This window comes from Notamacropus eugenii, chromosome 1 (assembly GCF_028372415.1).
Source record: "Notamacropus eugenii isolate mMacEug1 chromosome 1, mMacEug1.pri_v2, whole genome shotgun sequence".
Taxonomy (NCBI): domain Eukaryota; kingdom Metazoa; phylum Chordata; class Mammalia; order Diprotodontia; family Macropodidae; genus Notamacropus; species Notamacropus eugenii.
Window position 1 is genome coordinate 528,638,860 of NC_092872.1, and position 56,939 is coordinate 528,695,798.

At 43.9% G+C, this 56,939-nt stretch overlaps 4 protein-coding genes and 1 pseudogene across 13 annotated transcripts; 1 reads left to right on the forward strand and 4 right to left on the reverse strand.

Annotated features, from left to right (window-relative positions):
* Positions 1–839: 839 nt before the first annotated feature.
* On the reverse strand, positions 840–2,151 carry LOC140527301 (large ribosomal subunit protein uL4 pseudogene; annotated as a pseudogene).
* Positions 2,152–6,224: 4,073 nt separating this feature from the next.
* EIF2B4 (eukaryotic translation initiation factor 2B subunit delta) lies at positions 6,225–11,607 on the reverse strand. Of its 6 annotated transcripts, none has more exons than XM_072634032.1 (13): positions 11,518–11,607; positions 10,774–10,817; positions 9,987–10,122; positions 9,597–9,803; positions 9,269–9,351; positions 8,986–9,077; positions 8,667–8,781; positions 8,387–8,463; positions 8,002–8,104; positions 7,639–7,766; positions 7,263–7,440; positions 6,671–6,851; positions 6,225–6,473 (listed from the first exon to the last, which is right to left on the reverse strand). In XM_072634032.1, exons 2-13 carry the CDS (start codon positions 10,801–10,803, stop codon positions 6,274–6,276), a joined length of 1,530 nt encoding a protein of 509 aa, XP_072490133.1. In that variant the 5' UTR covers positions 10,804–10,817; positions 11,518–11,607; the 3' UTR covers positions 6,225–6,273. The 6 variants fall into 6 exon arrangements, with proteins under 6 accessions (XP_072490133.1, XP_072490134.1, XP_072490132.1 ...); XM_072634033.1 differs by having other exon boundaries at positions 11,331–11,518; XM_072634031.1 differs by lacking the exon at positions 11,518–11,607 and adding an exon at positions 11,155–11,393.
* On the forward strand, positions 11,565–17,374 carry SNX17 (sorting nexin 17). Of its 2 annotated transcripts, XM_072634039.1 has the most exons (15): positions 11,565–11,696; positions 12,123–12,197; positions 13,465–13,582; positions 14,131–14,195; positions 14,450–14,560; positions 14,657–14,747; positions 14,888–14,975; positions 15,192–15,261; positions 15,463–15,555; positions 15,694–15,897; positions 16,079–16,204; positions 16,416–16,493; positions 16,629–16,703; positions 16,786–16,827; positions 16,911–17,374. In XM_072634039.1, the coding sequence occupies exons 1-15, from the start codon at positions 11,634–11,636 to the stop codon at positions 17,022–17,024; spliced, it is 1,413 nt and encodes a 470-aa protein (XP_072490140.1). In that variant the 5' UTR covers positions 11,565–11,633; the 3' UTR covers positions 17,025–17,374. The 2 variants fall into 2 exon arrangements, with proteins under 2 accessions (XP_072490140.1, XP_072490141.1); XM_072634040.1 differs by lacking the exon at positions 12,123–12,197 and having other exon boundaries at positions 11,568–11,696.
* A 91-nt stretch (positions 17,375–17,465) lies between these two features.
* ZNF513 (zinc finger protein 513) lies at positions 17,466–21,155 on the reverse strand. 2 transcript variants are annotated; one of them, XM_072634038.1, is made up of 4 exons: positions 21,115–21,155; positions 20,324–20,503; positions 18,758–19,345; positions 17,466–18,646 (listed from the first exon to the last, which is right to left on the reverse strand). In XM_072634038.1, the coding sequence occupies exons 2-4, from the start codon at positions 20,346–20,348 to the stop codon at positions 17,823–17,825; spliced, it is 1,437 nt and encodes a 478-aa protein (XP_072490139.1). In that variant the 5' UTR covers positions 20,349–20,503; positions 21,115–21,155; the 3' UTR covers positions 17,466–17,822. The 2 variants fall into 2 exon arrangements, with proteins under 2 accessions (XP_072490139.1, XP_072490138.1); XM_072634037.1 differs by lacking the exon at positions 21,115–21,155 and adding an exon at positions 20,836–20,970.
* A 795-nt stretch (positions 21,156–21,950) lies between these two features.
* On the reverse strand, positions 21,951–52,524 carry PPM1G (protein phosphatase, Mg2+/Mn2+ dependent 1G). Of its 3 annotated transcripts, none has more exons than XM_072634028.1 (10): positions 51,813–52,524; positions 27,792–27,861; positions 27,240–27,325; positions 25,967–26,099; positions 24,980–25,395; positions 24,293–24,436; positions 23,756–23,990; positions 23,324–23,453; positions 22,900–23,002; positions 21,951–22,605 (listed from the first exon to the last, which is right to left on the reverse strand). In XM_072634028.1, the coding sequence occupies exons 1-10, from the start codon at positions 51,849–51,851 to the stop codon at positions 22,399–22,401; spliced, it is 1,563 nt and encodes a 520-aa protein (XP_072490129.1). In that variant the 5' UTR covers positions 51,852–52,524; the 3' UTR covers positions 21,951–22,398. The 3 variants fall into 3 exon arrangements, with proteins under 3 accessions (XP_072490129.1, XP_072490128.1, XP_072490130.1); XM_072634027.1 differs by lacking the exon at positions 51,813–52,524 and adding an exon at positions 50,897–51,344; XM_072634029.1 differs by lacking the exon at positions 51,813–52,524 and adding an exon at positions 48,450–48,568.
* Between the last annotated feature and the right edge of the window lie 4,415 nt (positions 52,525–56,939).

Sequence of the window (56,939 nt, forward strand, 5' to 3'; positions counted from 1 at the left end):
CACTTTCAGCTTCCTTTTATTATTCTCTGAACCCTCAAAAAGATAAGACAGTGGTTCTCCAAGTGTGGTTTGTGGATCCCTGAGGGTTCCCAAAACCCTTATAGGGATGAAGTCAAAACTATTTTCATAGTAATACTAAGACATTGCCTATTAAAATATCCCTTCCCACTTTTCAACTACATGTCTCTGTGAGTCTGGATTTTATCCATATACCTCAACCAAAACAATGTATCTCAACAGACTGAAAGTAGAAATGAAATCCAACTGTATTCTATTAAGCCAGATATTAAAGAAATTTATAAAAATATGTAAAACTGCCTCTTCTCAGTAAATTTGTTTCAGAAATTGTAGATATTATTCATAAAATAGATTATGTTATGTAACAGGTTTATTTTTTTAAAAACAAGTTTTTATTGATGTCTTCTCTTTCTTAAGTCAACATGAGTATCCCCAGTATTCCTCTCCCTTCCCTTCCCAGAGAGTCATCCCATTTAACAAATGGAATTTTTAAAGAGGAAAAAAAAATCAACATACCTGATCAATACATTGAATACATAGTCCAAAACCACATGCAATGTGTACCATCTGTGGACCTCCCACATCCAAGAAGGGGTGGGTGTGGGGTGTTGTCATATTTCTTTAAATCCTACTTGATCTTTATTATTACTTATATGGTTCATTTACTTTGTGGGGGAGGGATTGTGGTTGTTCTTTCCATTTACATTGTAGTTACTGTGTATATCTTCTTGGCCCTCTTTCACTCTACATCAGTTCATGTAGATCTTCCATGTTTCTCTATATTCATCAAATACATAATTTCTTTTTTTTTTTGGCACTTTGAATATTTATTCTTTAGAAATTCACAATATTGACATAATGGATTGTGGCCCAATGGATAAACTGATATGCTGAGTTTATGCAGCAGGCTTCTTTTCAGCTGCAGGCTTCTTGGCTGCTGGAAGCTTCTTTTCCGCTGGTTTCTTCTACCCTGGAACCTTCTTTGCTCCTGCAACCTTCTTATTACCCACAAGCTTCTTCTTCTTCCTCTCCTCTACTGCTTTCTTTGCTTCCATAATCTTCTTTAGTGCAGCAGCTCTTTTATTTTCTGTGATTCTCTGAGTCTTGGCCTGGCACAGAATTGTATTCCGGTGCATTGTCTTGGCATATGGGTTCAGTTTCACCATGATTCTCAAGTTCTTCAGCGGGTTCTTCTTGAGTACTCGTCTATGAATCTTTTTGCATGGTGCACAGAGGGCCCTCTGGATCTCTGGCCTTTTCAAAATCCTGGTAAGGTCTGTGTTGGTCATCTTGTGCATGGGAAGATTGTAGTGATTTTTCAGAATAGCAGGCCTTCACCATGTACCATACAGGTCATCCAACTTGCAGAAAGCACTTTCAGTCCAAATACGGAAACGCCCCACATGCCCACCAGGAGCAAGTCTCAAAAGATTCAGTTTACTCCCATTAAGTAGAGTGATACCAGGAATGTTTCAGAAGGCCTTGATAATGCCAGTCTTCATTATAGATGATACAAGGTTCCCGACTCTGGATTCAATGACGGTTTCTCATTTTACCCTTTCCAGCTCTCATATGCTGAGAGGCATAGATCTTTTTGATGCATTCCATGCCTTCAGCTTCTTAAGCAGCAAAACTGCTTCCTTGGTCTTCTTATACCCCTGGACTTTATCTTCAACCACTAGAGGAAGTTCTGGGACTTCTTCAATTTGATGACCTTTTGACATGACCAGTGCCAGGAGGGCAGAGGCTGCCAGTGCAGAGCACATGGCATAACGTTTTTGTGTTGTATTCATTCTTTGATGCCAACAGCACCAAGTCTTGGTAGCAGCAAACGTGACTGCCTCGGCCCATATTTCCAAAAGCACCCTGGCCAGAGCAGTAAGTACTCCCACCCCAAACACGAGGAATTTGAGCAACAGCTCTACCAGTGCCCCAAGACTCAGCACTGGTTTGATGACCTGCTAATTCACTGACAGTATATGGTTGCCGGTTATTTTTTCTTAAGTTGGTATGAACAAAATTCACAATATCTGGATGAATAGGAGTCTTAAAGACAGCAGGCAAGGTAACATTTTTGCCAGATACTTCCCCCTTTTTGGAGTTCACAGATATCAAGGGACGTACACAAGCCATGGCGGGCACCAGAGAGTAAGAGCCACGCTCCTCTCCACCTGATGGCTCCCGCAGGAAAAGAAATGCATAATTTCTTATAGCACAATAGTATTCCATTACGTTCATGTACCACAATTTGTTTAGCCATTCCCCAACTTACCTCAATAGTTTTTTAAGAGCTTAAAAGTTTGAGAATCAATAAAACAAGGTATAAAAGGTTAAAGAGAATTTGTCACCAGAAAGGGGAAGAATGAAAGGGTGGGGGAAAGAGAACCTTGGCACTCTGATTGTCTCTTTATGCATCTGAAAGCCTCTTTCCCTCAGCTGTTGACCATTGAACTATGTGTATGGGGTCAGGGGCAGCTCAGGGTGATCCTACCTGTAGCATTTAGTTAAGCAAGGAGGAAAGGGAAGGGGCCTTAGCTTTATGGAAAGGAATTACAGCAGAGCTGAAGGTAAATGTCTGTGACAGAATCTTTTCTGCCTGTAACTGGACTCCTGACCTCTTTGTCCTTCTATAATCTGACCTTCGTAGTTATCTCTGGTTTCACTTCACAGGGACTTACCCTGATTATTTTCTTCTCACTGTGGTCCTTTATTCACTTATTCACTTTATTCCCTTATCTCTTACTACTAGGAAGCTGCTTTGCTATGGCTATACCTTTGACATGAGACAAGGTACATAGGAAAACCAACACCTTTCTGGCTTCCTCTGAGTACTCTGTAACAGCAAACAAAGTGAGATGTTTTTTTGTTTCCTTTTTGGAGTTCAGTTTTCCAGAATCAGGCTACATTGTGAGAATCTGAAGGCTCAATCTCCTTTGAACCCTGATAGTTCACAGCTGTGCTGAATCATATAGGTTTCATGCCTACTGACTCTGAGCCAATCAGGAGCTGAGTCTTTGTTCTATATGCTGGGAGGTTGGTATTTTACTTTGGGGGTTCATTTATGAGAAGTATCTTGTGATTAGTTGCTTGAGACTCTGTGTGGCCATATGTTGAGGCCCCCCCTTCTCCTTCAGATCAGATGAAAAGACTCTCTTGATCCAGAGGTGTATGTAAAGTGTATAGCAATAGTGCTTTGATTCAGGAAGTCGAGTCCTGTCTATTGGTCTTTTACTTCTCTGTTTATATTTTCTCTGTTTGTTGAATGTAATTAAAAAAGATTGTCGACCCCTTAAATGGCGATCTTTCCTAGTAAAGCAGATCTAAGAACTGCGCTAATCAGCCATCCTGGGTATGCCGATGTGGGTGCTGTTACATGTGCCCACTACTCTAGCTTTTTTCCAACTTTTCACCATGACCATAAGGACTGCTGCTGGATCCAAATGAGCACAGATAATTTTTGCTGATTCAGGGGCTTTCAGTCCCTGGTCTGGTTGAGATCTACTAAGAGATTCTGAGAAGGCACAAGAAAATCCAGCAGTGCAACTAGAAGTAAAGACAAGATCTGGGTATGGTCAGTCAACAAGCAAAGGCTTGTTGAAGAGGGAAGCCTCTGAGCCTTCTGCTTTGGCTGGATTTTCTGCAGCTTTTAATAGTATTGACCACACCCTCCTCCATGATTCAATCTCCTCCGTCAGCATCTGTGACATTGGTGACACAGTCCTCTGTGAGGTGTCTATCCTTAGCCATCGGACTACTTCAAACATCCTTCACTGGCTTGGCTTCTGTCTTTAAACATGGATGTGATACAGTTTCTGGTTCCCCAACTGTCCTCAACCATCTTCTCTAGTCTCTCCCTTAGTGATTTTTGTAAAATAAATTTTTATTTATAACTTGTTTTTACATGGCATTTTACCCTGTATATAACAAAGAATATTTTTAAAGAAAAAAAGAGGGGAAACAATCAGCAAAACTGATTAATACATCAAAAAAATCTGAAAATATTTGCAGTGATCCACAACCATGAACCTCCCACCTCTGCTAAAGAGTAGGATCGGGGTATCTTCTAACATTTCTTCTTTGGGACTATGCTTGTTCTTTGCAATCTTAGAACATTTACTTTTAATTGTTCTGTAGTGATTCTTTTATTTACATTGTTGCGGTCACTGAATATGTTGTTTCTTTGGCTTTCACTCAATAACCGTTCATATTAATCTTTCCAGGATTCTCTAAATTCATCACATTTGTTATTCCCCAAATCGATCAGTCTGCTTTATTTCCAGTTCTTCAATACTATAAAAAAAAATAGAGCTATAAATATACCTTAGGGAGGTTAACAATAAGCAGAAAGTTCCCTTTGTGATTTTTTTGTCCCATGAGCTAAGTTTTCCTTTCTATGCATGTTACGCTAGAACTTAGATAACCAGACCTTCCTTTTCTTTCTCTCCTGAAATCCAACTGCCTCCTTGACATTACCCTAGGTGACTGGTCAGGACCACCCAACTCAAATTCTCCAAAACAACTCATCTTCCCCCCAAAACCTGCCCCACCTCCAAATTTCCCTAGTTATCTCTGCTGAGAGCAACCCACCCCCAGGTTCCTGACTCTTGGCCAATTCCCTCCAACTCAAATCATTTGCCAAATTCTGTTTTCACCTTTACATCTCTCACATCCCTCTTCTAGTCATTATCATTCAAGCCCTTTTCCCCTGTACCTGAACAAGCACAACAGGCTCTTAATTGGACTCCCTACCCTCAGTGGACACCCTTCACTCATAAACCTTCATTGGCTTTATTTCTTCTAAGGTAAAATACAAATTACCTCACCCAGCATTTGAGACCTTCTACAATATGGCTTTCAGTCTTTCTGGCCTTATGCACAACTGCTTCACAGATGCTATATACCGGCCAGCCAAATGAGATTCATTGCTTTCCCTCAAAACATTTCATCTCCCATCTGTGTCCCATTGTACAGGCTGTCTCTTATGTCAAGGATGCCCCCTCTCTTTACTTGTGCCTCTCAAGAGTCCCTAGTTTATGTCAAAGCTCATCTCTAACATGAAGGCCTTTCCTGGTCTCCCTCAGCTGCTAGTGCCTCCACCGTGACCTTGTATTTGTTCTGTGTATGCCTTTATGTGCCTGTGTTCTCTCCCCAAAGAACAGGAAATCTATCCAATCACAGACTGTCTATTTTATCTTTGTACTTCCAACACAACACAGTTTCGGGCACAAAGTGGGTATTAAAGAAATGTTTGTTTGTTGACAAAGGATAGTCCATTTTAATAACTCCTTATACTTTCTTTTCTTGAAAGAAAATCATGTCACGACTGGGGAGAGGAGAGGTGGATCCCTACTATTTTCAACTCACTTCACAAAAAAAGCCTATGACATTTGAAATTCAAGCCTTTCTGGGTTGTTTCTGGGATTACTCTTGTGATATTGGGACTTGCCAGTGTCCCTTGTTTTCACTGGCTTTTTGCCCAGTTACTGAGTGCACTGCCCTAAACTGGAAGAGTGTACCTGAGGCCTGGGTGACCCCTAAGTATTTCCACATAATAAAAATACTGAGCCACAGAGCTGAGAAGCCCAACATAAAGCTAAAAGCACATTATTCCCACAGGTGATGGGGATGATTATAATAATAGCAAGATATTTCCCAGAGCTCTTCACTTACACTCTATCTTATGCAGTCTTCACAAGCCCGTGAGGTAACTGCTGCCAGTATTATATTGGCCTCAATTTTACTTCAAAGGAAAAGGGACTGGAGAAGCTGTGACTTACCTAGGGTCACCAAGAGAGTAAGGAACAGAGGCAGGAATCAAACCCAGTTCCCTTGACTCTCAATATAGTACCTCTCCCAATACACCCCATGCAATGTTCTCAAGGCTGAGATTCCTTAATGTACCCACTAGATGCTGCCCACTAGATGTGGTGCTACCTACTAGATGGAAGGAGATACAGCTGAAGATTTACCTCATACGGTACTGCCCAAAAAGCTGTTTGGACAAGCAGTAGCTATAACTCAGATTTCAATTGTTTTTGATCCAAAAACAGATTTTTCCCTTCACCTTCAAAGACAGACCAGTGGTACCTAAGAGGCACCTCTAATGGTCAAAAAAAAAAATTCCCTGTTGTACTTGCAGTAAGACAAGAAACCCCAATACGAATGGCTTTGAAGGTTACAGAGCAAACACAGAGAAGGAGGCAGAGTTGCTAGGGGAGAAGAGGAGTCATTTATTAACCCTGGCAATTCCACAGTTCACTGGTCACCACTCTTGACTCGTAAGACAACAGGTACAGAACTGCAAGGAATCATTCCTAGCTCGGTGATCACTAGATCTACCAATTCTGGAGGTGTCACATCATACACCAGATTCAGTAGACGCAGAGACCGGTGTTTCTGCCAGTTATCCAATGCCACGTGGTCTCCTCGTTCACACAACAGATCGTCAGGATCATCTGTATAAGAAAAGGTGTTCTCAGACCTTATGGAATGTTCCCAACTGGACCCCTTGAGAACCAAGTTGTCAGTCTTAGTCCTCCCTTCATTCTTTTTCCCTTTATCAACCAGCCTGCCCCCCAGCCCACCCTATATCACTAGCCCCCTCCCCCCCAGTCCAGCATAGAAGCTTCTAGGCTTTTCTTGTCCCTCTTACCAAGCTCATTTGAGACAAAGGCATCAGTCTGTACACGCTCACAGAACTTGTATGTCTCACAGCAGACCAAAACAGGTACATTATAAGCACGAGCCACCAGAGCTAACTGTGCTGTCCCAACCCGTGACATCACAGACCCGTTGGCCAGGAGTGCATGAGCCCCTAAGAGCACCTTAGACACCTGAAGTAGGAGACAGCATTGTGAGAAGCCAATGAAAGAATGAGGTTCCTGACTATTCCCCAGGATAGCAATGCTGAGGCAATGGTCAAGTCTCAATAATGAGTCTTCTGATGTGAAAACTGTGCCATCCTTGCCCCATCAACACCAGAAAGCAATAACAAATTCTGCTGTTTTCACTGGGGCTGCTCCTTCTTAGTTGCTACTGGTTTCATGTGATGCGAATATTCCAATAGCTGACTACATTCTGGCATGTACTTAGTACTTTTGTTGTCAATTCCATTACTAGCACCACAGAAGCCCTACTAAAGTCATTTCCTGTACAATTCCTTTCCCTCATCTTGAATGGTCACCTGAAGAGGTTATATGTATTGGAAGGTAGTAGCCAGGAATCTGTTCTAGCCCTGTCCTCACCTCAGGGAGCACATAGGAAGCTGCAGGAATCATCAAGTAGGAGGCAGGAACCCCAGCACGGACCAGACAATGTAAAGTACGCCGTCCCTCAAGCCGTGGTCGACTATCCACCACTACCACTCGAAATCGGCTGCCTCTAGTCCAAGCTTCCCGAAGAATAAAGGATACTAGGGATGAACTAGAGTAGGGGGAAAGAATTCAAATTCAACTACAAAAGTCATTATGCTAGGATCAGCTCTTATAAAATCCCAGTTACAGCCATACCATTTGTTAATGAGCAACCACAATGAGCAAAAGATCAGACCAGTGAATATCACCACCCTACAAATTACCAAGGACATGGTCCCCCTCTTTATCACCTGATTTGGAATCATACCATCCATACACCAGGATCACATCCCCATTATTGATCTTCTCATAGGCTGAGCGGGAAATTGCCTCAGCTGCCAACAAAATCTTCTCTTTCACATACCAACCAATGGCTTTTTGGAGTAATGACTTTGCCTAATTAGAGGGGAAAAGGATGAGGAGGTAAGAAAGCACACACTGCCATCTTTGGAATGTTACAACGTTCTTGTAGGAAAGTAAACAAAGGAAACATTGAGGGTTTCAGAAACATAAGCCTGAACCCTTGGTCAGGAGCAAAACAGCCTCTATTGATTCTCCCTGGAAATCTTTAGTTATAAGATGCCAGCCCTAATCAAGCCCCAGTCCCTAAGCCCTACACCCCAGTCATCACCTCCTCCTCTCGTTGGGTGCTGCTCACAGCTGTAATCTCTTTTGTAAGGAACTTGATGGCATTGTACATGCTGGCTGAGAGTGGACGACACTGAGTCAAGAAACTAGAGGAACACAGAGGGCACAAATCAGTGGGAATGGAGAGCCCAGATCATGGAGATGAAGGGACAGAAAAAGGAAAAGAATGAGAGCCATAAAAAAGGCAAACAGACAAAAGATGGCAGAAATTAGTGCTGGGGTACAGGGTGGTGAGACCAGGGAGAGAGACCATAGGCATTCTGGCTGAAAAAAGGACTAGAACCCAGAGTAGAAGGAAAGGAAAGTAGACTAGTAAGTGGCATGAGGTAGGACAGGAGTAAGAATGAACTGATGCTATGGGTATTCACCTGATGTAGGGTTTGAGCTTATTAACTAGATCTCTGGAGAGCTCTTCATTAGGAGGTGTGGTGTAGTCCTGAATCACCTGGGGAGAACATAAGGCCATACAAGAAGTGAAGGGACTTGAGAAATGGGGAGCCCTGGGGAGATACATGAGTCTCTCTCTGGGTAAGTGTTACAGTAGCTATGGGGGGTGTCATTTTCCCTCCCACCCTGAGATGGTAAAAGATGAACATGAAATATTGTCAGAAGGGGAGGTGTCTAAGGATGAAGACAAATAAGGCCTACCTGCTGGAAGGCGCGAAGTAGGGCGATGCACCTGGCATTGGAGCCACTGATTAGGCCCTGGGAGTACTGCAGGCCAAGTCGCACCACAGCTGGGTGGATCACAGAGGATGGGATGCTGAGAGGATGTGGGTGTCATACACTTTGCAGGGGAGTCTTAGAAAACCCTCCAGTTTTTGACTTATAAGACTGACATCTTCCTCCGTGGTCCCCCCATCCCCCTTCCCCAAACCCTTTCATTTCTACCCAGAATGTTTAGCCTTTAAAAATAAGCTCCTCTGATTCCCTGTTTAGAGTTCTGTTGGTTTCACAGAATACCTACCTCATATACTGTGTTAGAGGAATACGACGGCTGTACTGGTGCAGATGGGAGAAGAGGCTGACTTTGGAGCCATAATCCTTTCGAGAAGGCACCTGCAGAAAACAGTAATGCTCAAAAGGGAGATTCATACACCATATGGGAGCAATGGAGGAAATCATGTTGGGAAACAAGTGTGAAATGGGAATCTCCTGCTGCAAACCACCATGCTCCATCCTCTGCCCCAGCCCCTGTTCTCCAGGACCCCTCCCTGGGTTCTGTCCAGCCCTCTAATTATAATCTTTACCTGCTGCCGCTCTGGTTTCTTAATAAGTCTCCTTAAAGCTGTGGTCTCATCCACCTGAACATGCTCTGGAGCATGTTTTGCTCCTGCAGGAGAAGCAAGAGGTCTTTTTGATTTTTAAGGATACACAAATGTTAGTGTTAGGTGTGTTGCTCCTAATACATAAAGATTATCAAGAAAAAGAGGATACTGCCACAGTATTACCAAGGGAAAAAATGGTGAAGGAATCTTCACCATTCCTAGGAATCTTTATTCCTAGGAAGCCTAGGATGTTGGTGAGTTCCATCAAGAGGAAAGGGAGAAATAGAAATTCTGAGGTAATGAAAAATACCTAAGGGGGCTTCTCCAGCTGTGTTAGGGCGGGACTGAGCAGATGATCCTGTTAGCTCCCCCTTTCGCCCTTGCTTTAGGGCCCGCTCAGCTTCCTGCTTGGCTCGACGCTCAGCTCGAAGTTCTGCTTTACTCCGGCCACCTATTATTTTCTCCCCCGAGGATCCTAATTGACCACCTGGGCCTGGGACTTCTCTTGGTGGGCCCACTGGAATCGGAGAAGAGAAAGCACTCAGGTATAGGACGACTGGAATCCCTCCCCAGTCCAGTATTCCTTCACCCCAGATTTTCTTCTCTCATAGTGTAACTTCTCCCTAGGCCTCCATCATCCATTCTCATTCTTCTTGCTAGCTCCAAGCCTCCCCTCCTGATAGCCCCCAGCTGTCCCCACCGTGACACTGGCCAGTGGAGACTGTGGGAGCAGACGCCAGTTCTGATCCTCTGTCCTCCTTCCTCTTCTTCTTCTGCTGCTTTTTCTCCTTCCGCAGCTGCAGTTTCTCTTCTTGGGTCATTTCCCTACCCCCAGCCTGAGACACAGAATTGAAGGCTTACTCTCTCTCTCCCCCCATCCCTTCCCATTCCTTCTATAACCATTCCTACCTAACCATAAGGTGCATAGGTAACCAGGAGGCAGATAAGATTGGATTGTAATAGTCCAGTCCTCTAATTCCCATCCCCTTACCTACCATATGTCAAGAATCCCACAATAACCTCTTCTAGGATCCACAAAGAATCCCTGGACTTTAAAGTTTGTCGGGACCTTATGAATTATTTAGTCTACACTCACTTGACAGAAGGGGAAACTGAGGTCCAGAAAGAGAAGACATCATAAGACTGATAGCTGGGAAGGACCTTAGGTGCTATCTAGTCAGGATCCAGTAAACTTGGATAGGAAAAAGAATTCATTTACACTAACCTTTACCCTAAATTTAGCATTTCTTTCAGTTATTTAAAAACATTCTGGGGAAAAGTCCATCAACCTGCCATGACCCCCCTCCCCCCCAAAAGCCCAGCACTCGTGCTCTAGTCCAACCGAACCACAAGACAGAGGAGGAATCGAGGGATCAGAAAAGCCTAGGTGACCTGGCCCGAGTCACCCAGGCGGTGGAGGCGGCATTCGAACCCAAGTCTTCTGACTCGCGCCCCGGAACGCACCCCGAACCTCCCACTGGACCTACCCCGAGCTTGCCGGGCGGCTGGGCCGTCATCGTGGACACTGCTCCTGAATCCGAGAACAGAGCGCACAGTGAGGGTGGGGGGCCGGGCCGGGCCAGCGGGGAACGCTGCCCCGGGCCCGGAGCTGCGGACGGCCGGGGCTGCATGGGTCTAGCCCGGGGCCTGCAGCCGGTCTGCGGAGGTGGGGTGCAGGTAGGCGAGCAGGGAGAGAGGGACGGAGGGAGGGGCGAACGCGGTCCGCCGGCGTGGGGACGCGACGCGCAGGGATGCGCAGGAAGATCAAAGGCCGGGACAGGCTCCGGCGCCCCCAGCCCAGGCCACCACCTCCCGGGGGCCAGGCTGAGAGCGCTCTCCTCCCCCCCACACCTCCCCGCTAAACTCACCCTCCAGAACCGCCACTGCTGCCATCCGCAGCCCAGACTCCACCCCGACCCCCGCCGGGCAGGAGCTGCGGACCCTAACTCCCTAGACCCCGCACGGCCCTGAGGTCACAGCGCCCGCCCAGCCAGAGTTAGGAACAACACTCGGGAGAAGGGCGACTACAACTCCCAGCACGCACCGAAGCCCTTGCCGACGGATATCCGAGTCCGGTAGGCACCGCGGCCAACCACTGACTACAATTCCCGGTAGGCATCGAAACCCTTGCCTTCCAAGCCTCGGGCCCAGCGTGCATCACGGGTATTCGCAAACTACGATTCCCAGCAGGCATCTGGCACCGCCCCGCTCCATTCCCCTTCCCCGCCTACCCCCTCGGCCGCAAAAATGGCGAGTGTGGTGGCGGGTGCGCGCTGAGCGGCGGAGACGAGCGGAGGAGCAGCGGCACTAGGAGTCCGGGGCCCGGCTGGGCTTTACAGCCGGGAAGATGCACTTCTCCATCCCCGAAACCGAGTCCCGCAGCGGGGACAGCGGTGGCTCCAACTACGTGGTGAGGAGAGGAGGGGCGGGGCGGGGCGGGGTTGGCGAGGAGTAACGGGCCCAGCCGTTCCGTCTCTGAGGTGTTCGGAGACCCCCCTTCCCCTCGGGGCTGGAGGCCCCGGGTCCTCTCGGCCGCCGTCCTTCGGCGGGCTGACGCGTCCCATCGCGGCTTCCGTCCCGCGGCTCGGGCCGCCTGGCTCGGGTGGACTGTGGTCAGACGGTTCATCAGCTGACCCGGCCTTCTTCCTCCCGGTGTGCCAGCCTCCTCCTAGGCGATCTTTGCCCCCGCGGGTCTGGCTCAGGACCCCTGGGGCGGGGGGGTCGAGCGCTTTTCGGCTTTTTGCCCTTGGGCGACGGATGCAGGGTGTGCGGGGGAGCCGGGAGGCGTCGGTCCGCCCTGGGGGCTCAGGGCCGGCCGCTGCCTCTGTCTCTGCAGGCCTACAACATCCACGTGAATGGAGTCCTGCACTGCCGGGTGCGCTACAGCCAGCTCCTGGGGCTGCACGAGCAGGTGGGACTGGACCCCGCTATTTCCCCCCTGCTGTCCGGGCCGACTCACAGCCCGCACCGCCCTCTCTTGCCCCGGGAGCGTTCCTTGTTCCTCTTCCCCCGTCACACTCGGTCCAGACTTGGTTCGTCCCAGCTTACGAACTGCGGCTTCAGGCTCTCTTCCCATAATCATCCAGACTCTTTCAACTTCAACAAAAGTATTCATTACCATTCATGCGCTGGGTCGGGGTGCTACCTGATCGACACGTTGTGCCTCCAAACTTAACATCACCGGATTATAGTTTAGATATGAGAGGCTGTGCTGACCACTTAACTCTAACGTCCTCCTTTTATAGAAAAGACTGGTCCAGGGAGGTTGTGACTTACTTAAAATTGCAATAATGCGGTATTAAGAGCTAACATTTATAAAACACCTGCTGTGTGCCAGGCACAGTGCTGAGCTTTACAGTTATTTTCTCATTTCCTCTTCATAACAACTCTGGGAAGTAGGTGCTATTGTTATTCCTCTTTTACAGAGGAGGAAACTGAGGCAAGCAGAGGTTAAGTGACTTGCTCAGAGATGTACAGCTATCCACTACATCCTGGCAAGAACTGAAACCAAATTCCTTGGGCTCAAAATTTGGCGGTCTTTTGTAAATGTTAAATTAATTGGTATATGAAAATTATCTCTATGTATGACAATGGAAAAAGCACACAGCATTAGGAGTTGAGCTTTAAAAGCTCCAAATCCCAGATGTTCCATAAATGATGCAACTCTGGGCAAGCTATGTTAAAATGCAAGTTTGAGTTTCCTTATCTACAAAACTATTTTAAAAAAATAAATTTGTCCAGAGTACTTTTCAGTTTATCTAAACCTCTCTTGTGTTTCTCTGACTTACCCATTAAGTTGCACACTCTTTAAATTTAGGGACTGTTTCTGATCATTAATGTGTTCCTCTTAAGTTTTTCATGCCTGCTGCTACCTTGCTAAGATAACTTAATACTGGAATTTAAGTGACTTAGTGAAGGGATTTTAGACTTTGGTCCTGTCTTTCCATCCAAGTTCATCTTGAAGGGCTGACTTGTCTATTTTGAGGGCAAAAGATAAGGGTATGTTTTCCCTGGGGCAGACCTGCTTCTCTTGAGATGTAATCTTCTTCAATAAAAAAAGTTTCTTCTCCAAGTAGTCAGGCTTTTTTTTTTTCTTCCGGGAAACAAGTGACTGGAGAATCAGTCTTTACTTGCATCCCTTCACTTCCTTGTGGAATTGCCCTTTTCTCTCCCAACAGCTTCGGAAGGAGTATGGGGCTAATGTTCTCCCTGCATTTCCCCCAAAGAAGCTTTTTACTCTGACACCAGCTGAGGTGGAACAGCGAAGAGAGCAGCTAGAGAAATACATGCAGGCTGGTGAGTTGTGAGAAGGAGCGTTAGGCTGGCTGGTTGGAGAAAGGTGAGAAATAGCTAGGGCAAGATGGTGAAATAGGACTGGATGTTTAGAAGGTTTCTAATTTGCTTCTAAGTCCTTAAAGTCACTTGTTTACTGTGGTATGCAGAACCAAAGAGAATGCTATGTTGACAAAATAATTTGTTCAGTAACATTTTAAAGAAATACTTAAATAATGTTAAGTGATAATTGATATAAATTGGGAGACAGGGAGGGAAGAGATTTAATTTGTTTCTTACCTGCTTTAGATTAACTCTACTATTATTTTCTTAGCTCTGTAGATTGGACCTAACTAGATGGCAGGACCAGCCAAGGGTGGGGCAGGTGAAGAATTTATGCAAGGAGTGAGTGAGTGAGGTGAGGCCAGCTCAAGGAGTTAGCAGGTTAATTAACATCAGTCCAGGAAATGGAACTAGGGGTGGGACCAATCAGGAACAGAACTGGGGTAGCCAAGGGTTGTGGGATTCTGAACAACTAGTATGTAGTTTTAACTTCCTCTACCCCATTACAGTTCGACAAGATCCATTGCTTGGGAGTAGTGAGACTTTTAACAGTTTCCTTCGGCGGGCACAACAGGTGAGGAATTAATTGGGACTGAGATACATGGGAAAGAGCATGAGCTACATGACTCATTTTAGGAGGGTAGGGCAGAGGGAGGTCACGACTAAGTACGGATTCTGATCCCATGTTTCTGAGTAGTGGTCTGTGCTATGGGGAAGAGATTAAGGCAGCTTCTATCTTTCTGTGGGGCTAAAGGAAAGCTTGTGAAGTCTCAATCCCAGGAGGAGCTCTGAGCATTGCAAAATTCTTTGTCTTGTATTTATGTTCAGGAAACGCAGCAGGTACCTACAGAAGAGGTATCTCTGGAGGTTCTACTGAGCAATGGGCAGAAGGTGCTAGTGACTATTCTGACATCTGACCAGACTGAAGATGTCCTAGAGGTGAGATCCCTGCCTGTTCCTTTGCCCATTGGTCTTGCCTTGAGGAGAATGAGGAACTAGTGTGTAACCAGCTGTTATTTTTGTCCCTCTCCCCAGGCAGTAGCTGCTAAGTTGGACCTTCCAGATGACTTGATCGGCTACTTCAGTCTATTTCTTGTTCGAGAACAAGAGGATGGGGCCTTCTCCTGTGAGTTGGTAGTCACTGCTGATACCTTGTGATGACTACTCCTGAATACCTCCCTCTGATTCACAAGACCACAATGTTGCATGGTTTCAGGTTTTCTCTCCCTTCATGAGTCTCATGTTTTCCTCTTATCTCTTCCACAGTTGTGCGGAAGTTGCAAGAGTTTGAGCTACCATATGTGTCTGTTACCAGCCTACGGAGTCAAGAGTATAAGATTGTGCTTAGGAAGAGGTCAGGGATGGCCTAATGTATTGGGGTGGCCTCAGGTGTGGGTTATTAGTGCATGTAAGGGCCAGAACAGCCTAGGAAAGGGGTTAGAGCTGAGACATAGGCAAGTGTCCTAAGCTTTCTCCTGTACCCATGCCACCCCACTCATCCCAGCAGTTTATTGGAATTTTTTTTGCTATATCTTAGCCCCATTATCATTTTTTCCTTTTGGCTTCACAGTTATTGGGACTCTGCCTATGATGATGATGTTATGGAGAACCGGGTTGGACTGAATCTACTTTATGCTCAGGTAAACTGGAAACTGCCAAAGAAAATTGCATTCATGCTCCACTTTTGTGTTCTTGGAAAACCTACCCTGATCCCTTTGAAACATGGTATAAACGTTTATACCACGTTTATACTGAGACCTGTGTAAGAAGGCAGTTTGCATCCAAGGCTTTGGATAACATAATATTTCTCCCCCCACTCTGCACTCTTTTCCCATCTATAGACAGTTTCTGACATTGAGCATGGCTGGATCTTGGTTACTAAGGAACAGCACCGGCAGCTCAAGTCTCTGCAAGAGAAGGTCTCCAAAAAAGAGGTACAGATGGCACCACTTGTCTCTGCATGCTCCTTAATAACACTCATAAGCTGCCCTCTCCTCACTGTGTCTCCCTCCAGTGTAATTATTTTGAAGTTCTTGTCTAACCCTGTCTATTGTACTCATGCTCCATTCCAGTTTCTACGGTTAGCACAGACCCTGAGGCACTATGGCTATCTTCGGTTTGAGCCTTGTGTGGCTGACTTTCCAGAGAAGGGTTGCCCTGTGGTAGTGAGTGCAGGCAACAGTGAGCTGAGCCTTCAACTCCGTCTGCCTGGTCAGCAGCTTCGTGAGGGCTCCTTCCGGGTCACCCGAATGCGGTGCTGGCGGGTTACTTCCTCTGTGAGTTGGGGTTGAGGCACATGAGGGACTTCTTAAAGGTAACTCATATATTATGCTCACTGGAGGGTCTGATAGAGTTAATGGCTTAGGAAATGAGAATGTCAGGGATGAGATGGGTTAAAATGAAGAGGGAAGGGAAATGTATTCCAGATGACCTCTGCTCTGTCCTCCACACCACCAGGTGCCATTGCCCAGTGGGAGCACAAGCAGTCCAGGCCGAGGCCGGGGAGAGGTTCGGCTGGAACTAGCATTTGAATATCTCATGAGCAAGGATCGGTTGCAGTGGGTCACCATCACCAGCCCACAGGTATGGCTTCAATCCTGGCACACACATTCCTCCCCCAACTTTGTGACAGCTCTTCTACGTTAAGGCCTTTTATTATCTATTTTGTGCATCTGGGTCTAGGAAGTCTGTGTGCCTAAATATGCTTCACCTTTCCATGTCACATGTGTTTTTTTAGGGTGGCTTGGGAATCTTGTGACTCCTTGTCATAGTTAAGCTCTACTCATGTCCCTAGGCCATCATGATGAGCATCTGCTTGCAGTCCATGGTGGATGAACTGATGGTGAAAAAATCAGGGGGGAGCATCAGGAAGGTGAGAGATGAACATATTTGTGACTTGTACCATTTCATTCCTCCTTACCTTATGAGGTGTTTCATGGGATTAGTGGAAATGGGTTGGTAGGGTTTCATCCTGTTATCCATTCTATGCATCTGTCTCAACTCACAGATGCTACGAAGACGAGCGGGTGGAACCCTAAGGCGCTCAGACAGTCAGCAAGCAGTTAAGTCCCCACCACTGCTTGTAAGTATTACCAGCCCTTTAGCTATGTGGACTTAAACCAGTGTTGCCCTTGCTTAGTAATATTTCTATTCTGTTTCCCCAGGATTCACCTGATGCTACCCGGGAGTCGATGGTCAAACTCTCAGTGAGTTCCTAGTTCAGGGTGGGTGAAGTTGTTATTTTTGGAGTATCTCCAGCCCTCTGATCTAACCCTTATCCTTATTACAGAGCAAGCTGAGTGCTGTGAGCCTTCGAGGGATCAGCAGCCCTAGCCCAGATACCAGCACCAGTGATGTCCATGGCAATTATGCCTTTGAAGGCATTGGGGATGAGGATCTGTAACCTCCCTACTGCATGGATGACTCCTCCAGGTCCCAGGGAGGAGTGTACAGGAACTTACCCTGTGCCTGTGCCCTGCAGGCTGGGTGCCCCTTTACCTTCTTGATCTCCTTCCCCAGGCCAGTGGCCTCTTAACTTCCTCCTCCCCTGCTCCTAATGCCAAATTAGCATTTAGTATTTTTGCACAAAGCTCTATGGACCATGGACACCTGTCTGGAGGATGGAGATTCCCATGCCCCTGAGCTGCTTCTTCTAATTCCTGGTTGAGGGGAGGGGGGAGAGGCAGGGGTTGGGAAGAGCCTCTGTGTATAGTTTGGCCCTGCTGCCCCATCATTAAACTCAGCCTGATCGCTGCCTGCCTCTGGCGTTCCCCTCTCACTTGGCCCTGCTTTATTCCCCAGAGGAGCTCTCTGTGCCCAGCTCTGCTACCACAGCAGACATGGCTCCGTTAGTGTTTCCTTTATTATAAAGCACTGAAATAAGTTAAATAAAGAGTGGGAGCTGGGTAGGCCCCCAGCCATTCCCTCAACAGCCCCTAGGCTGATGGAGGAGGTGAGAGGGCCTCCCCACGGCACTCGAGGAGTGTTCAAGGCAAGGCCTCCTGGTCCGTGTGAGGGTCCCCCTTCCATGGGATTCTGGGCTGGTCCATGTAAGGGTCTGGATTAGTCTGTTTGGAGCCCCTGGCCAGCGGGGGGCAGGGGGAAAAGAAAAAAGGGCTGGGGGGTTGGAGGCAGGCCTCTGCCTCAGTCTGTGTAGATAGAGCTGGTCCATGTGGAGTCCAGTGTTGGGGAGGGACCTGTTTCAGGGTGAATCTGTGTGAAGTCCCCTGCCACTGGTGGTGCTCAGAGATGTAGGGCCATGAGGACTGAGGGCAGAGGATGTGCTGTGGGATGGTACCCACCCTTCTGAGGCAGGCCCTCCAGCCCCTCCATGGCCATGCACTTTCTGATGGCGCTTGTAGTTGTCCCAGTGGCCTGTAGTATAAGCGCAGGTCCCACACCGGAAGGGCTTCTCTCCTGTGTGCCTGAGCATGTGGCGCTTCAGGTTCATGCTCTGATTACAGCTGTAGTTGCAGAGACTGCAGCGGAAAGGCTTGTCACCCGAGTGGATTCGACCGTGGCGTTTGAGGTTGGCCAGGTTGCCACAGGCGTAAGGGCATAGGGGACACTTGTAGGGCTTCTCCCCCGTGTGTACTCGCTGGTGCCGCTTCAGGTTGTCCAGGTGGGCGGAGGCATAGGGGCAGCGGGCACAGCGGAATGGCTTCTCGCCACTGTGTGTCTTCATGTGCCGGGCTAGGTGGTTGGGGTAGTGAGTGGCGAAGGGGCAAAGACTGCAGGCAAAGCCCTTATCTCCAGGACCACGGGGGCCCCCACTGCCTCCCCCTCCAGCTTCTCCCCGCATGCAGCGCCCACACATGGTGGCACCCAGGCGGCCTCCCTCACCTTCCCCTTCCTCCAACTCTTGCCCACAGCCTCGACAGGCCCAAGGGAACAGCAGCTCAGGCAGTGGCTCTGGTCCAGTACCTCTCAGCCCCTCCCCCTCTCCCCGCAGCTGCCCGCAGTCTGGCAGGAAACTGGCACCACCTGGCGGCACATGGAGGCTCAAATCTGGAAGGAGCACAGCATCTGTGGGGAGAAGGTCAGAACATGGGCTGTGACTCCAGGTACTGAAGGACCACTCGCCCTTCTGTCCCAGGTTTCTTGGTCCCTGAACCACCCTCCCTACCAGCCCATTACCTTCTGGTCGATGGGGCACTGCCCCCTCCTGCTCCGTGGGGCTGGGAGGCCTGGGGGGTCTTGGGGCACAACATCGGAAGCCGCAGGTCGGGCAGGGAGGGCCAGGGGGGCCTGTGTGGGTGCGCTGATGGCGCCTCAGGTTGCCCAGGCTGCTGCAGGCAAAGGGGCAATGGGGACAGCGGTACGGCTTCTCACCAGTGTGGGTGCGGGTGTGGCGTGTCAGATTGACAAGCTGGGCAGAGGCATAGGGGCAGCGGCCACAGCGAAATGGCTTTTCCCCACTATGGGTTTGCATGTGCCGCTTCAAGTGGCTAGAGTAGTGGGACACGAAGGCGCAAAGCCGGCACGAATACAGCAGCCGTGGGGGGAGTGGCGGTCCCCCACCAGGTCCTCCTGCCCCACAGCATGGTCCTTCACAAGCAGGCCCCCCACACAGTTGGCAAGCTGGGCCTGGCCTCTCACCCCCAGCCTCCCCTTGGCCCCTGGCTGGTTCCTCAACCTCACTCTCTGCGCTCAGCGCCCGGCCGCCCCCAGATTCGTCGTCACTCAGTCCATAGGGCAGCCCTGGCCGGGCCCCTAGAGAGTCTCCTGGCAAGACAGACACAGGAGGGGATGTCAAACGTGGGTCCTGGTAGGCCTGTCCCCTCCTAGTTTTTACTTTCCCATTTCATCATCCAGGAGAACTCACCTTTATTTCTTCCCTTGACATAACTCATTTCATCTAGTTCTTACTGGGGACAGAAGTTTTTCCCTACTTCCTATCCTATGGTAACCCTTTTGAATTTTCTCAGAATTAAGTTCAGTGTTAGTGACTATTGGACAGGTAAATGAAAAGCCCCCCCTTTGATGCAGAAACCAGCCTCCTCAGCTGTGAGTAAACAGCTGGGCCGATAAAATGACAGCATTGTTTGATCCTCTCCACATTGTGACACAAGTGTAGGTAAACGCATAACAAGGAGAAAAATAGAGGTATAGAGAGAATAAATCCAAAAGGTGATCAGATGCCTCCATATGCTCGAGATAAGCATCTAGGAGGAGTCATGAAGGACCACAAGCTGAAGGGATGAATTACTGACATAATGAGCTAGGTTCAGTTTGCATCCCAGTCCCGTCTTCCCCTTCCAGCCTTCCTATGCAACTTAAACAAGTTTCAGGATGGCAATACCACCTTCCATGTGCACACAGCTGTACCAGAGTTCCCAGTTCATTTTCATAATACCTCGCAGAAACAAGTAGGGCTATAAAAAGCAGGGTTATAAAAGAGGAGAAGAAAATGGGTAGGAAGGGGCAGTAACTAGAGCAAAGGGCAGGAGTGGCTGAATAGAAGCCGCGCTGACGGTGTCCATCCCTAGGACCAGGCTTTCAGGCCAGCAGCGCCCCAAGCCGGGGTCAGATAACGGGGGACAAGCTCCGAGACGAGCCGCACTGAGAGCCCTACGAATAGACCCTTGCAAAGTGGTGGATCGAGTCAAAATTAATTCCGGCCTACTTCAGTTGCGGACGGGACAAGTTGTCCTTTCCTGCTCCCCATCTAACCGTGCCCATTCGGCCAGGGCAGGCACCCACCTTCCGAGTCCCTCTCGAAGCCCATGAGCTGGTCACTGCTGCCGTCACCTTCTTCCTCTTCCTCTTCCTCCTCCTCCTCCTCTTCCTCTTCCTCCTCAAACTCCAGATCCTGGCCTAGCAGCAGGTCACTCTCCAACACCAGGGCCCCCGGGCCCTCCTCCAGGGGGTCTTCCGTGTCCACTACGGAGAGACACAAAGCTTGCCGGCTCCGCCTCGGGGGGAGGGGGCCGTGCCCACCTTCCCTCCAGGCAAGGGCACCTGCCCCTGCCTGCCACCGTGCCCTGCCTGCTCCTCGGGGAGGGCAGGGGCCTGAGCTCTGCCGGACCTTCGCACTGCCCACTACACACCGGGCTCCGGGGGTTCGCTCTGGGCTCCTCCCCCCGCAAGGCTCCGGGCCCCCCCACCCCCGGCTCCACCCCTCCCCCACCGAAGACTGACCCCTCCCCCGCCCCGCCCCAACTCCCCTCCCCCTGCCCCTGAGCTCCTTCCCCCCTGACCCCTGACCCCCTCACATTTCACGGGCTGTGGGTGGCTTTGCTTCCTTCGGGGCATCGTGACCGGCTCCAGCCCGACGCGCCTCCGGCCCCGAGGCCGCCCCGCCCCTGCCTGCCTGCCTTGGCCCGCCCTCACTCCCGCTCAGGGCCCGCGGGCCGCCCCCATGCAGCGGCGCGGGCCCCGGGCAGCCCCCGGCCCTGGCCCCGGCGCCCAGCTCAGGCCGCTCCCGCCGCCGCCGCCGCCGCTTCCATTCATGGAGCCCCCCAACCCCCCTCCTTTCGGAGACCAGCTGGTACCTCCGTATTCGCTTCCGCTTCCGCTGCCGCGAAGCCCCACGGAACTCGTAGTCCATAGGAAACAGAAAAATCAGCCACTTCCGTGGTTCAGTTGTTCGGCCCGGAAGTAATTGTGACGAAATGCCGTGAAACCCAATCAGGAGCGGGGTGTCCGCTGCTCCCCTACCATAAGAGTCTGGCGCTCTAACCTGCAGCCCAACTGCCCAGGGTCTGCTCGGCCACGCAAGGTGGGTAGGGAGACTCCGCTGTTACCCGCCCTCCCAGCTTGGGCGTGGCCTTCCCCGAGATTCTTCTCCTCCTCCCTACCGGGTCTGCTGCGAAATCCTAGCACCCTCGTACCCCGATCTCCGCACGGTCCAAACGGAACCCGTTTCTCTCCCTCCCCTCCCCTCCTTCAGGCTTCCCTTCTCCTCCCCACCCCCACTCCCGCGGGCGCCCCCGCAGAGTAAAGCTCCAGTCGGTCCTCCGGGAGTGAGGCCGCGGCGGGCGCAGGCGGGCTCGGAGGGGTGGGGGCTTTCGGACCCATTATAACATGACTGCCCATGGTACTTGTAACTTTCCAGCCGAGTCAAGCCTTGCCTTCCCGCCCCTACTCATTCGGACGCCCTTTCCCCATGCCTGGTCCTCCCCCAGCATATCTCACAAGTCCAGCTCAGGGGGCCCCTCCGGGACTCCGACCTCTCCTTCCTGCGAACCCCAAGTGGGCTCTCACTTAGGGTTCCGCCCCCCTAGTCAGCGCCCCGCACAGAGGTGCTCGACGAGAGTTTGCCGAGTTGGGCTGCAGAGGAGGCTACTCGGAATGGGATTACAGCAAAGAAGGACACCACAGGGCACAGTTGGGTTTTGGCCTTTAGTCTGAAAAAGTGTTGATTGAAAGTGTACAACAGAGTGGGTGGAGGCGGCTAAGGGACCAGGGAGCCGCCAATAAAAAAGAAAGTTCTTAAATAAAGTGTTCACAGAGTAAAAACCAGAACCACCAGTCCTTCCCTCCAACACAACAGCACAGGCACATTAATGGTGACTTGCACAGGGTCAAGGCCTCCGGCTGGTGCCGTGCTCCACCTCTCCCACTGCCCAGTGAGAGGGCCAGTTGGGGGAGAAAGAAAGGGCTCCCGCAGTGTGCTGTGTGGAGGGAGAGCCCTCTTTGGAATGGGCTAAGCAAAGCCACCCGATCCCCCTGCACACCTCATTTCCACTGCTAAGGCTAAAGGAAAAAGACAAAACTCAGTCTTAAGTCCGGTGGGCTCAGAAAACAGTCTGGGTGGGCAGGGGAGGAGATCGTCGCTATTCCTGCTTGGCTTTCTTGCTGTTGTCACTGCTGCCGTTCTCCCCGGTGGCTTCAGGGGTCATGACCTCCTCTAGTCTTCTCTTGCCACTCTCAGGCAGGGGTGTTGCTGTGCTTCGGGGTTTGAAGCAGATGATTATACAGGTCATGTTGTCACACCCAGTGCCATCCCCGGAAGTGTCAGGTGCCAGGCACTGATCCAGCAGCTGCAGGAGGAACAGGTTACTTCAGTCATGGGGTGGAGACCAGAGGCTAAATCTAATAGTTCATAATAGGGCTGGCTCTGCTCAGTAGGGATGAAGAGGAGTGGGAAAAGGACCTCAAGCTTCACGATAAGGCTGTCACCTTCTGGTCAACTAACAACTACAGGCAGAAAAAGAAAAACTTCCCAATGGGATGGTATAAGTTTTGCATTACTCCATGGTTTAAGCTGCAACAGAGACTCAATTTCCACTACATTTGGATGACCCTCCCACTTCTCTCTAGGGTGCTCAGCTTACCTCTTCTACAATAGAGGAAAGCAGCCGAAGCTCCCCATTTTCATCCCTCTGGCTGATCTTGGCCTGGATAAAGTCCACCACTTCTTGGCTGCTCATCACATTCCTGTAGCCAAACATAACTGTCAGAGCACTGCCCAGGACCCACCAGACAGAGAAAAGAGGGTAGTATGGAGAAGGTCAAGTCATGTTACCCCAGGTTAGTCCATACTTAGAAAAACTGCCAACTCAGCCTAACATATAGAGGTTTTGCCTCACGAAGGCCTGGCCTTCTATTCCTAAAGCAGGTCAGGGGAATATAAAACTGCTTAATGCAGACATTAAATGACAACACCATAGAAGCAGCAGGCCCAGAGTGAGAAGTGAAGGAGGAGGTCTATGGCAAAATACCTTACTTTACTTCAGGCCCTCCCAACCCCTTGCTCACCAGATGCCATCACAAGCGATGACCATGAAGTCGTGGTCCTCATTGAGGGTTAGCACCTTAATGTCAGGAAGTGCAGAGATCATCTGCTCTTCAGGTGGCAGGTTCTTATTTCTCTTATAGAAGTGATCACCTGGTAGGAGGATGAATTAGCAAAAGTGTTGCCACCTGGACAGGGAATTGTATTAAAGGCACTTCCTATTCACAGGCTTTGGGGAGTCATATGGCACAGTGGAAAGAGCTTTGGGTAAGAAACCAGGAGATCAAGCCCTGGTTTAAGCTGCCATTTAACTGTAATTTGACCTTTCATTCCATTTAATCATCTATAAAATAAGGATGACAGCCTATCCTCTCAATTCTAAGGAGAAAATTATATACATCTTTTTATATACAAAATGTTCTCAAATATATAGATGTTATCATAGGCTGTCTTACCAATGGCTCTAGAAAGGTTGAGGCCTCCGTTGACTCGTCCATCCATGGTCACCTTGCCACCAGCATTTTTGATTCGTGCTAGCTCCAGTTCATCTTCAGGCTTATGATCATATGACATATCTAGGGCTTTACCAGCTTCTGACACCACACATCGGGAGTCCCCTGCATTTGCCACAATCAGCTGCTTCCCCCGAATCAGAGCCACCACTGCTGTTGTACCACTGTCTGAGCCAGGCTTATGAGAGAAGATAAAGGAAAGGGTCATGAGGACCACCATCATGGCCTTGCTCAATAATGTTCCTCCCTAGGCGTCATCCTCTTGCTCCCAGCGAAGGTGGATACTGGAGGCTTCCAGGATTATAACTGTATCCATAGCTTTAATAAATGGAGGTTAGGTGAAAAAATCTTCCCAAGGAAGAACAACCTACAAATTCCCCTCACTTAAGGTAAAGATTCTATAGACCATCCTTTGGCCAGGGCTTCCCACACTAAGACACAGATGTGACTTTGTCCCACTCCTCCCCTCACCACACACACCTCCTCTTTGCCCTCCATCCCAGGCAGCATCATCTCTTCCTCCTCCTCTTCTTCCTCCTCATCCTCTTCTGCCTCCTCTGTGTCATCTTCATCATCCTCGTTGGCTTCCTCACTGCTGTATCCATCCTCATCTTCACTGCACTCCTGCCACAGGGATGATGCCATGCTGCTGAGATGAGGCTGAACTCTCTCCACTCTGAAACCCACCCATCTACCACCATCAAATCCTGCCTAGTCACACTCTCTCCAACCCCTAAAAAGCACCTACTTACAGGATTGGGGTGGGAAGGGCATCAGTACCTGAACTGGGATTAGCTGTCATGAAGTGGGAAAACCCAGGAAGGCCAAACGTCAGCCAGAGGTCCTACAGTCACCTCCCCAGAACACAGCCAAAAAACAACCTCCCCAAAGAGAAAGAAATGACCTAGTACCCCAATTATCATCTACCTTCTTGTTTCCTCTTTGGGAGATGGTTGGGCTTCTGAGGGCCAAGACTGAGTCTATCTCTTATTGCCTCCACCCAGGAAGAGAGTTGATGTTAATTGTGATGGTGGCAGTATTAGGCTCAAGGAGGCTAAACCTTTAGGGGAGTGGGGAGGATGGGAGGGAAAGTTTGAAAAAGTGGGGTGGGGACAAGACAGTCCCTCTGTGCAACTATAGCACCTGTTGGCCCTCACAGGCCCTTACCTCACTGTCTTCCTCTTCCTCCTCTGCCTCATCTGACTCATCCTCACTGTCCTCAAAGAACTTGGACTTAGCAGCACGAGGTGGCTTGGCGGGGGTGGAAGAGCAGGAGGGGCCAGCCTCTCCAGTGGGGGTGATAGGCTCATCGCCCTGGACTGCCTCAGTCCCACGTTCCAAGTTGGAGGAAAGGTCTGTGTGGGCCTCAGCTATGGGGCCATTCTCCTCCACAGGGGATTCCCCTGATGGCTCCTCAGGCCCTGCCTCCCCATTGAGGCCCTGGGACCCTGGTTCCTCACCCAACCCAGCCCCAGCCTTGATGTGGGGAGGGCCCTTGTGACAGTTCTGCCCGTAGCGTGTTAGAAGTTCCTCAATGGTCATGGTGGCCTCTTCATGAAGCAGGGCTGCCTCCTCATTGTCCACTGCAGGGAACAGGCTAAATCAGAGCCCCTTTATGCCACTTTTCTTGTGGAATTATTCCCCACTCTCATTCAATAGTCCGGCAGCTCAAGATTCTAACTTTCCTGTCTCAACGGTGTGCCTAAGGCTCCTCTCATTATTTAGTCTCAGAAGGAAGGCTTTTCCTATATACTAACTTGGGAAAGGCTGACCTTTCACAACCTCCCCTTCATAAATCTATGGTATCCTCAATCTCCCTTTCAATAGAAATACCATGGAGAATGACACCAGTCACCCAGAAGGTAGTGCTTCATGCTTAGGAAACATTCTTTTAACATGCTGGGCTGTCTTGATTTGTGAAAGAGGTAAAGAAATATAGGATGTAAGGACCACCTACCACAAGGAGCGCTACCTTAACCTATCATAAGCATAACCTAGGGATGGCACACCATAGTCAATAATGATGACTCCCTAGGTCCTCAGGAAGCCAACTTCCCAAGCATCTTTCACTAGTATACTATGCCCTTAATCAGCACTAACAATTGGCTTTTGCTGTTGCCTTTGAAATAAATGACACCATCAAATTCTACTCACCATCATCCTCATCAGCCACCTTTTCCTTTTCATCCTCATCCTCAGGGGGCCTTCCTGCAATCTGTGCCAGCTCTTTAATGACCTCTTCTGTGGTCAGTTTGGCATCAATAGCCAAGAAGGCATCTTCCAAAGCCTGAATTTAAGTAATATGAAGAACACAGGAGGATGAAAAAAATGCAGAGCCTAGAAGGTGCAGGTTCTCAGAATTTTTGATCTCAGGATGCCTTTACACTCTTAAAAACTGAGGACCCAAAAAAGCTTTTATTTATGTGGGTTATAATATCTATCAATATTACCATATTAGAAATTTAAACTATTTAAAAACAATAAACCCACTGCATGTTAATAACATTTTGATAAAAACTTGCAAAACAAACAAAAAAAATTTGATGAGTAAAATGTCATTGTTTTACATATTTTTGCAGATTTCTTTAATGTCTGGCTTAGTAAAAGACAGCTGGATCCTCATATCTACTTCTGTTTTCAATCTGTTCCAATATGTTGCTTTAGTTGAAATATATGAAGAAAACCTGGCCTTACACAGACATGTAGTTAGAAAAGGGAGGAAACATTTTAATAAGCAAACAGTATTTTAGAATTATTCTGAAAAGTTTTTATGTTGTAGACTACTATGTATGTAGTTTTTATGTTTGTTTTCTCCTGAAAGGGTCTTTGCAAAAGATTCTGAATAAAAGGGGAATAGAGAGGCTAGACTGTAAAGGTCTAGAGGAGAAAATGAAATAACTACAGAACTAATTCACAGGCAGAAAATAAAGAAGGAAAGGCGAAGGTAACAAGCCTTTATTAAGAACTTATTATGTGCCAGACACTATGTTAAGCATTTACAAATATCTCATCTGATCAATGAAATAATCCTGAGAGATAAGTGCTATTACTATCCTCATTTTACTAATGAATAAACTGAGGCAGAACACAAAGGTTAAGTTGCCCAGGGCCAAACCTCAATTAACCACCTAACTGAATGGTCCAGAATACAAAGACAAAAATAATAATTATATTTCACATTTATTTCGTACCTATTATGGGGCAAGCACTTTAAAAATATTATCTTATTTGATCCTCAACAACAACCATGGGAGGTAGGTGCTATTACTACTTCCATTTTATAGTTGAGGAAATTGAGGCAAAGGTTGGTGCCCAGGATCACATAGCTAGGAAATGTCTGAGGATGGATTGAAACTCAGGTCTTCCTGACTCTAGGTCCAGTGTTCTTTGTACTTTGTCACTTAAAGATGCATAGTGGGGCTCTTACCTTCTGTAGTTTTCCTTCTTTGTATGCCTTCTGATCTTTGATGATCTCAGGGAGATATTTGGCACAATATAGGGCAACTTCCTCCCCTACAAGAAAGGTGAAATCACTCAGAGCCTGTTTCATCGCTCTCTTTAAGGTATATACACATACAGACAGTTCTCACTTTACATAAAAGGACCATTCCACAGACCTCTATGTAAAGGGGATTTTTATGTAATACTAATTTGCCCAAAGATGTGGGGAAGGGAAAGAGGGAAGAAGAGGAACTCATCTCCCTGGAGGGAGAGGACCAGCACCAGGACAGGCTGGGGTTGAGGACAGAGAAGGAAGAGCAGGGCTAGGGCCAATGTAGGGGCCCAACCAGAACACACTGAGGAAGAACATATTGCAAAGAGATACATGGAGGTTGGACCTGGATAGACAGGAGAGAATGGGCAACACAAAGGAACCAAGGGCGGACGGCAGGCAGGCATATGGAGGTTGGACACACATGGGTGGAACAGGGTAAAGGTCTCCTCTCTCAGTGCTAGAGCTCTGCCAAGTCCTACTTACCTCCATGTCCATCGTAGACTGAAAACATGGCTGTCTCACTGTCCAATTCAGGAATACAGTTGTGGGCATCCTGGAAGAAGAACAAAGTTAGACTCCCCTGAGCTTTCCCATGTCACCTCAGGTCTTGAAGATTTTCCTCAGGGCACAACTTTATGAACCCTTCCCTGGATAAGGCAGGAGGACTAGGTAGGGCAAGTTTTTTTGTTTTGTTTTGTTTTGTTTTTTAATGATGGGAAGAAAGAAATTATGTGGCTACCACACTATAATGGCAGCCTTAGCCTGGTTACTTCACCCTTAGACATCCCAACCTTGAACAGAGTCAGAATCACCTCTCATTGCTAGACTTCAAAACTGACCCTTCTGGACTTGAGATTCAGAGAAAAAAAGTACTTTCAAGAAGTGATGATTCCAATGAAACTCCCTGAGCCCCATTACAGCTTTCCTAAGCCAAAAAAAATGACTTTGGGGACTATTCAATCCAACACTTCACTTTACAAATAAGGAAACTAAGGATTGGGAAAGCTAAAATATTTGTTTAAGGGATCAAGCAAGGGACAGAGATGGGTTACAACCTAGGTCTTCTGACTTCAATTCAAGGCTCTGTTGTACTTCTTTACTTTCAGCAATGTCCCTAACAGTCTGATTTCCTACAAGGCTTCCTTCTAGTCATATTCCCACTGTCTCTGCTGTTCTCCCGGACCTCTTGTTTAAGCAAAAGACAAAACTCAGAACAGGAATTTGGACAAGGACCACAGGAATTTGGACAAGGACCAGAAAGGTTAACGCAAAATTGGCAGGAGAAGCTCTCTATTTTTGAACTGATTCAACTTTTAGATTCCTAGAAACTGTATTCTTCTTAGAAGCACAATAGTGAGGTTTCGATAATTATGTTTCCCCAAGTGATAGATATATGGGATACATACAGCACCTATTGAAGCCATCTTGTTCTCTCTATCCCCACTGCCTACTTGATAAGCAAAATATACACACTGGTAATTCAACCCTGTTTCCCCCTCCTCAAGCTGCAACCTTCTTTTTCTATTCAATGCTAAACTTATTCAAAGAAGTTCCGATATTTATTATGTTTTCCTATTCATTTCATTCCACAAAACCTTATAATCCAGTTCCTTGTCCCAACATTCTATTGAAAATGTCTTTCCAAGGTTACCAAGTGATTTCTTTTATAAAAGATCTTGCCCTTTTATCTAGCCTGCTGACCTAGTTAGCTTTCCCCAATGTCAACTCCTTCTTATGAATTAGGTCAGAGAACCCTGGGACTTTTATATGTTGTAGCTTAAATGATGGGATAAAAAACAGATGTTCAGGCCCTCAACAATACAACTACTGAAAGTAGCAATTCCTATGATATCTGTAGAACTCCAGTGAGAGATGGGAGACTGACTCTGGAATTGCATGGGAAGGCCTAATTCCTCTTGGACAATGTAGATTCTGGCAAACAAAGGACAGCTGAGGATAACAAAGGGTCCTTACACACATAGTTGATTGGATGTTAGAAGCTCCAGAACTGTACTCCAGGGAATCTAGAGGGGATTAGGTCAAATAGTCTTTACTCAAGAATGTTTATAGCAAGAATGAGAAAATTATTTGAAAGTGATTAGATCCAATTCGGATCTAAGAGTAGGAAATAAGTGGAGAAACTTAAAGTGTTAGAACTGGAAATCCCAAGAACAGTGAGAAGAAAAGAGGATCTAGAATGAAAAGGGTCTTAGAAAATGTTAGAGAAAGAGTGAAGTCACAGCAGGGAATCTTTTCAAGGACAGCTTTAAGGAGACTTCCCAGTTATTCCCTTTGAAGGAAACGAAGTGCCTCAAAGGGGAGAGTGGATAGTCTCCAAGCCAAGAAACAGGAAAGAAAACCTAGGCAGTCCCTTGATATAGCACACCCAACACAGATAGCTGCAGGTAGAGAGAAAGCTGAGCCAGAAAGCATGGAGTAAGGATCATACAATCAAAATATTCTCAAGCCTCTGTTTATAAAGCCATCCCAGAAAGAGGTTTTTGATCAGGTCAAGTTTCTCTAATTAAAGCAATTTTCAAGGAAAATGACTCCTAAGAGGAACACCAAGAACAACATTATTCTACCAGCTTCAGTTCAAAACAACATTCCTAGTGAATTTATATGATGTTCTGTTGAAAGCTATAGCACGGGAATGGCTGAAGACACAGTATCAGCTAGAGAAAAGAGAGGCTGGGTATCACAGAAACAGTAGCTACAACTATTTGAAAACTAAAAGCAATATTGAATGCTTCAAACCCAGAGGATATACAACTCATTTCTCTCTTTCCATTAAGTCTCTTACCATAGGACAAGATAAAATCAACTACTGTGATCACAACCACATCAAACTCTGTTCATTAGCTAATATACAGCGACTCCTATGTTGGGATCCAGGCTGCAAAGGAGGATATGAAGGATGCTGCAAGGGCAGAAGAGGTACAAAAAACAAAACAACACGACACAGATTCTGAGTTGTAGGATAGGAGAACTTGAGTTAATTTCTCTCTAGATTTGCTTTCTAGACCCAGCTGAAAATCTGCCCCTGACAGACTGCAGCAAAAGAACCTCCGTTAGTAACAGAGAAACTTATGGTATGGTGGATAAGAGAAGCAACCTAAGTGATTTTTTCACAGGATTTTCATTCATTAGCTGAGAGATCTGCCACTGCAAAGCATCCAAGGAAATTTCTGGATGGATTAGGAGATCTAAGAGTCAGTTACACCCTGCTTTATAAAGCCAAAATGAAATTCTATTAAGCCTCAACTGAACCCTAATCCTTCAGTCAAAGAGACTACTTCTGGAATAGGGGAAAACCCTTCCTATCATTATTAGCCTGATACCATGGCAAGCACAGAGAAAAGATGTGGGAGTACCCCTGGGACAAATATTTAAGGTAATGGCCCCAAATTTGAATAGGAATATGACAGTAACCCTGCCTGTTCTAAAAGATAAAGGAAGACGTCTCAACCTTTCCCATAGTTTTCCCCAAATAGAAAGGACAAAGAGAGTTCTATTATTAGGGGCTTTCTTCCAAATGAGGATGTAGCATCTCTGTGCACAGATGATACTGAAGTCTAGCCCCCGACAGAACAATCCAGTCACAACAATATACTCCACACTAACTGTTCGTTTAAAGGAAAAGGTTTCTTTAACCCTAGCAGGGCCCAAAGTCCAAACTCTAAATTCCAAATAGGCCACTTCTAGGAATAGGATTAGTTCAATTTAAAGAAGTTGAGCCAGATTCAGCCATATACTTAGAAAGAAACAAAGAGGACAAGATTATACATGAAGTCCCTAAAAGGACTCAGGAAAGGCCCCAAGACAAGAAGCCCAAGTAATTCCCTGAGAAGAGATCTTTATGACTTTGTACAGGAATGGACAGTAATTGACTTGTAATACAGAGATACAGAACAGAAAGAGAGATGACACTGCCACACCAGCAGCATAATACTCTTTGTACCCCAAGAACTCCAGAAATACACTGAACTCTACTTAATCAATGAGCATTTATTACACCTACCCTCGAGGAGTTTACATTCTATTGGGAAAGACGACACGCACAGACATGAAAATCAAAGGAATATACAACTGCAATACAAGGTAATTTAGGAAAGGTCAGAGGAAAAGGATTTTTGGAAAATGTGGTATTTGAGTTGAGTTCTGAAGGAAACTGGAGATTCCAAGAGGTGAAGGTAAGGAAGGAGAACATTCCAGGCCTGGAGAATAGCACAAAGATACAGAAATGAAAAACTGAGTGCTAGGTAAGAAAAAAGCAATGAAGCCAGGATAGCTGGACAGTAGAGTACATGAGGGGAATTAGGTCAAAGAATCTGGAAAGCTAGAAACAGATTGTAAAGAGCTTTAAATGTCAGAGTAGTTTATATTTTGTCCTAGAAGTAATGGGAAGCCACTATAGTTTAATAAAAAGGAAGGGTGACTTGGCTAGATAGGCACTTCAAGAAAATCTCTTGGCAGTTGTATGGAATACTGATTGGAGCAGAGGGAACATGAGGCAGGGAAAACAAGTAGGAGACTACTGAGTCCAGATGAGACTTAATAACTTAAAACAAATAATTTAAAACTCAATTAATAACTTAAATTCAGGTAATCTACAGTTGTAAAATTAAGTTGTTCCTGTCTGGAAGTTTTTTTTTTTTAATGAAATAAAATGTCCTACTTAATGTGAAAAGTGACACTACTAGAATTACTCTAACAGCCTCTGTTTTGGTCAGGAGTGAGTGTGGCTCAATGGAAAGAGCAATGAAATAGGAACCTGGAGATCCAAGTTCAGTCCTGCCCCTGACAATTATTAGCCATGTGACTTTGCATAAGTCAAAAGTTCTTTAAATCTTTATTTTCTCACCTATAAAATGAAAGGAATGGGGAAGGGAGGGGAGAAGGTGGCATGAAATGATCTCTGAGGCCTTTTCCAGAAATTCATTAATTTCTCTAATCTTACTTCCTATCAGGGAAAAAAGAAGCTTGAAAAGCCTCCTGTCTTCTAGAATGAGAGGAAGGTAGGAGCACAGACATTTTGAAAAAGAGGTTTGTCTTGTATACTAACAACAGTAAACAAATGGATAATCAGTCAGTCAATAAGCATTTATTAAGTGCTTACTATGTGCCAGGCACTGTGTTAAGCGCCAGGGATACAAAGAAAAGCAAAAGACAATCTCTGCCCTCAGAAGAGCTTCCATTCTTATAGACAAGCAACTATGTACAAACAAGCTACTATGTACAAGATGAATAGAAAATAATTAACTGAGTGAAGGTACTAGAATAAAGAAAGACTGAGAAAGAAAGGTTCCCTGTAGAAGGTGGGATTTTAATTGAAACCTGAAGGAAGCCAGGAGGCAAAGATGAAAAGGGAAGTGTTTCAGGCATGAGGTCAGTTTCACAGGATTGAAGAATATGAAGTGGAAGAAGACTGGAAGGAGGGGTGGGAATGTTATGAAGAGCTTTGAAAGTCTACTGCTTTGTATTTGATCCTGTAGATAACAGAGAGAACCACAAGAGTTTACTGAGTAGGGAGATGACTTGGTCAGACCAAGCTGTGCTTTAAGAAATTACTAAATGGAGGATGGACTGCAGTAGGGAAAGGCTTGAAACAGGCAGACCCATCAGCAGGCTATTCCAATAATCAAGGCATGAGGTGATGAAGGCCTACATCAGTGCTGTGGCAATAAAAGAAAAGGGCATATTCTAGAGCTACTGAAAAGGTGAAATCAACAGACCTTGGTAACATACTGGATATGGGGTTGGGGGGTGGGGGGAGGGATATAGTAAGGAATCAAAAATGACTTCTAGAATGCAAGTCAGAGGAACTAGGAGGGCGGTGGTGCTCTCAATAGTAATGGGAAGTTTGGAAGGAAGGAAGATATAGGGGGAAAGTTCTGTCTTGAATAGGCTGAGTTTAAGATGTTGAGAAGACAACATCCAATTCAAGATGTCTGAAAGGCAGTTGAAGATGCGATACTAAAGGTCAGCAGAAAAGATAAGGCTAAACATCATAGAGGGATTTATTATTTAGCTATAAGTTCTACTAAATGACTTGTGATATCTTTTCTAATGCTGATCCTGTGGGTTCTATGGTGTAGATGGGGGAAGAAGCAATCCATTATCCTTTCCATAATGATGTCCAGTATTAGATCTCGTCACGTTCAAAAGCAATGGTTTCAGTGATCCCAAACAACTATGAAAACCCATTATCAATATCAATATTTTCTTGGTGATACTCTGTGGTTTTGAAATCACAAATATCATGCCCTTAGAAGAATAAAAATTGAAGATCACCCAAAGGGCAATTGAAAGACACATAGCAAATATAAGTAGGTTGTGCAAATTATGAATAATGGCCTGCACATGAGAAGTTTTAGGCTTAAAAAACCTCAAAGATGTAATTAGGAAAAAAGGAGAGACCACTTAGTGAAAGAAAACACAACCCAAGTATTACACTGGTATCTATGAAATATTAAAAGAATCAGAAGAAACATTAGTCAACTCTACTGAGTAGAACCTTTTGAAGGTTTTCATGGAAGGACATAGATAACTGTAAGAAATGAATGAAGAAAATAAATAATTACAAGAAAACATATGAAATGATGCAGAATCAAAAAGCAAGACCAAAAGAATATAATTACTGATTCCAGCCCCATACTAGAAGATAAAATTAAGCAGCAGCAAAATTACTGACAAGTACAAAGGACAGCAATGGTACCACCCTTTTAAGTAAAATTTCTATTGATAATTTTCATTTTTACATTGACTAAATTTCTCCATCTCCCTTCCCATTCTGCTAGAGAACTACCCCATATAACAAAGAAATTTTTAAAAGAAAAAATCCAGCATAACTAATCAAACAACAATAATCAACACATTAAAAAAAAATATCCTGAACATACATGCAATTTTCCACATTCACAGCAACCTTTTGTTAAGGTTACAGTACACAATCCTCATTTCTTTTGTCAACTAATACATAACTGAAGAGTAGGGGTAACAAACAGGACGTAAGAGTTGGGATTTTAAAATGTCTTTTACAGGCTGGAACACTGGGCAAAATCTAGTTGAAACTTAACAGGGTTAAATGTAAACTTTTCAATGTGACTTTTAAAAAATCAAATTTACAAATATAAAATGGAGGAAATACGGCATATGGATTAGTATTAGTATTAGACTAAAAAGCTAAAATAAGTTAGGTATTACATGATGTCCAAGAAGGGTAATGCAGGTTACATTAAAAGACATAGTATCTAGGACTAGAGCGGTAATAGTCCCTCTGTACTCTGAACCATGATCACACATTTAGAATATTGTGCTACTGTGTTTCTGACTTGGAAACATATTTTAGGAACAATGCTGATAAAATGAAGAGGAACATTCTCTAGATAGGACTTCACCAGGACAGTAAAGTGTAATATTCACGCAGAAAGAGCACTGGTTGAAGGAAATGGGGAAGTTTTTTTGGTGGATAACTTCAAGTATTTTGAAGGGCTATCATGTAGAAGAGAGATTAAACACGTTCTGCTTGGCTGAGAAAAGAGGAAAACAAAGTGAGACATTGTAACAGCCCTGACAGACAAACATTCTTTAAGTATTGAAAATTCTAGGAAAGAAACAGCATGGCAGAGTAAGACCAGACAGAATCAGAAGACCTGGGTTTAAATCCTATCTGACACACTAGTTGTTGTGGCCCTGGTCAAGTCACTTAATCTCTCAATGCTCTCAGACAACTCTCAGTTATAAATGAATTATCAGGTTACTGACTGATCTTCATGGGAAGGGGCAAGGCTGAGGAGAATAAGTTTCTATAAAATGAGCTTCCTAGACATGTGAAATCCCAGACAAAAAAAGTTTTAGAAGTGACTGTGGATATTTGTAAATCTGGAGGAAATGTTTAATTAAAGAATTTTCTTTTATAAAAGCTGATGAACTAAGTAAGCGTCAGGTAGAATTATTCCCACCTCCCCCCTCCCTCCAAAAAAGTAACAAAGTATAATGTCTTTTAAGATGGCTTTTTCCTCTTTCCTCCTCTTGGGAGTTAATCTTGACAGCGCTGAAAATGTGGACCAATCATCCAAAACCCAATAATCTGAAAGTTTCCTAATTGGCTGAGTAAGCCTCAAATTATGAAATAGATGAATAAATCTGGTTCGGAGCACCCAAGGTGGGCAGAACTCTAAAGTGGAAGGTGGTGTTTTTAGATAAGGGTTGAAATTCTTTTTATGGACCTTGTAGGAGTGAGAGTAGAGTAGCAGCATCCTGACGTTTGGGTTTCCAGCCTGGAGAACAACTAGCAAGCTAGAACTAGTCCAGGCAGAAATTTTTTTTTACACATATTTCTAATTACCTTGGCATATTATTTCTCAATTGAAATTGTATTTTCCCTTGCAAATAAGTACCCCTTAGCAAAGAACTGGAAATTGAGGGGATATACATCAATTGGGAAATAAATGAACAAGTTGTGGTATAAGATTATAATGTTGTGCTATAAGAAATGATAAGCAAGATGATTTCAGAAAAATTTGGAAAGATTCACATGAACTGATACAAAGTGAAGTGAGAACCAGAAGAACATTATACAAAGTAACAGCAATATTATGTGATGATCAACTCTAAATGATTCAGCTATCCTTAGCAATACAATGATCTAAGGCAATTCCAAAGGACTCATGATGAAAAATGCTATCCATCTCCAGAGAAGGACTTGATGGACTGATGGTGTCTGAATGCACACTATTTTTCACTTTATTTTTTTGTGGGTTTTTCTTTGTGTTTTCTTTTATGGCACGATTACTATGGAAATGTGTTTCACATGACTGCACATGTATAACCTATATCAAATTGTTCCCTCAGGGAGGAAAGAAGGGAGGAAGGGAGAGAATTCAGAACTAAAAATTTTTAAAAACAAATATTAAAGGGAAAAAACAAAATTAGAGGCTGAGTGCAACAAATCTTTGAACCTGAGGACTAAGCAGGCCCAAACATCAAGATCAAGACCCGTGATATCTGGAGCCTGGGGTTAACTATTGGTGAACGTTTAAAAATTAGTAAACAAAAATTCCTGGAACGAAAAACAAGTGTCTCCTAGGTTCCTAATTAGGGAAGGAAAGGAAATAAATATTTATATAGTGTCGACTATGTGCTAGGGGGCTATACAAATATTACTGCATTTTATTCTTACATGCCTGCAGAGGTAAGAGCTGTTATTATTCCCATTTTACAACTGAGGAAACTGAGGCAAACAAAGGATAAGTGACTTGCCATAGGGCACACAACAAGGAAGTATCTGAGGCTGAATTTCAATTTGGGTTTTCCTGGCTGCAGGCCTAGTACTCTATCCAATGCCCTACACCTAACTGCCTTTAGCTGATGGGAATTCATTAGTTCAGGAAACTGTTATGATATTAAAAATCTAAGTACCAAAGGAGAATCCTCTACATCTCTTTAACATCTCATCTAGTGGCATTTTTTCAGACTTCATTCTTAGACTCATTTGACCACCTTCTGACACTACAGTATCCACTCGAAAACTGTTCTCCTTCTTACCCCTAAACATAGATATATCTCCAGATTCAGTCTTCAGCTTTCTACTCTTTTTATGCTATCCTTTTTCTATCCCAAATCTCCTCCCCTGACTTCTCTGCAAACTCCAAATCTACAGTTCCAGCACAAACTTCATCCCTGAACTTCTGTCCCATAGTATTTGCAAAGTCTTTTGGAAATCTCAACCTGGAAGCTCCCATCATGACTTTGGGTTAAACTCTCAAAATTAGATCCTATTTTGATGGTCAGAAATAGGGATAACCAATTTTCCACTCACCAGAACTTGAAAGCTTTAGAACAACTTTTGAATCCTCCCCAGTTATTTCTCTCTTCCTACATTCAATCAATGTGGATCCTCTTTCCTCTCTTGGTTTCGGTGGTACTATTTATTCTCTTTTGGTTCTCCATGTTTAACCCATTTCTAAGGTTTCATTATCCTCCTCCCGCCTCCTCAGTATGGGTGTCCCCTCTTTTCTCTATAAACTCTCTGTGACCTTATTCATTTCCATATATTCAATGACCTACAAGCAAATTATCCCAAATATATATCTCCAGCCCCCATCTCTCCTTTTTGCTCCAATAGTCTGCATGACATCCATACCTGAATATTCTGTTGGTATTGATGTGTCAAGTCCAAGAGCTAATTAATCATCTCCTGCAACTTCCATACTTCCATTGAGAACATCATTTTCTTTGTCACTCAGACTAAAATTATCAGCTTTTACTACTATATTCCCTCAAAACCCACATTCGATTATTCAAATCCTTTAAATTCTACCTTTACATCTGCTCACAGACACAACCCCATATTTCCAATCCTATTGCCACCACATTTTTGAGGCCCCTATCACCACTCACCTGGAGTACTGTTAAGTCTTCCAACTGATCTACCTGCCAGACACCCCTTTCTCCGATCCAATCTTTATACAGCTGCCAAAGTAACCTTACTAAAAACAGGTTATTTCCCTGTTCAAAAATCTAGTTATTGCCTATTATAGGATAAAATATAAACCCCACAGTATCACAGAATCTCAGGGCTGAAAGGGACCCCGGAGACCCATATCTTTTCTGTAACTATCCAATCATGGGAATGGGTAGGTGTTTTATTCTGAGTTTGTCTTTCATTTTTCTGTGAACAAACTTCCAAGCCACAGAATGTTAAATCTATAAGGGACTATGTGGTCCACTCACTTTACAGGTATAAAAACTGAAGTTCAGACAAAAGCAGTATAATGTGGTAAATCAACACAGTAATGGACCTGGAGACAGGAAAACTTTGCTTCTATCCTGCTTCAGACGCTAACTCCTTTGGCTGGCATGTAAGACTAGCTTCAACCTACCTTTCACATTACTCCTACATATACTCAACATTACAGTCAAACTAGACTACAACTATTCCTCAGATTAACCAGTCTCCCACCTCACACATCAGAATCTTTTTGTTCCTTCAAGGTTCATGTTGGATGCCGCCTCCAATATGGAAGATTACCTAAACCAGGGGTGGGAAACCTGTGACCTCAACATCCTCAAGTAGAGCCCTTTAACTGAATCCAAACTTCACAGAACAAGTCCCCTTAACAAAAGAATTTGTTCTGTAAAACTTGTACTCAGTCAAAAGACCGAATCCCAAGACCTAAAAGGCCACAGGTTCCCTACCTGAATTCTCTTCAACTTAAAAGATCTTGTCCCTCAAATTTTTCTTTAACACTTTGAAATCCTTCTTTGCCCTATTATATTCTACTTCTATCATATATTTATCTGTATGTATGTCTTCTCCCACCCATCTACAACAGTAAATTTTAAGCTACTTGAGAAGGGATTGTATCATTATTATACACTGAATCACCAATGCATAATACATATATTTTTATTAAACATTTGTTGATTTTAATTCTTACTTTGTACCTCTTACATACTTCCCTCCTCCTTTCCATTTCCAATGTGACCACCTTTGTTTAGACATTTATCAGCTCCCACCAATATTGTTGCAATAGTTTAACTAGGCTTCCAATTTCCAGTCTCTCTAATCCATCCTATATATAATCAACAGATTAACCTTCCTAAAACAATGATTCAAAACACTTTCCCATCCCCTACCGATGGCTCCCTACTCATTAATATCATTCAAACACCTTAGACTATCTATCGTTCAAGGCCCTCCACAACCTAAAACCTACCTACCTCAACTCATCTTAATTTCCTATTCAAACTTTTCACTCATCATTTCCTTAACATGACCCAAGCATTCCAACCTCCTTTCTTTTGTTCCTAACTGGAATGCCCTCCCCCTTCTCTCTGATTCAAGTTATATTCTGCCTTAAAGGAGCAATTAAGTTCTTACCACTTCTAGTTGTATGATCCTGGACAAGTCATTTAACTTCTGTCCCCCTCAGTTTCTTCAAATGTTAAATAGAAATAAGCACTTACCTCCCAGTGCTGTAGTGAAAACCAAATGAGATAATTTATAAAGGGTTTGGCACACTGCCTGGTATATAGTAGGCACTTAATAAAAATCCCTGTTTTCTATATAGTTTTGTCTGACTGTTCAAGTTCTCTCTTCAAAATTTCCATAATACTCATTCTTTATATATGCAAGTAAGTGCTTATTTTAGCTTGTTTTATACTGTTATTCTTATTTTGTTTCTCTATGTGGAGGCAACTGGGGTTAAGTGACTTGCCCATGATCACACAGCTAGTAAGTGTCTGAGGCTGAATTTGAACTCGGATCCTCCTGACTCTAGTACCAGTGCTCTATCCACTTCAACGCCCCTGTATTGTTATTTTTAAAAAGTAAAAGTGCTATATAGGAAGCAGGCAGACAATAAATGAAAATCACTCTACCTCTGTATTTCCAGTCCTAGACCCAGACACTTTCTTTACACTACAGCACTATTACACTACTTACACTACTAAGACTATTTGCCCTTGGAATAAACATGGCAAAAACAAACAACCAACAACAAAACAGCAAGAGTCAGGGCTTCTCAGAAATCTACCAGAGAAGATCTACGACTATATTCTGTGTAGAAGAAAATAGTTACATTCCCTCAATCAAAATTCAAAAAGTTAGAGTATTTTCCCCATCAAACATTTCATCATAGATTTACCATTCCTGCATTTATCTAAATTTTTTTCTGAACATACTTGCATTTTCATTCTGAATTTCCCTTTCTGATAATACATTTTATAAGCTTACTACCTGATATAGCAGATCAGAAAGAAGGACTTCCTTACATTTGTACTAAGGCTGTCCTCTTTTAAACCTCAAAGGCTGTTTTCTTTCTGATATCAAGATTTAGTAAATAGTATTCATCCTAACCATAATGGAACACGCTAACGGCTGTTTGGGAGGACAGAAAAATTCTGAGGAAAAATATCTATTTTCCCAGGGTCTTTTTGTTGTTATTAAACCCACAATAACATCAATAATGCCCTAAAAATGTCAGATAAAAAACTTTTAAAATAATAAATATGTCTAATATAAGATATCTACCACACTAAATTATTTCTAAAGGATTTTTTGGTAAAACATTGCACAGTTATACAGTTAATGCATCTTTATCTGACCATGTACATTGATTAAACACCTTTTATCAAATGAGCTTGAAAACTTCCTACTTGTAAGCATAGAGGTAAAATGCAAGACGTCGTCAAGAAATTGCAAAGAATGTTGTCAGTCAATTTCTATTACTATGAATCTTAATTCTAAAGTCTTTGGACTCTGAAGATTCAAAAGTAAAAATGTAAATGATAATTAATTTTAAAAATAAAATAAAAATGTAAAGGATGATAGATCTACTATTGAAGAAGAATACACAAGCAACTTGAAATTGGAAAAGAGAACATGCTAGGAGAATAGAGAACATAAAATCATAGAGTTGGAAAGAACCTCACAGGCCATCAAGTCCAGTATAGACCCCAACAAGAATCTTCTCTACACCATATCAAAGAATTGATCACACAGCCATTGCACAAAGACCTCTAGTAAAAAGGAATATGCCATTTTCTGAGGTCGCCCATTCCAGGATAGTTGTAATTGCTAAGAAGTTTTTCTTTACATCAAGCCTAAATCTGCTTCCTTGCAACTTCTACCCATACTGAACATCTCTGAAACCACCAGGCTTTCATGACTAAAAAAGTAGTCATGAACACCAGGGCATAAAATATTTTGAGCCTACAATTCACAGGCTCCTCGTTCTGCCTGTCATTCAAGAAGAGAGCTCAGCTCAGACACCTCATTTCTCACCCAGACGGACTCCTTTGGGCCCTTACTGGCTTTTCTATCATACCCCAGGAAGCTAATTATTGGGATAACCTCATTATCATGCAAAATCCCTCTGCCTCTCTGATTAAAGATGAAGGAGAGATTTGAATTCAAATCTCCATGTAAGGAGAGAGCTAAGCTCAGATATCTCTTCTCATTTCTCACCTGGTTGCACTATTTTGGGACTTCACCACACACCCAAGTCAGATACCTTCTTCTCCTTTGATGGTCACATCACACTGTTGAGTCATGTTGATCTTGCAGTCCACTAAAACTCTCAGATCTTTTTCCACTCTATCCACTCACTATGCCAGATGTCCTCTGATTTTCAAACTGGCAAAATTAAAACATGCCAGATTCCATCAAAATCCTACCTTGAAGGGGCAGCTAGGTGGCACAATGGATAGAACACCAGCCCTAGAGTCAGGAGAAGCTGAGTTCAAATTCAGCCTCAGACACTTATTAACTGTGTGACCCTAGGCAAGTCACTTAACTCCAACTGCCTCAAAAAAAGAAAAAAATCCTATTTTGATGTTGCATTATGGGATGATTCTGAATTTCTGAAAGTTACAGTAGCAGAATACAAGAACTGAAAGATCCAGGAAGCCTCAGATATAGATCAGTGACAGACTATGTCTGAAGGTATCAACCTAGATATTTAAATGTAGAGGCTATCACCAGAAGGTTGGTCACTAAGATGGTTATGTTTTTGTCAACCCACGAAACAAGCAAAGTACAAAATACTCTTCATAATGCAACCTCTTTCCTCTTTGTAGTGATGACAGCAAAAAAAAAAAAAAAAAAAAGGTGGGGGAGGACCTAGAAGCTGTTAAGAACCAGTTTTTAGACCTTCTAAACAATTAATCTGAGAAATCTACCACTATTATTAATGATATAATTATACCAATTAAGGTGATAATTTTTAACAAATATTTGAATAACTATACGTTTAGTCTAGTAGACTTTTAGGTGTAGTAAATAAAACACATGTTTATAAGCAAACCAATTTACATGCAATAGTTTTATGGTTCCTAAAAAAAGAAATTACCTAAAGGAGAAAAAGAAAGCCTGCAAAAAAAGTTTAGAAAGGGACCACCAGTACACCTTGTAAGATAATGGTGAGGACACACACTCAATTGGGTATGGAAATCTACCTTACCCTGCAGGAAGGCAGGGGGGAAAGGGGATAGCAAAGAGAGGATAATAGAAGGGATGGCAGCTTGGGGAAAGGGGTAATCAGAAGCAAACACTATTGTGGGGGGACAGGTCAAGGGAGAGAATGGAGTAAATGGAGGGCAGGACAGGATAGAGGGAAATGTGGTTAGTCTTTTGCAACATGACTGTTATGGAAGTGTTTTGCATATATGATCTATATCAAATTGCTTGCTTTCTTGATGAGGATGGATGGGGAGGGAGATAGGGAGAGAATGTGGAAACTCAAAGCTTTAAAAATGAATGTTAAAAATTGTTTTTGCATGCAACTGGGAAATAAGATGTACAGGCAATGGAGCATAAAAATCTATCTTGCCCTCCAGGAAAATAGAGGGGAAGGAAAAGGGAAAAGGGGGGGTGAGAGAAGGGAGGGCAGATTGGTAGCAGAGGAGGCTGGGGTGCATGCTGTCCTAGGGGGGTGAGGAGAGGGATGGGGAGAAAATTTGGAATTCACAATCTTGTAGAAGTGAATGTTGAAAACTGAAAATAAATATATAATTAAAAAATAAAGCATTAAAAAAAAATTTTAAAAAAAAGATAATGGTGATGATATGGCCACAACTCATTCTTTCAACCCTAATTACGATAGCCTAGCAGTGCCCCATGGATGGTTAGCTCTCTTTCTGAGCCTAGAGGTCTTATAGCCATCACTGAGGGGAATAGTTACTATGAAAAAAAGGACCACTTTTCTCACCCTGCAATATTAATCTCTGACCAACTACTACCAATGGACATGTCAATCCAAGAGTACCAGGAGTTAGTTGCAGCCTCTCCTAGACCAGTGGTCCTGTTTCCAGACATCTCTCAGACATCATCCCCAGAAGCAAACCCTGTGATATGACCTGACATCTGCTTCAGTGAGCACTGAAGCTTCTTCAGGGGCCCTATCTCCGGAAGACCTGGAGAAGAAAGTTCTTGACACCGAAGTCCCTGACACTGTTAAAACATTCAATATCAGAAACAGATATGATTTTATCAATAGGAATGACATTTAAGAAGATGCAATACTAGTTATTTTACTACTGCACCCTAAGGACCATGAGAACTTTCCATCTGACTTGCAGCTGAAATCCCTTATATGTGCTGTTTCCATTAGAAAGTGAGTTCCTTACTCGAAGTTTTAGGAACAACTGTTGAGTATTGTTCTTGCATACAACTAGAAAATAAGAAATATAGGTAATGGGGTACAGAAATTTATCTTGCCCTATAGGGCAAAAGAGAAGAAGGGAATAAGGGAAGGGAGGGATGTTAGAAGGGAGGGCAGATTGGTTATAGGGGTAATTAGAATGCTTGGCGTTTTGGGGTGGGGGGAGGGGAGAAAATGGGGAGAAAACTTGGAATGCAAAATTTTGTGGAAATGAATGTTGAAAACTTAAATAAATAAAAAAAAGAGAGTTCCTTGAGAAGAACCATCTTACTTTTCTATCTCTATACCCAGTATTTAGCATGCAGTGTTTTGCACTTAGTAAGTACTTAAGATATACTTTTCATTCATTCACTCACTCAAATAACTACTTTGCACAGTGTTTAATAAATGCTTCTTCATTAATCTATTAACTTCGGCATGCAAATCACTAATATTAAGGACTTACAAATATAAATGACATGGTCTCTTGCCTACAAGAACCTGTCACTGCTTCTAAACAAAATGTTAAGAAGTTATGGTATCTGAATGTGATGGAGTAGTTTGTGTGCTATAAGAAATGATGAAGGTATGGTTTCAGAAAAATTTAGAAAGATTTATATGAACTGATGCAAAGTGAAGTGGACAGAGCCAAGATAACAATCTACACAGAAATAGCAATATTGTAAAGATAATCAACTAAGTAAAAGACTTGGTGACTTTGATCAACACAATGATCCCCCACAACTCCAAAAGACTCATGATATACTGTGCACCTCCAGATAGAGAACTGATGGATTCAGAGTGCAGACTGAAGCATATAGTTTTTCTTTTTTTTTCTTGACTCCTCAACCCCCCCACCATGGCAAATGTAGAAATGTTTTGCATACATGTTGTAAAGATGATCAATAGGGAATGACTTGGCTATTCTGATCAATAAAATGATCTACTTCCAAAGGACTTATGATGAAAAATGCTATCTATTTCTAGAGAGAGAACTGATAAGAGTCTGAGTGTAGATGGAAGTAAATTTTTTTCACTTTTTCTTTCCTTTTTTTTGTAACATGGCTAATATGGAAATAAGTTTTGCATGATTTTACATGTAATAATGTATTGTGTGACTTCATAATTTAATGTATATTGTATTTCCCGCCTTCTTCAGATGGGAAAAAGGGTGGAGGGAGATAATATGGAACTAAAAATTATTAAAATATTTTATTACTACATTTTAATATAAATGAATGAATAAATAAATAATGAAATGTTGAGAGGTCTTCCTTAGGACAACAGTGAGAATGGAAATGTTAAGATCACAAATGAAAGCCTGCAGAGCCAACCTCTGATGTAAATAGTTCATTAGGCAAGGAACTAGGTCCCTCTAATGAGATGCCACCATGTCTTCAATCCAATCCAGTCACTTTTCCCCTTATGCCTCAGCTCACCCAACCATTCTTAAAAGTGACCATTATAAGCTCCTTGGAAAAACTTCTCATATTTTGGGAGTCTTCTTCAGACTTGCATGTTTTCCAGAAACTGAAGCTATGAGCCCTGAACACACCATCTGCACTGTCTTCCTATTACCTGTGGTTCTAGCCCAGCTATCTTCTAGTCCCTACCTCTGCCTCTCACCTTCACCAAGCAACACTTTTGACTCTTCAATCCAAAATGTTATTTAAACATGAAACATGGCAATTTCGAATGACAATAGCATATATATTTCAGTAAGTGTTAAATATTCAACAGGTCACAGAAGGCTGGAGATGGCATTGAGTCAAAGTTTATAGAAGCAGCTAGGTGGGCCAACAGAGACAGCAACAGATTCAGAGTTAGGAAGACCTGAGTTCAAATTCAGTCCAAGGCACTTACTTAATTGTGTGACCCTGGGAAAGTCACTTAATCACTGCCTGCCTCAGTTTCCCCAAGCATAAAATGGGGATAATAAGAACCTCTTCCACCCAGGGTTGTTGTGAGGATCAAATGGGATAATATCTGTAAAGCACTTGGTACAAAGTAGCATCTAGATGCCCTCTTTCCTTCCTTTTCCCTCTCCTTCCCAGAGGATCTTTTATAGGTTACAAGATTATAGGTTTTACATGTCTAGTAAAAGCAAATAAAATCATTCATTAAATAGGAATCAAAGTTCAGTTGAAAGGTTCTACTTAGCAGTGACATTTAAGTTTGGTTCTATATAGTTGTGCCTCTACAAACAACATGTTTGTTAAAAGTAGCATATGGAAATGGGAGATAACAGACCTGGGATCTGTCTCTCTGCAAATTTGTGCACACAAATCTAAGCCCTTCAGGACCTCTAAAAGTACTAAGTCTTGAGAAGATAACTGAACAGAGAGAACTGTGAGAGGCAAGGAAAGGACTAAGAGTGCAAATAAATTTGTTCAGAATGTCTCCGATGTATAAGATTCCAAATACAGCCTTCAATGGTCTCAAAGATAATGAGGAAATGGTATAGTAAAAAGAAAAGGTCTCTTAAAACTTGAAATACCCATCTCTCTTTGAAATATGAGGAATATGGGAATATATCTATATGGGTTATAAAAACCAAAAATGCACTGCTGTATTTTAAAAGTTGATTTGATTCTTCCAGACTAATTAACTAAATTGAATGCACTCTAGGTAAAGAGTGGGTTAGAGTGTGGTTCAGCAAAAGTAGGTACTGCTCTTAATTACCAGGGGATTAGATCGCAAATCTAAAAACTTTAGCTTCCAATGCCAATCCAAGAGACTCCTTTAGTTATCCACAACATCCCTTTTGCTATCACATATGAATGTCACAATATTAGAAACTGTTGTTTTTACTGTTCAGTTATGTCCAACTCTCCATGACCTCATGAACCATAGCATGCCAATACTATCCATGGGGTGTTTTTGGCAAAGATACTGGTTTGCCATTTCCTTCTCCAGCGAATTAAGGAAAACAGAGGTTAAGTGACTTACGTGTGCAGAGTCACACAGCTAGTAAATGTCTGAGGCTGGATTTGAACTCAGTTATTTCTTACTCCAGGCCCAGCATTCTATCCACTCAGCCATCGAGTTGCCTATTAGGTACCTAAAATTTTTCCACCATTAGGACTCACACATTTTTATATCAAATCCTATAACCCACTGCACATCTGAAATTAACTCTTGCACCAAGATTAATGGTTCAACTACTCCAAATCTTCCATTCTAAGTACAAAGTGTTCTCAGTGCAAAAGAAATTCTGTTGAACCTTTTATGATACAGAATCAGAGCATTTTGAGCATCATTTCTAGGAAATCCCAAAGATAGCCAGTCTATAATTTTACTAGAAGGCACAATGTCCTTCAATCAAGACCACACCAACTTTAGTTTATCACATCATAAAAAACTTTTAGCCAAAAAAATCCTAGAGCAATTGGAATATATTCCCACCTTATTACAACAGACCGCTATAACCGTAATAAAAGCCCTCAAAATGCTTTGAAAAAAATTAGGCATGTGATAACAAGCCCCAAAATCATCCACTCTGAGTGATCACAAAGTCTTACCAAACCTATATAAGTGCTTGACAGATACTTTACACTGCAGAGAATAAAAAGGAGAAATATTTTGCTCATTTTCACTGAGCTAACGAAGAGACAACTTCAGCGTTGTCAGAAAATTTCTAAAACTGTCTTTCAATGACTTTTGTCCATTGTAAGTTGTACTTAAGGCCACTTCTTTAAAAAAATTCTCGTACAAAACTATTCCATCTCAGTTTTAAAGGGAGCCCGAAACCTGCAAAGAAAATATCACATCTGTCATATGTATATTGCATCTCCTCAAGTCAAACTAGATCCCAGGCTACTCTTTCTCCTATCAGCCAGTTATTACCATGGCCCTGACTAAAAAACTAGGCTCATGTAGTGTTCTAAGATTCTTTTAATTTATTCTTTTTCAGTCACTAAAATTAGTTAATTCAACAAACATTTATTAAGTACCTACTCTATGCACTGCATTGTAAATTGGAGAGACAAAGATGAAAAAAAGTAGTTTCTGCCTTCAAGAAGATCACAATGCTATCAGATGAGAAACTAAGGTACAGGGTACATAAAAGGCAGATTTATGAGCCTCAAGCCCAGATACACCATTCCTCAAAGTCTAGAAAAGTTCTTCCTTTCTTCATTTCATCCAAATCTCTCAAAGTTAAGGTTCTGGAGCATGAAGTACTTTGCACTAGAATGCAGAGGCCTCCTAACTCCCAGGGCATTGCTCTAACATGCCACTGTCTCTCCCAAAACTAAGTCCAATGCTTTCTGGCTGGTCAGACTTTTTAAGGCCTCAGTCAAGTAATTTTCCACAGCCAATTGTTTTAAACACTTTCTATTCATCTGCTGGTAGGCCCTGATGTATCTTTTCTTAAGTCGGGTTAAACTAAGACATCCATTCAACCCAACAGTTCTAAAACTTTATCTTGTTATTATAAGACATGTATTAAGAACTTCTCTAACCCCATCACATCTCCACCAAAAAATATACAAGTCCTTAAAGATCTTATCAATTCAAAAACATAGATCTGGAGCTTTATAGCTTTTTCTTCCCTTAGTTCTGCAGACTTTAAAGGCTGGGGGAAAAAAGTCAGTTCAATTACACAGCCCATACCTATCCAAGGCTCCTTCTCCCCAAGTCCACAGCTTCTGTTTTAGAAGGTCACAAACCTGTTTTAAAAAATCACTGCATCACAAATAACACAGATATCTACAGAGACATTAGAAAGATAAAGGATTCCTGGCTCAAGAACCACTAGAAGAAGAAAGGATGTAAAAGAACCTAAAAGATACAGACTCACCATTAAAACTAGCTTTTAACACCAAAGGTCAAGACATTCAGAGCTATCTTTGAAAGCAATATCTATCCAATGATCTTTAGTCCATCAGAAGTTGCAAAATTTAAGCTTACCCATCCATCCACTCCCTACCTCCCAACCCGCTACCCCTCTCCCCAACCATCACCACCAAATTCACACTCTGCTCCCACACACCTCAACCAGCTTGGTCTCAGGGTCCCTCCAAAGCATGATGAGACAAGGGAGGGGGAACTCCCTGTTTGTTGTGTCTGGATTACACCTCCTCAGTCAAGGCACCTTGGTACCACAGTGAAAGAGGCTAGAGAAAGGCAGGGAGAATAAAATGTGAAGGTGAATGTGACAGTTGCCACCCCTGACTCAAGAGAAAAAGGTACAGTAAGTAGCACATTCTGATATGCTGGACCTATGCAACAAGGATTTACCAAATGTTGTAAAAGTTTATTAGGATAATAAACTTCCCAAATCTAAACCAGCAGGACCAAACAGGTTAAGTAAGGGACTTTTATTAATGGGAAGTGTTAAGCCATGGAGATTTAAGCCTTAAAGTATAAAAAATGTAAAATTCTTCTTAGCAATAATGTACTAGGGTCTTACAGAGTATCTATTCAATACAGAAGATAATTTAGGAAGAGTTTCATGAAAGATATCCAGGCATGTGAAGAGGGAGAGATCTTTTTTTTTTAAAGCACATTAGAAAATTCAAACACCTTTAGCAGTCAATCTCTCAGAGGGAAAATTTAGATCATGGGCCGCTAAAAATCACTGCATGATACGCAGACCTTTGTTGATCAGCCTGTCTATACTCATGGGCAAAATGAAAAGGTCTAGTAGGAATACTGAACAATGTTGGCTGAATGGGACAAATAAATGGAATAAGCGGATCTAGATCCAGACAATTAAGTTAAAATAAGAAACTATAAATATTATTGCCAAAGAATGGCAGCAACTAAAATAGAAAGAAAAGCTGAAGAAACAGACCATTTCACATATTTAACACGGAGAGAAAATGTATGGAATGAGGAAACCTGAAGAAAAAATCCTGCCATATTGCATATACGTTCCAAACAAATTATAAGACCATAACAAAGACTCTCAATGGAAAAATTGTAGAAATGAAAGGAACCTCCCCAAATCACCCAATCCACATCTCCCTTAAGGTAATAGGGCTGACCTTTAAACCATGCTAAAGTTCCAACCTGTACATCCACCATTCCTACTACACTGCGTATTGTGGGGAATTACACAAAAATGCAGACACTGTCCCTGACCTTAAGAAACTTTATAATATTATTGGGGGAGAGAAACAGTACAAAGATGCCACCCATTCAGTCCTCTTCAGCAACCTGGTCACACAATTTATCACGGCTGTTGGTTGTAACAGACAAAAGAGACTGATTATTCAGCTACAGAACTTGAACCTAAAAACGAAACTGTTTAATTCCATGCTGCCATTCTGGAGCTAAATCAAGGGGAAGGGGTGGGGCAGAGAGAATCCCCAAGAGTAATACCTACAGAGCAAGCCTTGACAGATAAAACACCGGTTTTAATCCCTACTGCCTTAATCCATTGTCTCACTCCAGTCTTTCTTCTGGACATATTCCCCTCTTCTCCCATTCACTCACACACCCCTCTCTTTTTGACCTAGGAGATAAGTCATTAAGGAAGACAGAAGTGCTAAAGAGCATCTATCTCTGTCCTCTTTATTTTTTTTAGTACTAATACCTGATACCCTTCCCTGCATTTTCAAACATAACTCCAACTAAACAACTTTTTCTTGGCTATGTCCATTCTCCTAAAAGGAGTAAAAAAGGATTCCTTACAAAAATACAAGAGAAGAAACTGTTCAAGTAAAAGTCACAGAAAAGAAAGTTGACGAAAGCAATTAAAGTTTGTTAAAAAAAAAAAAAAGGCACAGATGACAGCAAGCAAACGCACTACAGGCAGCTGGCCACTTCAAAGTTAGCAGCTGACCACGACAATGCTAATTTTTGAGAAGTTTAAGAAGAAACACTGAGCTGGAATGAAAGAGATCCAAGACAGTTAACTTGAGTATGTTAAAAGACTAAAAAAAATGATCTCTTTCCCAAGGTTCACTCTTAATGACAGATTCTGGAAGGCCAGCTTGGGGCCTTGGAATTAACCCCATACAGTGCCAAGCAACAGCAACTTGGGAGTTTGAAAGATCCAAAGCAGAACGCCTGCTCAGCATTCCACTTAGGCGGCCTCCCCACCCAAACGAGGCCTTCCCATTCGGTGTGGACGTACACACACACACTACATGTCAAAACCGTCGGGGGGGGGGGGGGGGGCTCCTTTTCCTCCCTTCCCTTTAACCCTCCAGGGAGGCCAGGCGGCAGACAAGGGCTGATAACACCCGAGTTCACGCGGCTCACGTCCAAAGCGCGGGCGAGCGGCCCGCGAAACCCGGGAGGGACGGGAGCCGGCTGGGGGGCGGGGGGAGACCTGAGGCGCGCCTCCGTGGAGCCCAGGGTCTGCCCGCTCCGAGCTCAGGGGCCCCAGAACGTGCCTCTTCTACTCCACGTGAGGTCAGCACCCGCACGCCGCCTCCCAGCTCCCAGCGGTTGCCCGGCCGGCGGGGTCTGCCTCCTTCCCGCAATTACCTCCATCGAGACGCGCCAGCCTTGCATGGCCGAGAAGCCGTAGGGCAGCGGCAGGCGCGGGGTGCCGTGTCCCCCAGGGCCCGCGGTGCCCTCCCCATCCCCAGAGCTCTTCACCGTGTTAGGCTGGGACAGATACGCGCCCATCGCGACGTCTGAAGGCCCGGCAGATGGGCAGGGCGGGCGAGAGAAGCCGTGACCCGTCCCGGCGCAAGAGCTCCGGGGGCACGCGCCGCAGGGAGCGGACAGAAAGGAAGGCGTGGCCAAGGCGACGTGCCGGCGAGAGGCGCGAAGCCTGAGAGGGAGGACGACGACCGAGGGCTGGAGGAGGCGGCGGCCGCGGTAACGGGACCGAGGGATCTAAGGGGGAGCGGAACCGGAAATAGCGCCAGGAGGAGACCCCGCCCGGCCAGATGGGGCGGTGCTTAAGAGTCATTTCCTTAGCAACTGTGCCCCGCTCCCCCGCCAGGGACAACAGCCCCGCCAACGGAATTTCCCGCGAGACTCAGCCTTCTGGCCACGCCCTCCAACGGCTGCTGGGTCCCAAGAGGCGGGGCCCAGGCGAGCTGTAGGCCCGGGCTCCGGCTGACGAGAGGCCGCTGGGCGGAGCCGTGGGCCGCGGCCGCTTCCGGCCCAGGCTCTGCCCGCGCTTCTCTCCTCGCTTGTTTTTCCCACCTTTCTCCCTTTCTCCCTCTCTCCCATACGGACCATAGTCCGACTGATCGCAAGACTCACTTCCGCTTAACTTTGGCAATGTAAACTCCCCGAGGGCAGTTTCCGCCTTTTTCTTGTGGGGGGGGGCGGGGGGAGGGTCTTTGTCTCTTTACCCCACCGTCCCGCGTTTAGCACTGTGCTAGGCACCTGGCAGGCATAGGAAGTGAAGTAAATTCAAGATTTTATATTAACCGCTTTGCTTCACCTGAAGAGGAAAGCCGGAAGATCCGAGTTCGAGTCTCATTCCTCACACAGCCCGGCTTCGTAACCCTGGACGAGTAACCCCTCGAAGACGGGGGTCTTTCACCTAAGATCCAAACAGCTCCACGAATAGATTGCAGGGGCTCCTTGAACTTGCATAGAAAAAAATGTTTTTTACTAACCTTTGGTGTTTACCTTTGAAATCCTATATATTTTATTTTAGGCGCTTAAAAAACATCCTGAGAAGGGGCTGCAACAGACCGCCAAGAGAGTCAACAATGGTAAAGATTATGCGCTTAAGATGATAAAAGCCAAAAGAGTTGCGGATCTGCTGTGGTGGAAGTGTCCTGTTCTGGGTTTCCCTGCGTTCGTGAAACCTCGAGGGGGAGGGAGAGGGAGAAAAGGGAAGATTTAGGGAAGTGACTGTAGAAAACTGAGAACAAATAAATCAATGAAAAAAAGGAAATCTCTAGCCCAGGCCACGGCACATATAGGAAACTGAGACTCTGAAGGCGTGCAGAGCTCAGAGGGAGGAGAGGAGTGAGGGAGAAAAAAATGGAAACAGACAAGGAAGAAGAAATTGACCAGAAAGTGAGTCAGGACGAAAGGAAGGAGAGTAAGAAATGATATCACTGATAAAGGAAGTGAAGACCAGAAGGAGAGACTATGGAAAGACAGATAATGCTGAGAGATGGGAAGGAGCTGTGACACACTAAGACTCTGGGGAAGGTCTTTGAAGTCAGGAATACTAATCATAGTAAATTAACTCTTCTGTGCAGCAGCTGGGTAGTGCCCTGAAATCAAGAAGACCTGAGTTCCAATTCTAGCCCAGACATTTTATATCTGTGGTGCAGTAGATAGAAGGATGGGCCTGAAATGGAAAATACTCATCTCTCAAAGTTCAAATCTATGCGACCCTGTCTTCAACCCTATTGGCCTCAGTTCCTCATCTGGAGCAAAGAAAACTGCAAATGGGATATGGAAGAAATGGACACAAACAGACTGACCCATGGGCAGATCATTTTAACCTCTGTTCTACTTTAGTTTCCTTCTCTGAAAATGAGTTTAATTTTTTAAAAAACTTGCAATATAAAAGCTATTATGATGTGACCCGTACCCCAGAACTTTAAGCTCTGGGCTGACAGGTTAAGTATCCTTTCCATGATAAGTGGGTGGGAGAGAGTGAATCCCAGGGACATGAGGCAGGCCAGCTCCTTAGTCTCAGCTCAAAGTGTAGGGTAAAAAGGCAGGATGTCCCTGTTAATGTTACCTTCTCAACCCTATCTCCTTCCCAGGCTAGGGAAGTAGGCACAATTGCCTAAAAGGTTCTGCTTAATCCTAGACAACAGCTTATAGTTTAGCAGAGATGTCAAAATTCACAAGTTCTGCCAAAATCACATTAAAATGTAATTGGGAGATGTTTAACAAAAAAATAAAAATACAACATCAATAATGTTAATTTGCGGTTTTCTAAATCCGTATGATGCCCTCAGGCATCCTTTTCTATTTGAGTTTGACCCTACTCTAAGTTCTCAAACTGTAGACCCATGGGGTCTCTGTTCCCTTTCAGGGGATCTTCAAGGTCAAAACTGTTTACATAATACTACTATTAAATATGTTTCTCCCTTTTCCAACTACATATCTGTGTGAGACTGAATTTCCTTCATATACTTCAAAACAACATATTACAACAGACTGAATGCAGAAGCAAATATGAGAATCCAGTTTTCTTCTGTTAAGGCAGAGGTTAGATTTGAAAGAACATGTAAAACAATGCAATTCTAACTATTTTTTGTTTATGGAAATTTATTTTATATTAACATGTAATGTATTATTTTAATAAACATTTTAATATTTGATATTTTAACAATTTATCCATTTTCATTTCAAATATGGTAAATATTGGTGGATAGAATCTACATAAAAGCTCTTTGGGGTCCTCAATAATTTTTTAAAGTGTAAAACAGTCCTGAAACCAAAAGGTTTAGATTCAGATATCAGTAAACACTAGAGAGAAAGAAAGACATATAGAAAGGGGAACAGTACAGTTTTTATTAGCAATACTCACAGGTTGGGAAGTCATGGGGTTGTCTATATGAGATGTTTCTGAAACTGGGCTCTAGTACAGTTAACCTGGAAGACCCCTGTTACGTATCTTGTTTTAACTAGGTCAAGCAGAGCTTTGAATTTGTCTGAGAGAGATAGATAAGGACTCAGAGGACTACAGGTGGGGTGTGATTGCTTGCCTTGAGGCCTTTCAGTCTACTTAAGATGAATTAGTATTCTGGAGATTGGCATCCAAGGGTGTAGATAACCAAGGGTGCTCACAAATGTGTATTTAGTACTCTGGGATTTACTATTCCAGAACTAGGCCAGCTACCTTTCCCCTTCAGAGTTCTAGGGGTACCCCCTGAGGGTTTGGACGGTTTCTTCACTATCCCAGCCCTACCTCTCTGCCAGTCTTGGGAAGGAGGTACAGCAGCCTGGAAACTTGAACCTCCATTCTAAGTGTATACCAACTTGGTATCTGAGGAAAATGGGTTCAGATTTAGTGCAGTTTCTACATAGCATTGGTCACACCAAATGTGGCATCACTGCCAAAATTGAAGTCTCATTTCAACTAACTTGGAGCAAAAGAGATATGGAGTGATGATTCTGAAGGTCACTACTCACTCTTTTTCAAGCTGACTGCAAAATTCAGAATGGACTCAACTCCCAGACTCCTAGACCTTGAATGGCTCACTCTCTTGACCTTTTGAAACTCAAAAGGTTGGGACCCCTAAATTAATCTTCACCACCTAAAATTAAATGTTATCTCAGAGGGAGAGGGCTCTGTCTCTCTTCTCTCACTGGAGCACCAATAGCCAGGAAGAAGTGAACCAAAGAGGTCAAACCAAGAGCAAGGAAGGACTGACTAATGCCTTTTCAAAGATGCTCTTTTCCTTCCCCTATCCCAGTTCTGGTTCTACAGTCACAGCCAAACAAATGACTCTTTCTCTTGATGTGGTTAGCAGACCAGAACCAGTTACAGAACATCTATACATGCTATAGTCTCTCCAAGCCACTTCCATTATACTTCATCAACATTCTCCAAGAAGTAGGCACCCCAGCCTCTTCCATGTGGGGAACTGCATAAACAGCACTTCTCTCATGGCCAGTCTCCCCTTACACATACACTAGTACTAGGTCCAATCTTAAAGGCCACTTTCAAAATTTTTTTGACTCACAGAATTCCAGCTAAGATATTTAAAATCCTAAAAGATGATGCTGTTTGAGTGTTTGTTGCACTCAATATGCCAGCAAATCTGGAAAATTCAACAGTGACCACTGACTTAGAAAAGGTCAATTTCCATCCCAGTCCTAAAGAAGGGCAACACCAAAGAATGTTGAAATTACCAAACAATTGCATTCCTTTTACATGCCAGCAAGGTTGTGCTTAAGATTCTAAAAGCTAGGCTTCAGCAATATGTGAACTGAGAATTACCAGAAGAGCAGGCTGGTTTTCAAAGACACAGAACTAGAGACCAAATTGCCAACATTGTCTGGATTATTGAGAAAACAAGAGAGTTCCAGAAAAAAAACATCTACTTTGTTTGGATCACAACAAAATGTGGCAAGTCCTCAAAGAGATGAAAGTACCAAATCATCTTATTTGTCTCCTGAGGAACTTGTACATGGGTCAAGAAGCAACAGTTAGAACTAAATATGGAACAACTAATTTGTTCAAGACTGGAAAATAATTACAACAAAACTGTATGTTGTCACTATTTCATTTATATGCAGAGTACCCTGTGCTAACTGCCAGACTGAATGAATCAAAAGCTGGAATTAAGATTGTGGTGAAAAACATCCACAATATCAGTTATGCAGATAATAGCACTTTGATGGCAGAAAAAAGAAGAATTAAGAATCTCTTTATAAGGGTGAAAGAGGGGAGTGTAAAAACTAGCTTCAAGCTTAATATTTAAAAAAAAAGCTAAAATCATTGCATCTGTCCCCATTACTTCCTGGCAAATTGAGGGAAAAGAAGTGGAAACGCTGTCAGATTTTATATTCTTGGGCTCAAAGATCACTGCAGATGGTGACTGCAGCCATGAAATTAAAAATACTTGCTTTTTGGAACCAAAGCTATGGGAAATCTGAACAGAATGCTAACACTCAGAGACTTCACCTTGCCAACAAAGCTTCGTATAGTGAAAGCTATGGTTTTCCTCTGGTTCTAATAGATCTAGGCAATTTTCATTTATGATTTCTTGACATATAGAATTCATTGGTTTTCAGGGAGTCCAATGACTCTCCTTGACTTATTTTCCAGGTCAGCTGTTTTTGATAGAAGATTTTATATTTTCTTCTATTTGATTTGTCCTAATATTTCTTACTGCGTCATAGAGTTCACTCCTTTCCTCTCTGGTCTCTGCCCCTGACTCTTTGAACTTCCTTCTTCATCATGATGCAGCAATCTATTCCCTTCTTCAGACTGGTCATTCTTCCCAGAATTTTCATTTTGTTGTTGTTGTTGTTTATCCTTCATTTTTAAATATAATTAATTTTTAGTTTTCAACAATCACTTCTATAAGTTTTAAATTTTCTCTCCCTCCCTCCCTCGTCTCTTTCCAAGATGGCATGCAATCTTATATGTGTTCTACACATTTGTTCTTATTAAACACATTTTCACATTAGTCATGTTGCATAGAAGAATTAAAGTGAATGCGAAAAGCGATGAGCAAAAACAAAACAACAAAAGAGAAAATAGTCTTCTTCATTCTGCATTCCAACTCTGTAGTTCTTTTTCTGGATGTAGATGGCATTTTGCATCATGATCCTTTTGGAAATGTTTTAGGTCCTTGCATTGATGTGAAGGGCTAAGTTTATCAGATACAGTGCTTACATACTGTGGCTCTTACAATGTATAATGTTCTCCTGGTCCATAACTTTCATTTTAAAGAAAGTTCCTGGGACAAACATCTTCATTCCATTCTGGGTTCCATTCCTAACTCTGTGTACTTCTTGCCTTTTTTTTTAATTTAAATTTTATTTTATTTTCAGGTCTACTTTCTCTCATACTCACACATGCACACAAACACACACACACACACACACACACACACACACACACACACACACACACACC

Bases quoted from the DNA above. Each gene is read 5' to 3' on its own strand.
- ZNF513 (XM_072634037.1), bottom strand. From the start codon at position 20,875: ATGCCCCGAAGGAAGCAAAGCCACCCACAGCCCGTGAAAT. The intron at 20,504-20,835 runs GTGAGGGGGTCA...GTCTCTCCGTAG, and splicing joins CCACCCACAGCCCGTGAAAT to TGGACACGGAAGACCCCCTG. The intron at 19,346-20,323 runs GTGGGTGCCTGC...CTGTCTTGCCAG, and splicing joins CTTCGAGAGGGACTCGGAAG to GAGACTCTCTAGGGGCCCGG.
- SNX17 (XM_072634039.1), top strand. From the start codon at position 11,634: ATGCACTTCTCCATCCCCGAAACCGAGTCCCGCAGCGGGGACAGCGGT. The intron at 13,583-14,130 runs GTGAGTTGTGAG...ACCCCATTACAG, and splicing joins AGAGAAATACATGCAGGCTG to TTCGACAAGATCCATTGCTT. The intron at 16,205-16,415 runs GTATGGCTTCAA...TCATGTCCCTAG, and splicing joins TCACCATCACCAGCCCACAG to GCCATCATGATGAGCATCTG.
- PPM1G (XM_072634027.1), bottom strand. From the start codon at position 51,040: ATGGGCGCGTATCTGTCCCAGCCTAACACGGTGAAGAGCTCTGGGGAT. The intron at 24,437-24,979 runs GTAAGGGCCTGT...TCCCTGTGGCAG, and splicing joins AGGAAGAGGAAGACAGTGAG to GAGTGCAGTGAAGATGAGGA. The intron at 23,003-23,323 runs GTGAGCAAGGGG...GTTTGGCTACAG, and splicing joins ATCGCTTGTGATGGCATCTG to GAATGTGATGAGCAGCCAAG.
- EIF2B4 (XM_072634030.1), bottom strand. From the start codon at position 11,480: ATGCCTGCTGGGAATCGTAGTTTGCGAATACCCGTGATGCACGCTGGG. The intron at 8,464-8,666 runs GTAGGCCTTATT...TGTTCTCCCCAG, and splicing joins TACTTCGCGCCTTCCAGCAG to GTGATTCAGGACTACACCAC. The intron at 6,852-7,262 runs GTGAGGACAGGG...CTCCTACTTCAG, and splicing joins CTTCCTATGTGCTCCCTGAG to GTGTCTAAGGTGCTCTTAGG.